This window comes from Vicia villosa, linkage group LG1, assembly GCF_029867415.1.
Source record: "Vicia villosa cultivar HV-30 ecotype Madison, WI linkage group LG1, Vvil1.0, whole genome shotgun sequence".
Taxonomy (NCBI): domain Eukaryota; kingdom Viridiplantae; phylum Streptophyta; class Magnoliopsida; order Fabales; family Fabaceae; genus Vicia; species Vicia villosa.
Genome location: NC_081180.1, coordinates 14,805,660 through 14,877,748, shown reverse-complemented (window position 1 = coordinate 14,877,748; position 72,089 = coordinate 14,805,660). Strand labels below are relative to the sequence as shown.

General features: G+C 33.0%; 5 protein-coding genes across 7 annotated transcripts; 3 read left to right on the top strand and 2 right to left on the bottom strand.

Moving 5' to 3' along the window:
- Positions 1-6,624: 6,624 nt before the first annotated feature.
- LOC131601502 (GATA transcription factor 21-like) lies at positions 6,625-8,351 on the top strand. Its single transcript, XM_058873339.1, has 3 exons — positions 6,625-6,982; positions 7,148-7,549; positions 7,709-8,351. Exons 1-3 carry the CDS (start codon positions 6,785-6,787, stop codon positions 8,069-8,071), a joined length of 963 nt encoding a protein of 320 aa, XP_058729322.1. The 5' UTR covers positions 6,625-6,784; the 3' UTR covers positions 8,072-8,351.
- A 14,049-nt stretch (positions 8,352-22,400) lies between these two features.
- On the top strand, positions 22,401-24,925 carry LOC131601488 (uncharacterized). 2 transcript variants are annotated; one of them, XM_058873321.1, is made up of 2 exons: positions 22,401-22,649; positions 24,303-24,925. In XM_058873321.1, exons 1-2 carry the CDS (start codon positions 22,541-22,543, stop codon positions 24,632-24,634), a joined length of 441 nt encoding a protein of 146 aa, XP_058729304.1. In that variant the 5' UTR covers positions 22,401-22,540; the 3' UTR covers positions 24,635-24,925. The 2 variants fall into 2 exon arrangements, with proteins under 2 accessions (XP_058729304.1, XP_058729310.1); XM_058873327.1 differs by having other exon boundaries at positions 22,403-22,649; positions 24,319-24,925.
- Positions 24,926-31,253: 6,328 nt separating this feature from the next.
- LOC131601478 (uncharacterized) lies at positions 31,254-32,003 on the bottom strand. Its single transcript, XM_058873311.1, has 2 exons — positions 31,848-32,003; positions 31,254-31,749 (listed from the first exon to the last, which is right to left on the bottom strand). The coding sequence occupies exons 1-2, from the start codon at positions 31,915-31,917 to the stop codon at positions 31,487-31,489; spliced, it is 333 nt and encodes a 110-aa protein (XP_058729294.1). The 5' UTR covers positions 31,918-32,003; the 3' UTR covers positions 31,254-31,486.
- A 3,230-nt stretch (positions 32,004-35,233) lies between these two features.
- LOC131629337 (uncharacterized) lies at positions 35,234-40,016 on the top strand. Of its 2 annotated transcripts, none has more exons than XM_058900130.1 (10): positions 35,234-35,462; positions 36,841-37,096; positions 37,191-37,255; positions 37,374-37,438; positions 37,848-37,934; positions 38,005-38,135; positions 38,225-38,330; positions 38,433-38,676; positions 38,771-38,843; positions 39,370-40,016. In XM_058900130.1, exons 1-9 carry the CDS (start codon positions 35,281-35,283, stop codon positions 38,772-38,774), a joined length of 1,140 nt encoding a protein of 379 aa, XP_058756113.1. In that variant the 5' UTR covers positions 35,234-35,280; the 3' UTR covers positions 38,775-38,843; positions 39,370-40,016. The 2 variants fall into 2 exon arrangements, with proteins under 2 accessions (XP_058756113.1, XP_058756106.1); XM_058900123.1 differs by having other exon boundaries at positions 38,433-38,679.
- On the bottom strand, positions 39,198-40,481 carry LOC131629351 (xyloglucan endotransglucosylase protein 7-like). The gene is made up of 3 exons (XM_058900141.1): positions 40,130-40,481; positions 39,846-40,039; positions 39,198-39,749 (listed from the first exon to the last, which is right to left on the bottom strand). The coding sequence occupies exons 1-3, from the start codon at positions 40,466-40,468 to the stop codon at positions 39,350-39,352; spliced, it is 933 nt and encodes a 310-aa protein (XP_058756124.1). The 5' UTR covers positions 40,469-40,481; the 3' UTR covers positions 39,198-39,349.
- Positions 40,482-72,089: the final 31,608 nt, after the last annotated feature.

The following is a 72,089-nucleotide window of genomic DNA, read 5'->3' as shown; positions in this document are numbered from 1 at the left end:
GGGGGCAAGAGAGAACCAGAGTGCTACCATGATGCTAGCAAAGATAGATCTATAGTCTATTGGTTCCCTTCTTCATTTTTGTTCTTCAATTTAGCCCTCAAGAAGGAAAATAATTTTAAACTATATAAATATAAATCTAGGAAATCTTACATTTTGTTGTTTCTACTACGGACAAATTTACATCAATTATTGCTGTTAGGTTTTAAAATATAGATAGAAGTAATCTTTATTTTATCAAGTGGATCAACTACATGATAAATTTGTGCTATATTATTTTATTTAGAATTATATTTTTATTTATTTAAATAATAATTTTAAGAAATTTCTTTGTTACTACTATTATAGGTTTTTCTAGTCTATTTGTTTTTGTTCATCTAGTATTCTTTCTTATTATATAAAATCACTTAAATATATTTTTCATCATCTTTTTAATTGTCACAATTACAGAAATTATATTTCAACCCACACTTCATTCTCCACTAGTTCATTGAACTAATAAAGAAGAAAGTGTTAATTGAAGAACTACCAGCACTACAAAAAATATGCTCTTCAGCGACGTGGAAGACACGCCGCAACACTGAAAATCACGTCACAATAAAAATATAGCAACGTGGGCTCCTATGTCGCAGGAGCACGTGTGGCAAAGCAATAGCGACGTGGAAAATACGTCAGAAGGTTGCGACGTGATTCTCACGTCGCAATTAATTTATATGGGGAACATGTCCCTCACGCAGAGCATGTGTGGCAGGTGTGGCAGACTGATAAATTGACTTTATTAGCGACGTGAAAACCACGTCAGAATGTAGAGACGTTAGTTTCACGTCGCAACCACGTCAGAATGTAGAGACGTTGATTTCACGTCGCAACCTTTAATGTTTTTTTTAAAAAAAAAATTATATACAGACGCGGGTATAATCGTATTTATATATAATAAATTAATTAATTAATATAACAAAATTTATATGTAATAAAATTTATATAATAAAATTTATAAAATATAATTTATATAATAAAATTAATATAATAAAATTTTATAAAATAAATTCATATAATAAATTTTATATAATAAATTCAATTAAATAAAATTAAAAATTTAAAACTAATATTTTAATGAATTAAAATGTAAAATAAGTTGCATAAATATAAATTTAAAAACAAATGAAATACAAAATGTTTTTATGAGGCATCATCATCATTCAGAAAATAATTATCAGGATTAAAATCATCATTCACTCCGTCATCCTCCAGCTCTGGATCAGGAACATTACGATAATTTCCACCACCTTGCATAAATCGTCTCATCTGCTCCTCCATCTCAGATTGCCTCTTCAGAATGTCCTTCATCTGCCGCGCATGCTGTTGCTCCATATCAGATTGCGAACTTTATATCTTGGACTCATACAAAACTTACATTCGTCCAACAATCCATCTTGAGTACCAAACTCATTGTCATAAAATAACATACAACCATTAATGCAACAATCAATCTTTCTTACTCTTAAGCCCAACTTCGACACCAACTTCTTTGCTTCATAAAATATTGTAGGCAAGTTGTCTTTCATTGTAGTTGAGTCCAACATCATTTTTACGAAGAATTCCAAACACTGATCAGGAACATTCCAATTTGACTTGGCGGCCAATAATCTCACACACATTGATAACTTTGAGTCAGACGATCCATCAAACAACGGCGTATTCATCACATTCAACAACAGATAAAATTTCTGCGCTTCCTCATTCGGCAACTCTTCCCCACGAAAATCTCCAGGTTGATCATAGGTCACGTTCACACCAAAAGCATCATCAACCATGTCACCAATTATATTAAAGTTTTCCTCATATTTCATAGGCAGCTGACTACTTGAAGCATGCGCGTTGCTAGTCTCTGGTACGTTATTAGGCAGTTCTTCACCGTTAAACGTCCAAACCCAATAATTTTCATGAAACCCCTTCTATGCAGATGAGTAGTTACTTCCTGTGGGTCACTAATTATTGATCTACATTCACATTTAAGACAGAGACACCTAACTCCTCCTTCGCTTCGACATAATTCCTGAGCAAACGCCCAACTGATAAACCCTTCAACTCCTACTATAAAATTGGATTTAAGTCTCATTCTTCCTGGAAATGTTCTATCGTACATCCAACTACGATAATACCGATAATATTCCATACTGCACATTTGTACAATCATTGTCATTTTGAGTTAGAAATATTAATCAACTTAATATTATTCTTAGACGTATACTAGTTAATATTTACTATTCTTAAAAATATTATTTAATAACAATACTACTAATATTTTTAACTACACATGTTATATTGAACATATGTTAACCATAAAGTTATTATTTTTTTAACTACAAATTTTAAACTACACATATTGAAAATATTATTTAATAAAAATACTACTATTAAATATTTACTATTATTAAAAATATTATTTTTGATTCAACTATTAAACATGTACCATATAAATATCTATTACATATTAAAATGTACTACCCATATAACACTATAGTTCATAAAGATAATAAATATAATTTTTTATTAAATATATAATATATTCTATTTACAAAATGTAAATTTATAATATTTTATTTTTAATTTTTAACTTTTAACTTTTAAAGTGGGAGATACACACGTAGAACGGAAAGAAGAAAGCTCGAAAAAACATTAATCAATGTAAGTTGTTTTCTATCATAACTTAATATTTTATATTATAAATTCCTAATTCAATTAGAATGGTTATTTAGTTAGAGATGGGTTGGTAAAATACACAAATCACATATGACATAATAAACTCATCTAATAGAAATGGTTTAACGTAGTGAAAGTTGCAATGTACAAGGAATATCATTAAAAATCAACAGCACACAACATATAAATCATCATCAACAATATCAATTTTTTTCGATAACAACATACAACTTTTATCAACAAAAGCTAAATCATCAACAACATCCAACTTTTATCAATAACAGCGCACCTTAAACAAAATATAACAATAAAAACATATGGTACTGGCAATTGAAGCATGTAAGCCTTAAGATATCGATGTAGTTTTTAACTTGGACAATAGTGAAAAGTCTTTTAGTAAAAGAACTAATAAATAAGGCACCTAAATAAGAGATATTACCTTGATTGGTTTAATATTTGTGGTAATAGCATGTTAGGTTAGGCGCATTTTGTATTAGTGTATAGGTGATATCGCAACACTCTCTAATATTGTCGTTTTCAATCTTATCTAGTCTTGCAACATGTTCAACGCAACATCCTCATCTCTACTACACTTATTTTATTCGTGCACTAATTCTTAAGCGTCCAACATTATGTCTCGTACAATATTGCATATTCTATCACGGTCCTATAAAAGTTTCCCTTTAGCCTAAGTGGTACATTTGTCTCACATTAAACCCTGAATCCCTTCTCGATTTCAGCCACCCTGCAGCTTGAATTTGATGGCTTGCATCCTCCTATATTTCTCCATTGTTTTGTATTACTGTTCAAAGATATTTTAACTGTGTAACTTCTGGGATGATATGGTCTCTAACTTTCACCTCTAGACTAGAAACGCTTTTTTTTTTTGCTGAACATACATTTCATTTACTCCATCTTACTTCTGTTTAGGCGAAAGCCATGCATTTCTAATATTCGTATCCAAGCCTCCAATCTCTCGTTTAGATCCTCTTTCGACTCTCCTAGTAGGACTATATCATCTACAAAAAAACATGCATCTCGGTGCTCTTGGACGTGTTTTATGTGTACATCCAAAATTCAAGTAAAAATGTTTTGGTTTAGGGTTGAACATTGATGTAAGCTTATTATAATAGGGGAATCATTTGTCTTTCCACCATGTGTTTGCATACTAGTCGGTATTCATTCATACATATCTTGGATAACTTGAATATATGTCATTCTAACACCTTCCATCTCTAGAGCTTTTCACAAAATCTCTCTAGGCACTCTACCACACGTCTTCTCTAAGTTAATAAAAATTAGGTGCAAGTCTTATTGGTCCATCGGATACTGCTCCACCGCACGTCGTAATAGATATAAATTGCTTCCATGATCGACCTCCTAGGCATAAAATCAAATTGATTCTTAGTGACTTAATTCTCTTTTCCTAATTCGTATATGTTAAATATTATCTCTTTCTCATAACTTCATTGTAGGACTCATAAGTTTGAGCCCCTTATAATTTACATAATTTTTATATCCTCAATGTTCTTACATGTTGAAACTAAAGCGGTTCTTCTTCATTCATTCGACATATATTTTGACCTCATAATGTTATTAAAGAGTTTTGTGAGCCGCTCAATACCTCTATCTCTAAGAATTTCCCACACTTCTTCGGTATGTTGTTTGACACTATTGCAAGACATTAAAGAAAAAATTGAACATATCGTTAAATATCTTTGGATTTTAACCCAAAAATTAACTTAAAAGGTGATGTTACTCTCACATATTTATACAATCAACAACTCAAGAACTTACGCAATGTGGGACTTCAAACAAAGTCCAACAGTACAAATACCTACTTCAACACTCATCCTCACACGTAGCACAGGCCTGAGTCAAATGTTCACATTGCAGTCATTAACTCGACTCTTATATCATATTAGATATGTTTGGATCTCAACCTCAAAAAGTATCTCAAAGGATAAGGTTGTCTCACATATTTATACAATCAACAGCCGCCCAAAAACCTAAAAATATAGAACTCCAAACAAACTCTAAAAACAAAAATACAAACTTCTAGCGCATATAACATTACTAACAAATTATCATCAATAAAAAAAATCTCATTAAATATCACCTTAGGCATGTATATTATAGGGGGCACTTAAACTAGTAAATAGACGTGCCCTAAAAAATACATATGTGTACACATTGTTCTAAATCTAAACCTCATATTTACGGTGGTCATACTCATTCTATCATTGTTATCAGCACTTAAAAAGAAAAGTCTTTAAGAGATGAAACTCCAAGAGTCTAAGAAAGTAGTATCTATAATTTTAATTATATTTCTAGACATGTCACACAATTGTGCAAATCCCAAAAACCAATTACTTAGCCCTGACATTCGTGTATAAATTTATCCTCTAACTAAATGAGTACATAATGTACTTATTTATTTCCATTTGTGTATAACCTTTGATGATTGATGTAACTATGTAAAGAAGAAAAAAAAGATCACTCACTCAATGAAAACTATATCACATGTATCTCAAAAATCACTGCCATATGCATTTTCTTGTTTGTTACCATTACACTTAATGAAGATGGAGACTGCATCATGGTCCTATCCATCGTAGAGACCAAATCAAAAACTTAAAAAATTAATTGACTCTGTCCATCTCCAGAATTATTCCGTCGGGATCTGTCCATTTGTCTGCAACAGCATTCAATGATTTTTATTTGCATGTCATGTTCTCAATCTCATGCAACTAACCACCAAACCCTAATGGCAAAAAAAATGAAAAGTGAAAAGTGTTTCAACTTTGCAGTGAAATGTTTTTGCAGTAAAAACATTTGGTTTCTGTGGATAAGGTTTTATCATACGTGTAGGGTCAGTGCAGTAGCATTCCACACACTCCTTATTTTTTTGTCCTTCTTCTTTGTCTTCTTTGCCTCTCATAGCAACTCACGTGAATGTCATATTCTACTTGTTACTCTTTTTTTTTTTTTTTTTTTCACATTCTTACTCTAGCTAGAAATTTGAATTTCATTTTTTTTTATGCATATAATATTTATTATTTTTTCTTTGCATATAATATAAAAAACACTTAGATATTTGAGTTGCTAGACAATGGATCTAATAATAAGACAACAACAATTTTTTTGGAAAAGTATGTAGAAGATCCTCACGGAGCAAATTCAAATTCAGTTGCTATAATCATATAGAAACTTTTTATGTTTTTCTATACTTGTCTCTATATTTATATTCTTTTTACATTATTTTTTTACCCTTGATCATTTTTACTATAATTCACTATAATAAAAAAGAGAAGAGATGGGAAAAATTGTACCATCTCTCTTTTCTGCCATACCACATGGATAAGGAAAAAATGATTTTGACATGTTGAAGCAAAACATTTTCTATTTTTAGTTTTAAAAATTATTTATTTATATAAATATCAATAATTTATTTACATTAATATATAAATATAAATAAATACCGTAGACAAAATACATCAGACAAAGTTAAAATTTTAGTCCAATTGTTTACATCATTTTAATTCAACTAATGCATTTATGTTTTATTTTTATTATTGTCTACACTACTTTTAACGTGTAAATAAGATTAATTTAATGAAATTTCGGTATCTTTTAAATATTATTTTTCATTTTATATTTTTAATATTTTTGGACTGAATTTTTTAAACAATTTAATATATAAGTTGTTATATTAGAAGTCCTCAATATCTTTTAACTCCCTCACTCACTCCTGGATTTTTTTAAACTTGTGTAATTAAATTTCATGTAACATTTTTTGACCAAACATCAAATTAATAATGACAGGACACAATTTTAAGGAATATTTTTTTTATGAATGGGAAAAATACTAAACCATTTAGAGGAATATATTTGATTATATAATGATGATGAGAAGACATGTTGCCACATATATCTTGTGATCCCATTCTCTCCCTCTCTTCATCTCTTATATATTAGTGGACAAAAAGATCAAACAATACCGTTTCAGTTTCATATATACACTCTCCTTGCATATCTAATCTTCCTCCTTCACCCTCTTCTCTATATTTTCTGTGTATGCATCATGTTACCCCCACCTTATCACCTTATGCCTCTGGATCTTAATCAAGATCAAAACCATGATCATCTTTCTAGTCCAACTCATCTTGCTTCTTCTTCTTCATTTTCTTCTCCATCATCGTCTTATCCTATCCTACCAGATCAAGTTCTAGAAGAACCGTCTTATTACTTCGAAACAAACCGTGATCATGTTCGTGAAGAGGTAAAATATATTTATACAAATTAATTAAGATGCATCATAAAAGTATTGCAGTGGCGTAATTAATTAATCTTTTATTATATATATGATCGATATGATTTTGTATTTTATCATCATAGTTTATATTTATAGCATGTCCTTTAATTTGATCATGTGATCTTGAATTAGGTTAAGAAGATTATTATTCCATCTAGTGGATCAACTGCAGAAACCCATGAGAGCAGCAGAAGCAAACATAAGCTAACAATTCGCTGGAAGAAAGAAGAAACTAGTACCGAAGAAACTCAAAATATTCAAGCAGATTATGATCAGGAGGATGGTGCTTCAATGAAGTGGATGTCATCAAAGATGAGAATAATGAAAAAGATGATGGTTTCTGATCCTCAAACCGGTGATATTAAGCCGAATAAGTTTGAAGATCAACAACAACAACAACAACAAGGAACCGATAACAGCAGCAACAACAGCAACAACAATTACTCGAGCTATAATAGCCCTACTATTAGGGTTTGCTCTGATTGCAACACCACTAAGACCCCTCTCTGGAGGAGTGGACCTAGAGGCCCCAAGGTATGTATTTCTATATTTTCATAATTAGGATTTTCTAAAAGCTTCAAATTTTAGCGTTGTGTTTGGATTGATGGTAATTTTCGACGAATCACTATATGATTTTTTTTTGCTTATTTATTAGTACTAATCAATTAACTATGATGTTGAAAAATTCAACAGTCACTTTGCAACGCGTGTGGGATTAGACAAAGGAAGGCGAGGCGCGCCATGGCATTGGCTGCAGCGTCTGAAAACGGTACCACAATTGCTGATCACCAAACATCTTCTGCGAAGAGAAAAAAATTGCAGAAGAAAAAAGAGAATAAGTCCAAAATGGAGTATGAATGTTCACCGCATATGAAAAAGAAACGCAAGCTTGAAGCAACAAAACCATCTCAAATTAGTAGAAACAAGTTCATCACTTTCGAGGATTTGAGATTAAGCTTAAGCCAGAATTTAGCAGTTCAACAAGTCTTCCCTCAGGATGAGAAGGAGGCTGCAATCCTCCTTATGGCTTTATCTTATGGACTAGTCCATGGTTAAGATCTTAATTCAGTGTTTTAATTTATGATTATTGTTGACTAGGGTTTTGATATATTGTTATATCTATCTTAATGAGGAGTTATTAGGGCTAGTTTGAATTTGATAAACGTTTTGTGTGTGTGAGAGGAAGGTGCAATAAAGATAGTTGTAGGATAATAATAGGAAGGAAAAAGGACAAATAAGTTGCATTGTTTGTTGTAACTTAATGGTGGGAGAGAGTTATCTTGTGAGTTGTGAACTTAATTATATAAATGTTTGATTTGAATTAGCATGTTCTTAATTTCTACTAGTACTATAAGCTTGAATAGTTTTTTGTAACTGATATATGAAATTTTACCTATTAAAAATAAATAAGTAAAATATCATACATTTGAGTCTGTGTCCAACAATCAAATATCTATGTACAACTATCAACAGTCAAATATCTCTGTACAACTATGAATAGTCAAATATCTCTGTACAACTATCGACTGAGTTTATAGTTAAAAGACAATTATAAACTTGAATAGTTGCCTTAGAAAATAATTATATGTGGATGAGAAAGCAACATGACAACTTATTTTTTTGTGTCACGTAAGTAGTTTAGTTTTTTAATGTAAAATATTTGACCTATGAGTGATGTTCTGTTGTCTGAATCACGACAGTGATGATACGGGTTAGAGGTGCAGCTTTTTGTGTCTAGAGAGAACCTTTAAGAGATGTACCGTTTAATTAGGTTTTGTCTGCTTCAGTGTAGTAACAAGGCAAGTAGTAGGTACTAGTTAGCTAGCTAGCTAGCTAGTCTGGTTGACTCTTTACTGTTTATTGTACCGAAATGGTGGTAGACAAGAGCGGCGCAACTCAACTCAAGAATACCAAACCTAGTCATTATGTTTATGGTTCACATGCTGATTTTAGTCGGAGACAAATCTAACAGTGGTAATGGTACTGCCTTTTACCCAATATATGCCTATTTATTAAGAAAAGATAAATTAATACAATAATTTCTCAAACTTGTTTAATAATTTATTCAAGTTAATGAGGACACCATGGAATTGTTTAAGAATTTTGAATAAAAATTTTCTGTAATGAAAAAGTGTTTAAACTAAAGTGAAAAAATAAGGTTTGATTTACTTTACTGAATTGGTATGAATTGGCAGTGGAGCAGAAACATCAAATACAGAAGTAAGGGTTTGAATACGTGACATTTCATTTGTTAACCTCTAAATAATGAATTCCACTCATTAGACTAGAAAAAAAAAAAGAGACAAAGAAAAAAAAGTTTTGTATTATTCTCTTCATGAATACTTCTAAAAATCACACTTAAAACATAATAATTTGAATTAGGATTTTTTTTGCGTTTTCCATTAAAAAAAATTAATAGAAAAAAATTAACTGTACACTAAAAGAGAAAGAGATAGTTTAATACAATTTGCAATTAATTTTAACTTGAAAAAATTAAAAGTTAATTTTTTTCCTTATAATCTAGGACAAAAAACTGTTATTTATTTATATTTTGAGATAGATATAGAGTATATATTTACATCAAAATTTGTGTGCTATTTATATAATCCACAAATAAGATAAGTGAATAATGAAGATAATTAAAAACTACTATTAAATCATTTATGGAAGTTAAAAGAATATAAAAGACTATTCATTGACATCCACAGTCTGGTGATTTATAACACATTTTTTTAACGTCAATATGAGAAATGTTTTATTAAAACCAAGTTAGAGAAAAAAAAACATATTCGTGAGAATAACAAAATGTTTCTATTCTCCTTTTCCATCTACAACTAGACAACCATTTCCGAGACTTGTATCAGTTGTTAAGAAAATTATATGAAAATGATTTTGTAAAAAATTCTGCAATATTATCATACAACAGATTTGTCAAATGTTCATATTACCATTCTTCTAAAGATGAATGAAATAAAGTTTGGAGAAATATATTTTGTTTGATATTTTTAGTGCAGCACTCTTCCAATTGAGTTAGGCATAATATTATCTTCAAAAATGGTTGTAGCATTTATTCTTTTGAAAGACAACTCGTAATTTTATTGTATGCTTTAAATCAGAGACCTCAACCAACTGCAATCTCGACCTGTCCCGTATATTCGGTGATACTCACTCCGTTTCACAATGAGTGTCGTTTTAGCAAATAAAATTTGTTTCAAAATAAATGTCATTCTCATATTTCAATGTAGTAATGGTTGCTATTTTTCCAATTCTACCATCAATTATTACTTTGTACACTACTTTCAATATATTTATAAAGTTAATTTAGTAAAAATACAATGTCACTTGATAATATTATCACATTCCTTAATCTGTGTGCAAAAACCTTAAACAATACTCATTTTGAAACGAAGCATAAGTTGAATGTTTTTCAAGATTAAAGAACATTGAATATTTTTTCTGTCTTGCAATCCATCCCAAAGAATGATATGTACTAGTTTGGGGAGGCAACATATAAGTTATGATTAGGGTAAAATTTGTTTAACGAGTACTTTTATAGTAAAATCTTATTATGTTATCCATCGATTTTTAAGGAAACCGAAGGGATAGGTCATTTAGTATTCACTTATAAACAAATAAAAATATAAACTATAATGCCTTCATCCTATCCAACTCCCACTCTAGAAAATGATAGTGTTCAAATAGATTCAAGTTAGCTGGAGCATAACCCACTAGTCAATGAAAATGACCATGATCATGTGATTGAAGATTCATTGCAGAAGAGGAAGAGGAAAAGGGAAAAAACTTCTCCTATTTGGAATGAGTTTAACGAATTTGAAATTGAAGGAGGCGTTGTTGGAGGTTGTTTGCAGATACTATAAATACCAATTCGCAACTGGTGTTCAAGGGCCAACACTAGCCATTTAAAAAGACACTGTGAAATCTGCATGCAAAGGAAGCTCCATGTGGCTAAATAAAAGAAGCAAACTCTTATTCCCTTTCAACCTTCTAATCAGGATAATCCATTTATTGGGAATAGATATACAAATGAGAAGATGGGAGAAATCATTGCTTCTGCTATTATGGTGCATGAACACCCATTTATTATGGTGGTGGATGAAGTATAGATGTGGGCTTTCCAATATGCAAACTCATATTTTCATAAAATCGGTCAAAAAACAGCAAGAGTGGATTATTTGAGAATATACGAGGATAAGAAGAAAACTTTGAAGGATTTATTGAGAAAAATCGGCAAAATTAGTATAACTACTTATATGTGGAGATCAAGTCACAAAGTAGCTGAATATATGGTTATCACTGGCCATTTCATTGATTATGGATGGAAACTCCAAAAAAGGGTGTTGAATTTTGTGAAAATTCATCCTTCAAGGCGTCAGATTGATGTGGCTGATGCAATTTTCAAGTGCTTGAAATCTTGGGGAATCGAGAATAAGATATTTTTATTTTTAGTAGACAATGCTTCTTACAATGAATCGTGTTTAAAAAGTTTGAAGGAAGACTATCCACTAAGCAGAATGTTAGTTCTTAGAGGGGCATTGATAAGTGCCAAAATGTACTTATTTTGTGTATGTAAATAGTGGCACTTATCGATACTTTTGTTAATACCGTTTGAATAATTCTCCGTTTTGTGTATAAATACGTATACTTTGTGAATAGTTGTATTTTCATATACTTTTATACCATTTGATAGTTTTTCCTTTGTTTTTATAGGTATTCATGCTTATTGGAGCCTTGAGGAATAAAGTGTCAAAGGCACGGCTTCGATTTTGCAATTTTGGTGAAAGCCCGCTTAGCCACCGTCAAGCGGACTTCCAAAGACTCAAAATAAGGATGACCAAAATCATCATTTTGGTTTCCACTCATTCATCATTGGATAGAGCATTGAATAAGCTTTCCAACGCTTCGAACCGGACGAAATTCGGAGTTACGGTTCTCGAGTTATGGCGAAAACAAAATCTGATTTTTAGCAGACTCCGCTAAGCGGAGGGGGTCCGCTGAGCGGAGCTCCAGCGGAGCAAATCAGCGTCTGGATGCAATTTTGAGTCCGCTGAGCGGAGGGGGTCCGCTAAGCGGACCTGCTAAGACAGCAGCTCGTTAAAAGGGGCCAAAAACACATTTTTAGGTTATGGGTTGGGTATTTTTGAGTCCCAACACCATCAACTTCATTCTTAGATCAAAATTAGCTTAGAAAACAACTTCGGAGGTTGCATACGGATGATCGGGGGTGGATTGAGCGTCGAACGGAGCTGACAAACCGGGAGATTTTCGGTTCATTTCTCTTCTTCTTTGTGTATTTCTCTTTAGTTGGGTTTGTTTGTATATTTACTTGAATCTTATGTATATTTACCGATTATAATGTTATATTTAACTTGCTTTACGAATCTGTGTTGATGTTGTTCTGGATTTTTGCTCTATGCTGGGGATTTGGGGTGCTTTGGAGATAAACTTCTTGAATCCTTATCTAGGATGATTATCTGTTGGTTATGAACTCTAGAGATAGATTTAGAGCTAGCATTCACTGTTTGTATCTGTTCTTAATGCTTTCGTGTTTGAGCGGCGCGCGAGAGATCGCCGACGCGAGAATGCGGATGTTCTCGCGACTTCGCGTTAGAGATAACCTTAGTTGTGAGATGATCTCGTTTGTGCTCCTGAGATGGACGCTTATGTGAGAGATACGTGATAACATAGATGAGTATCGTAGGTTGAGTATAATGGGTTGGTAAGTGTATGTTTGTGAAGAGTGAATATATTTACATTCCTGATAAGTTCTTTCTCTTCTAAGAATGTGTTTATTCTTTTCCTGTCTATATCTTTGTTTACTTTTTGCTCATTCAAACCCAAGTTCGAAACCGTAGAAACTGTTGAATGGCATCTCTCCATCTCTGTGGACGATAAATCCCGGATCAATATTTCCAAATCTTGTTTGTTGCTTGCCCTATACTACATTCAACAAAATGGCGCCGTTGCCGGGGATGGTGGTGATTGCATCGCAATAGTTTCTGTGGTCTTGAGCTTTGTATGTATCGTATATATTGTATAGTTTCACTTGTATATATATTTACTTGTACATGTTTACTTGTTTATGTTCACCAAATAAGTTTACTTGTATATGTTACATATAAGTATACTTTTGTTGGTGAATGTTGGTGAAACATGTTGATCTCGGATGAGCTCTTTAATAACAAATCATCACTTTTCAACTTGTGAATCCAACATTCACTAACTTTTCTCTTTTTATATGATAATAGTTGTTCGTGTTCCATACTTGTGCATATGTGTTGGTTTGTGTACATAATTGTATACTTGCGTTTTCTTTTATGTTCGTATAATTGTTGTATATATTTGTACCCGTAACGTTTGTTGAGTGGTTGGTTAGGACACTTTCTTTAGGCTTGTGCGGTGAGACGTCACCATGGCATGACGAGAGGAGGCTACTTTCCAAACACCGAAACAATAAAGGCGTCGAGCTAACGACGTAAAACAAGCGCTTGTTGGGAGGCACCCCAACGGTTGTAAATGTTGTTTATATTTCTGTTTATGAGGTATTTAGGTGAAGTGGCGAGTGATTGAAACAGCTGGTGCAATTCTGATTTTTCTGAGTTTTGATGTGCCCGCTAAGCGAGCATAGCAGAATTTTGTTTTTCTGCTCTGTACCAGTGGGGTTCCTATTCCACTTGGTTCCCTTCTTTTTCCCACTTTCACAAAGGCTAATTACTAGTAGATAATAATTTTGTTTTTCTAATTCTTTTATTGGTTGTTTGGATTCAAATTTTATTCGGTAATTCGAAGATTTTTGAGGTGATTTTCCAAAGCTTGAGTGTTTCAACTTGCGGATGTATGGTAGGGTATTGTTTTTGAAGTTGTATCATTCAAGGTACTCATTTATCGCTTTCTATAGCATAACATGTTTAAGAAACTTTTCATTTGTACAATTACCATACAATTCATTCTTTTGCATTACTTGCTTGATGATTGAATCACTTTAGTTCCCAAACCATAAATGTGAGGAAGCTTTCCATTATTCACATATGCTGGAGGCCACAATCTTTGTTTTAACTGGATTTTATTATGCTTAATCTTTTGTTTATGTTGATTTTATGAAAGCATGAAAAGGATCAAGGCATTTTGTTTCATTTTGAGCACAACTACAAAAACCAAATAGTTAAATTCACCTTGTGAGTGTGTGATCATTTGTTAACCCTTCTGAGCCTTTTTGTCAATATCCATGTTGTTTTTGCTAAATGCTTATCTTTGAGTGTTTAATTCTCATTTTTGCATGGATGATTGATTCTTTATTTTCTTGAACCCTCAACCATGATTTTTGGTATGAATTTTTACCTTGCCTTAGAAAGTAGGGAGTATTCATATGATGGTGTGGTTGAATTCAAGTTGGGGAGAGAAATGGTTCCTACTTATGTGGTTGTTGCTATGAGGTTGAAAAGAAAGAAGAAGAAAAAAAGAAAAAAATGTGAAAAGAAAAGAAAAGAAAAAAAGAAAGTGAAAAAGTTTTGAAAAAGAAAAAGAAAAGAGAAGTGAATAATTGTGCTAATAAGTATTGTGATTGGTTTGAGAAACTTATGGTTAAGGAAGAAGTTTAATCGAGATTGTGTTGTTTGAATCTTTGGTGGATTGATCACTCCCTTAGGTTTAGGCAAGTTTTTGTTTCGATTAGCCTTAGGACTTATCCCTTGTTTGTTAACCAAGCCACATTACAACCTTGAAAAGTCCTTGTGATTCTTGCTTTTGTATCTTCAATGTGATTTTTGGATGAATTCATAATTTAATCTTTTGTTTGCAAGATTGTTGGATGAGTGTTAAAAGTCCTTCACCTTTGTGTGTTCTTCATCCATTGATGAATTTTTGCTAGGTGTGATTCATGATGTGAGCTTGTATTGTGTTAGAATGTTTTGTATGCTTTTTGTGCTTAGGATTCGTTTCGTTTACATGTTGTCGTTGTAGTATAGTGGTAAGTATTTACTTTGTTTATACGTTTTTGTGTTGAGCCATACATTTGTTTTTGGTTTTCAAAACTTGTTGATTCACAATTCTTTGGTTTATTACTTTTGATTCTTTGATTTATTTGACATTGTTTGAGGACAAACAAAGTTTCAGGTTGGGGAGAGTTTGATAAGTGCCAAAATGTACTTATTTTGTGTATGTAAATAGTGGCACTTATCGATACTTTTGTTAATACCGTTTGAATAATTCTCCGTTTTGTGTATAAATACGTATACTTTGTGAATAGTTGTATTTTCATATACTTTTATACCATTTGATAGTTTTTCCTTTGTTTTTATAGGTATTCATGCTTATTGGAGCCTTGAGGAATAAAGTGTCAAAGGCACGGCTTCGATTTTGCAATTTTGGTGAAAGCCCGCTTAGCCACCGTCAAGCGGACTTCCAAAGACTCAAAATAAGGATGACCAAAATCATCATTTTGGTTTTCATTCATTCATCATTGGATAGAGCATTGAATAAGCTTTCCAACGCTTCGAACCGGACGAAATTCGGAGTTACGGTTCTCGAGTTATGGCGAAAACAAAATCTGATTTTTAGCAGACTCCGCTAAGCGGAGGGGGTCCGCTGAGCGGAGCTCCAGCGGAGCAAATCAGCGTCTGGATGCAATTTTGAGTCCGCTGAGCGGAGGGGGTCCGCTAAGCGGACCTGCTAAGACAGCAGCTCGTTAAAAGGGGCCAAAAACACATTTTTAGGTTATGGGTTGGGTATTTTTGAGTCCCAACACCATCAACTTCATTCTTAGATCAAAATTAGCTTAGAAAACAACTTCGGAGGTTGCATACGGATGATCGGGGGTGGATTGAGCGTCGAACGGAGCTGACAAACCGGGAGATTTTCGGTTCATTTCTCTTCTTCTTTGTGTATTTCTCTTTAGTTGGGTTTGTTTGTATATTTACTTGAATCTTATGTATATTTACCGATTATAATGTTATATTTAACTTGCTTTACGAATCTGTGTTGATGTTGTTCTGGATTTTTGCTCTATGCTGGGGATTTGGGGTGCTTCGGAGATAAACTTCTTGAATCCTTATCTAGGATGATTATCTGTTGGTTATGAACTCTAGAGATAGATTTAGAGCTAGCATTCACTGTTTGTATCTGTTCTTAATGCTTTCGTGTTTGAGCGGCGTGCGAGAGATCGCCGACGCGAGAATGCGGATGTTCTCGCGACTTCGCGTTAGAGATAACCTTAGTTGTGAGATGATCTCGTTTGTGCTCCTGAGATGGACGCTTATGTGAGAGATACGTGATAACATAGATGAGTATCGTAGGTTGAGTATAATGGGTTGGTAAGTGTATGTTTGTGAAGAGTGAATATATTTACATTCCTGATAAGTTCTTTCTCTTCTAAGAATGTGTTTATTCTTTTCCTGTCTATATCTTTGTTTACTTTTTGCTCATTCAAACCCAAGTTCGAAACCGTAGAAACTGTTGAATGGCATCTCTCCATCTCTGTGGACGATAAATCACGGATCAATATTTCCAAATCTTGTTTGTTGCTTGCCCTATACTACATTCAACAGGCATTGTTTCATGTTAGATGTTGTGCACATGTACTAAATTTGTTAGTGTAAGATGGCCTTATCCAAATTAAGGATGTCATTGGCAAAGTTCGTGAAAGTGTGAAGTATATTAACCATAATGATGCAAGATTGAAAGCTTTATGTGATGTTGTTGAACAAAAGGGGCTAAAAGATAGGAAGCTCATACTTGATTGCCCAACAAGATGGAATTCTACGTATCACATGTTATCCGCTGCATTGAAATTCAGGATTGCATTTCCATCTTATAAGGAAAGAGAACCACATTATAAGTATGCACCTTCATATGAAGATTAGGACAATGTTGAGAAAGTTTGTCAATTTCTTGAAGTGTTTAATCTTGCCACTCTTGTTATATCAGGTAGTGAGTACCGTACTTCTAATCGATAACTTGCAGAAGTTTGGAAGGTGAAGCAAGGCATTGATAAAGCAGCAGAAGATACAAATTCATTTATGAGAGAAATGGCAGCTTCTATGAAATTAAAGTTTGACAAATATTGGGGTGAATGCAATTTGTTGATGGCTATTGCTAGTGTTTTGGATCCAAGGAGCGAATTTCATACTATTGATATATTCTTTCCATTGTTATATGAAGTTGAAGTTCCTAAAGAGAATATAAAGAAGGTGGAGAATTCATTAAAGGAGCTATATGCTGAATATGTTTCTCTAAGTCTGCAAGAGTCATCTTCTAATGAAGTTCATATTAGTAGCATCAATTCATCATCATCATCTTTGATCCAATCTCAATCTTTAGTCATCACCAGATTTGACCGAATCATGAGCATTGTGCGTGAAAAGGAAGTTGTTCCTGCAGTGAAATCAGAATTACAAACTTATCTTGATGAAGATTTTTACATTCCCGATGGAGATAATAGTTATTTTAGCGCATTGGAGTGGTGGAGGAACAATAGCTTAAAATATAAGATCTTATCAAAGATGGCTGCTAATATTCTAGTTGTTCCTATGTCTACTGGGGCCTCGGAATCTACTTTCTATGCCAGAGGCAGAGTTATTGATGAATATCGCTCTAAATAGAATGAGAAATCTATAGAAGCACTTATTTGTGGTGGGGATTGACTTCGTCACAAGTATAACTTGGAACAAAAGTCTAAGGTTAAAACTTCTTCTTTTCACAATGTATTTGTATAATTCTTCTTACAAGTATAATTTTTTAACTTGTTATAGTTTTTAATATTTCTTTCTTATTTTTAAGGTGGCGACTAAACAACATCAAGAGATCACCTTAAAAATTTGAGTCCTTTTTGATGGATTATTATGATGTTTTGAATTTTTGCTAGTGTTTTAAACCAATGCATTGTGTAGTTGTTCTTCTAGTTTTTTTATCATATTGTCATTATGTCAGTTAGTATTTGTAGAAACTTGCTTGTGGTGTAGTGGCTTGAGGTAATAATTTATTTTGTGTTAAGAATATTATGATTTTGGATGTATCTCTGTCGCTTTGTAAGTGTAATCTATTATGATATCACACTTATAAGATGTTTGTGTGTCAGAGATTTATGATTCTGCAGGTGAGTTTTAAATATTTGTGGCATCTTGAAGCCTTTGTTTACTATTTCTCATATTGATTGTTAACTTATGATGCTAATTTTGGTGAAGTTAGCAAAGTGGTTTACTTACTACAGATTTTAATATTTAACTATAATGTTGCAATATTATCTATATAAGGCATACATCCCTCCAAGTTATTTAAATAATTAAATTTATAAAATTCAAAATTATAATTTAGAATTTATTTGACATTTATAATGAAACTATTATTAACTAAATTTAAATTATAATTTTAATTTAACTAATTTAAATAATAATTATAGTTATAATTTATAATTTATTTGACATTTATAACTAAATTTAAATAATAGTTATAATTTTAGAGATTAATAATAGTTGTTTGGGTTGGATCTTTAACAAATTACTTTAGGCTAAAGCAAGTGTGTATATGTAATAACTGTATAATAAAGTAGGCTTTTAAATAGGCTATTAGGTCAGGCCAGGCTTATAAAAAGGTAAGACCAAACCTAAATTAAAGCCTATGATAGATAATAGGCCAGACTTAGGCTTTGAATTTAAAAAATAGGTCGGACTTACTTACGAAAAGCCTGGCCTAGTTCCACCTCTAGGTTACACCCTATAAATTTCAAATTAGAATCACAAGGAATTTGATTGTTCATCAGGCGCCACACCAACAGGGCTATAGAAGGAGGAGTGGAACAATTTCAAATAAGCTTTTGCTAAGGAACCTAAGGCCTAGGAGGACTGTGATGCATATAGGCTTCCTTTAGGGAGAGAGATCCATAAGAGGAATGCTTCTAAAGTAGCTCATCCTCAATTCGCTCCAAGGGAATGTGAGTATTTTTTATGGCCTTAATGATGTTAGGATGACTACTGTACAGGTCTTGAGGAAGATTCCAAATGCCACCAGTAATGAAATTCTTCACTTTTATGGAGATGTCATGATTCACATTTGGAACAAGATCCACAAAAGCTGGGCTACACCAGGGGTTAAGCCAAAAGTAAATCTTAGAGCCATCTCTAAGAAGCCAGGAGGAATTATCCATAACCATTTGAAACTTGTATTTGATGCTACTCCATATGGATAAATATATGCGGTGGCCATTGATCTTCCTCTTTCTTAACAATATGTTCCTAATGAGAGTTACCTAAGGCTCATCAGAATGAAGGAACGCCCAACAAAGCTTAAGATCAGAAGCTTCATTGAGCTTAGATAGATTCTTGATGCCAAGACCCCTTTCAGAAACAGGTGTGCCAAGACCCACTTCTTAATGTTATACATCTTTCTTTTGCAAAAAATCATAATGTCATCAGCATATAAGGAGTGAGAGGGAATCTTCATAGCCTTGCGTCCTACAATAAGCTCCAACCTTCCTTGCTCCATAAGGCAAGAAATACCTCTACTGAGGACCTCTTCTGCAATAAAAAATAGAAGAGGAGACAAGGGATCACCTTGTCTGACCCCTCTTTAACAAGCAAAGTACCCATGTTGGCTACCATTTATAGAAATAGATAACTTTATTGAATGAAGAATGGTCTCAATCCAATCACAAAAGGTTTTGCAAAAGAGAAAAATATTTATCCACTACTTCATTATCTAATTGATGAGAGGGGTAAATCGGTCCTTTTACAATTGTTTCCCAAAATTTACGATATAAGCTTTTAAGAAAAAGTTTGAAAATAGCTTGCCAAATATAAAATTTGTTATTTTCAAAAGGTGGTGGTGAATTAAAAAAGATCTTGTGTAGGAAGTCATATTTCTCCTGAGACGATTAGTCCTTAAACAAGAGTTAGGCTCTGATGCCACTTATTGGACTTGAGACTTCACACACAAGAGTGTGGTTTGGAAAAACTTGGTTTTGAATTTTTTTTGCAATATAAGTCAGAGTTTAAAAAACATTTTAAAAGAATAAACAACAGAAAATAAATAGCAGAAAGTAAATAGTTAAGGGAAGAAGAAGAACATAGAGAATTATAGAGGCTCGGTCAAATCAAAAAGACCTACTCCTCTCCCCAAGACTTGGCCTTGAGAGTTTCCAATAATACTTGAGAGCTTTTTGTAGGAAAAGCTCACAAACCCCCTTATACAAGGAAATGATGGTTGACCTTCAACCAAACATTACAAGACGATAGATGTGGGCGTTACGTCTTTTCTTTAATATAATGCTGAGAGTGAAGTGGCCAATCTTCCTTTCCAACGGTGGAATGAAGCAGTTAGTCACATTTCCACGAACGCAGACCTTGGAGCGGTTAGGTTTCAAGTTCCAAAATATATGAGCTTAATTCTTATAGTTTAACAGGATAACCAAATAACATCCTAGATTTTAACCGGGATAAATCTGAACCTATGAAGATTTTAAAACCAGACAAATCTTCAACCTATCTTGGTTTTAAACAGACTAACCAAGAACCAAGGAAGATTTTTATACGGATATTCTTCAACCTAAGACTGGTCTTACAATCCTCAACCTAAACTTTTATCGGGTTTAGCTTCGAACCACAAATAATTCCTAATTGAACAATATTCAACCAAGGTGTATATAAACAATACCCTTGGTGAATTTTACAATTCTACCATTTCCAGAATTACACTAGTAACCTCACTCACAAAGGAACTTTTCTCATAAAAGCATTTGGCTATAATAACATCTAGTGAGAGAAAGTTAAAATAAAACTTAGAGAGAGAGAGTGTGTGTGTGTGTGTGTGTGAGAGATGGTAGTGTCAAAACATGATTCTAGATAGTATGAAATGAGAAAAGAAACCTTTATTTATATGCAATAGGTGTGTCCAAAATGGAATTTGCAATCAATGAATTTTCGTTACCTAATTGATTAACATTTATTCTAATCGATTTAAATTTGAAAAATAATCGATTGTAAGTACTTTAATAGAAAAGAATATATATATATATATATATATATATATATATATATATATATATATATATATATATATATATATATATATATATATATATATATATATATATATATATATATATATATATATATATATATATATATATATATATATATATATAGTCTTTGCACATCATTAAGGTGTTGTCTAAATGGCTTGGGCGTAAGTTTGAACTAATCTAATTGGTTAGACCAAAGACCCTATCGATTAGATAAGTAAAAATTTCCCTCTAGTTCTTTCCACTGCTCCTAAGTCATTTGGTGCAACTCCAAAACATTTTTAAAGATATTTGCTCTTGATAAAAAAACATTAGAAAATGGTTTTGGTGTGTGTTCTTATAGCCTTATTCTTTTTCGAAAAGCCTCTTTTTTTACATAAGTTCACTCACTTACTAAATCAGGAGATTAATCTATAGTTCGTGAGAAAAATTGAACTCAACCGAACCATTGTAAAAATTCACTCGATCTGAACCGAACCGTCTCAATTTACTAAGAACCGAACTGAACCAAAATTATTGGTTTTGATATACCTTTTCAAAATTCAAAACTATACCGAACCGTTAGAAGACTTTTTTTTCTAAAATTTAACTTTTTTTAAAGTATTTTCCATTTTTAGTTTTGGTTCGATTCGGAATCAGTTTCAGTTTGGTTCACATTCAGTCACGGTTCAGTTCTAAAACTGTTTGTGCACAATGGTTTGGTTCACTAACCAAACATATTCAATTATTTTAACTCCACTTCGATTCGGTTCGATTCTTGAATTTTTTAAAACAACCCTAGTGGGAAAGACCTAAACCATCTCTTTTGGTTCTCAAGGTTGTTATGAGGCAAAGTTAAGAAGCTTGTGGTTTGGTTAGCAGTTTGTTGGACTATTTGGACCAAGAGGAATGATATTCGTTTTTAAAGGTGAGGTGTTCAATCTATGAAGTATTGGATAACATAAATTGTTAACATAAAATTTATAATTCTAATATATTATAATCATCAAATCATTAAAAATATTTGACGTAAATTATACATTATAATAATTTATTTTGTTTGATCATGATTTTAAGGACGGTATACATTTTCACAATAAGTTATTTGAGTTTGACTTTGTTCTATTCATATATCTCCTATAGTCCTATTTAATATCCATTTATGAGAATATACATTAAATTGACCCTACTAATAATGAATCTCAGGAGTTTTTCACTTGATCTATTTCTGTCATAAATATACATTAAATAGAGAGAGGGTATATAAAGGAAGCAAAATTAAACTCAATTTCTTATCAAAAAAAAAAAAAAAAACTCAATTTATACTTGGTAATAATTGGGCCCTACGGCCCATTAGTAGGGATCTCGTTCTTACTTGTATGCCACGAAAATACAAAGACAAACTCGAAAAAACAAAGAAAAATTTATACCGAAAATCAAACCACAACACGCATATCGTGTTTCAAGATTTTCTAAGATTGTTTGGTATCAAAAATCGCAGTGATCACCATTTTCATGAAATGACAATGAATGAGTCTCCTCCACCACCTCCACCTCCAACTGCGTTGCCCATGAAGCGCTTCAAGTTCGTATGGCGCTTTCTCTTGCTCTCCAATCTTGGACTTGGAGGTCAGTTACACTTTCTCCATCTCCACCTCCACAATGAATTTCAGATTAATGGGTCGTTATTTGTTGCTGTAATCGTTGTCTACAATTTGTTGTTTCTTTTTCACGTATATGCATATCATGTGTTTGATATATTGTCTATTACAGCTTTTGTTGGTTTTCCTTTCATTAAGATGCCCACGTGGCACTGCACATGTTTCTTTAAATGTTTATGTCTTGTTAGGCTAGTTGGCTCATTTAATCTTGGAACAAACTGTTCAAAAATTTCGAAGGATATTCATGTATTTGATTAAGTTCTTTCTTTGAAAGGTTTACTATCGAAAGCAATTTGATATCTTTGTTAATTTGGAGATTATGGCATTCAAGATACACTGTACATCACTGTGTGTTTCGTTATTTCTTTGTGTTTCATCATTTATATATAATTCATGGTTGTCATTTGACTCTATATTTTATTAAGACTATGTTTGGATTTTTTTAAACGAACCGAGCTGGATGGAAAGTAGCGGAATGGAATGGAGCCGAATGGATTACAAGTTCCATTCTATTGTTTGGATATTTTAATACGGAACAAAGTCATGTTCTCATTCCACTTCACTCCATTCTCTTTTTATCAATCCAAACGATGGTAATATTTGAGTGTAATAGTGAGAGAGTATTTCTGTCACATTCTTATGAAAGGAGCTTTGGATAATAGATCACTTGTCTTTGTTTGGGTATTTGCTGTTATGGGAGGGAAATAGTTGACCATCTCAAAGATTATCATTGCACTGCTACGGCCTACGGGTATTGTTTTTTAGTCTCTCTTCTAATGAAATGAATGCTTAGTCATTATGTAAATGAATGCATTCTGTGATCGAGAAACGGTACTATTTGATTTTGGACTTGTCCGTTGTTAAAAGGAAACTTATGGTAACAAAACTACAGTTGTTATGCCAGTTGGAAGATGTATTTGTATTTAAATTTATGAGTCTGAAAATGAGTGGAACCGTCCTTTTTGTATTTTTGGTTCTTTGTTACATTTACGTTGATGATTGATGAAATTTATGAGAAAATTGTTGTCTTGTGATTGGTGTTTTTATTAATAATACCTTGTACTCTGCAGTCTGGTGGGATATCTGTGTTCAATGATTCCACCATGTGAAGTCACTGGCCACTTGAATTATTTCTACTGCTATACCAAGTTATAACTGTCTCTACCAATTACCGGTGATTTTGTCCCTTGAAAAGAGTAGCTGCTTTTGGACATTGTTTTGGCAAAATTGTGATAAAATTAATAATGGATGATACAAAATCGATTAGTTTGACATATAATATTTATGATTTTATGTTGTTAAAATCATTTGATGTTGCATCAAAAAAAGTGGAAATGAAAACTCTAGTATATGACTTACATGTGTCTTTGGTTTAGAGGGAACATCTACAATATACTGATTTGTGGGAATGGTTCGTTGCTTGGTAAAGTTTCATATGAACTTGTTATCTGAGTTCTTGCGAAAATTTTACATCTATCTATCTCTTTAAACATTTACAAATTTTGATTGGGCCAAACCTATTTAATATTTAAAAAAAAGGAAAATTAAACATATATCATCAGAGGATTTATTTCCCTAATTTGCTTTTGTTGCTCCATGATTCGTATTTGATAATTCACAGCTTTTCTGTTTGCAAGGGCAAAACGGAGAGATTCAATGGAGATTCATAGAAAAAAAACAGCACATAGATTGCCCAAGGCCAAAGTTGAAGTTCCTCCTGAACTCCCCACAAGTTCAGCGGACCTAACCTATGATGATTTCTTGTTCCCAGTCCCAATGCCTGTCGAAGCGCGGGCTCCAATTCCTGAAGAACAACAGCGTGAAGTTTTCGAGTGGATGCTGGAAGAGAAAAGAAAAGTGAAACCAAAGGATGCTATGGAGAAAAAACAAATTGACGAAGAAAAGTACATTCTTAAGCAGTTCCTGCGTGCAAAGTCCATACCCAAGTTTTAATTTCCTCTTAACTCTTTCATTATTAATAACTGGTAGATTAAAGTTCTGACTTTGACGCGCTGGTCTCTTCAGAAGTTCATTATTTGCTGAATAGAACAGCAACAGTTTAATGGCATTGCATTTCCATGAATTTTAAGGAAGCAAGCATCAACTTAACCTAACTTCATTCTTGTAAGTTGTAACGTGTTGTGCATTGAGAGATAACTGTAGCCTTCGTCTTATTCATTGGAACATGGATATTATGCGAGTATATTAGTGTTATATCAACAATTTCGTTTCTTTTTTGCTCCACTACTGGTAGATCTTTACTTATCTTTTTTTTTTTACTCTTCCAACATTTGATATCTCTCTTGGTTGTGTGCCTGTATGAATGAATGAGATACTTCCCAGTTGCTACTCATAAATAATTTCATGTTTGGATTCATCATTCTGGCTTTCCAAATCAAGCTCATTGGATTTTATACAGCTAGAAATTGGAGTTTCTTGCTCAATTCATGTGGTTTTTTCTAAATCCAATGTTAAAAACTATTGTGGGGGCCTGGGGGGCGCCTATGTATTGGCAAAATATGACAAAAGAAATGATAGCGATATCAATAACAGAGTTTTATGGTAATGTACATGCGTTTATCGTTTACAGCATACTTGTCAAGTGGATCAATGTGCACAGCCTAAGTGCTGTTATGTGACAGAATTTTGTTGAGGAGCAGTCATCATAGTACCTCAGCTCTTGAGTAGATCAAATGATTGAGTTTTCAATATATGGTAATGGTAGTCACAATATAAGACATCCAATTTCTATCGGATTATCTAACTGCAGTGAATTTGAATCTCAAACGTCATTCAAGAAGGCCCCAATCTCATGGACATCCTGCAAATGTTATCTTACAGTACTCTGGAAGAGTGGTCGATTTTCACTCATTATCATAAAACAAATTTTGCCTAGTCCCCCACCTGACAACGGTAAACTACTGCATTTCTATATCTAGTTAGAAATAGATAAATGAAAATGAAGAAACATGCTTGTTATGGTGTTTGGGACTTGGATCTCTGAGTTATAAATTTGATTATCAAGAGCTGTAAATTTACCATTGTTAGCAATATAGTGAAATTTAGAGTTGATGGTTGAAGTCACTATCTTTCTTATTTGGCCAACTCATATAATACAGTTCTTGTCTTATTGAACGTTTTGTCTTTGCTATGCTAGGGACCGTTTTGATTTCAGGTACTAACTGTCATGTAGCAGTAATTCAAGTAAGAGAGGCAAGGTTAGTCAGTAACCACATGGTACTTTTGTTCATGTCTATTAACTTACCAGCTCTATAAATAATGGATCTTCTATTATCTTGGCCCGTGAGTATAGTTTAAACTCCACAAAAATCTTTTGATATTTTGGATTAAATTTTAAATAATATAAATCGGAATAGTTTTTTTTTTGTTTTGTATTCAGAAAAAAAAACTTAAAATGTAATTATTCTTTTTCTGTTTTTATTAGGCCCATTTAATTTAGTTGGCCCAGTGTTACGTAGCTAGCAAGTTTTTTGACCCTATATATTTGATAGGTCCTTTATGTTGTATTTTTTAATATTTTTGAAAATATGAAATAAAATTTTATTTTTTCTTTAATTGATCATCTCTATCTCCACTGCTAACTCAACATGGTATCCGGAGCAAAGAGATTACTCTCATATTTTCTCTTTCTTTCCACTCTACATGTTATCTTTCCATTGAATTTTCAGATTTCTTCAATTTTCACTATCATCTTATCACTGTTTTGATCAAGATTTCATACACGTGTCTTGATCTCTTTCAACTCACGAAGATTTCTTCAATTTTCACTATCATCTTATCACTGCTTTGATCAAGATTCCATACACACGTCTTGATCTCTTTCAACTCACGAATTTCTTCCATATCCGTTTTCATCATTTCCATAACGAATCAGGTTTTTCATTTCTCATTTACACCTCTTTCTCTTTTCTAAATTCTCGTGTATGTTAGGGTCTCCATCTCCTTCTACAAAGTCTTGAATATAACATGTACTTTGGTTAGATCTCCTTTGTAGTTAGAAAGCTTCGTCCTCAGATTGTTCTTAGTCTTAGCATACTTCACCTTGTCAAACACACTCCATAAAGAGGACCCTTAATAGGTGGGTCTCCTTGTAGTCTACCAAGAAATATTCAGGAAAGATAAGCACCTATAAACCTGATAGTGTCAAAAGTATCATCACTCTACAGGGAGGACTCAATTGGCAAGATCTTCTGGAGACGAGGTTAGGACACCCATCCCATTGGCTACCTTACTCTAATGGGAGAAGTTAGCCTCCCACCTCTAGATCTTTAAGGTATGAGAATCGTTAGATTCCTCGCCCTCAAGTATCCACTTGAACCCCTGTTGATTAGATCTTCGAGGGAATCTGGGACATTTTCTCTACAATAAAAACAAGAAGAAATAATCAACATAAGTCATGTAAGCAACAATAGAGGAAAACAACATTAAAACTTACTTATATATTTGTCTAGGGATCCATTATCACTTTGGTCCATAATAATCATGGTGCGGGGCTCTGTGACTTTAAACGTGTCAAAGGTTTAGACTACCTCAACGTCGTCAGCCGTAAGGCAAGTATAGTTGTACTCGTTGATTGCTGCAAGACTATCAATCTAGGCAAGGGGAAATCTAAGGGCATCACCCCTAGTAGTAATTGATGAGGAAACGTCTCATCCCATCATCCTCAGAAACTTGTCCTTTCAACCTTTGAAATGGTACGAATGAGGTTTGAATAAGTCTCTCCCTAGCAAATCGATCATGGTTACTAGGGCCAGTGAACATATGCTTTGGTATAGTAAAATGAGAAAAATGTCTCAGTGGTTGGGTAAGCCCATAGTTGCTGGCATGGAATTTCAAATGTCCTAATCAAGCTCCATCTGTTAGGAGTGATTTGGGAGGGGGCCACTGAGTACCGTGAGAACCTCGACCAAGGGAGAGAAAGGAAGGCAAACCCTAACCTCACGAAGTTGTGGGTAAGTAGAAGTAAAAGAAATAAATGGAAGAGGTGTCAAAATAACTTATTTTTCATCATCATAGAAAGAGAAAGCAAGTTGTTGCTGAAGAGGGGTTATTTGCTTCTCAGTGGAGTAATTAGACCCAACTTCCCTTACATCCTTGGGCCCAAGATCATAGGTGGCCATAACCTTCCAGTTTCTTGGGAAACAACAGGAAAAGATGAGTCATTATCACTACCACCACAAATATCACTATCGGATTTAAGAGAACTCTCGCAGCTGCCAAACACTCCTAGTTCCATTAATCTACATTTAACAATTCTATCAAGACACCTATTGTTTTTATAACAATAGTTCCGTAGGGATGTATCCTCATCACGAGTTGATGATTCAACCAGATTTCCTTCCTCGTATAAATCCCTAATAATCGCCATAAAGAAAAAATGGAGAAAAGAATTACAAATATGTACCTGTGTAGGGTATGAACATGAGCTTATGGAGATGTGAAAATTGTTGAAGTGAGAAGAAACATTTGAAAGCTTTAGCCAGAAAGTGTGTGAAAAAGTGAAAAGGCCGAGGGTTCGCCCCCTTAAATAAGAAAGGAAAACTAAGGGTAATCACAGGTACCTTACGTTTTCAATTGGATGTGAAAGGTTCTGCACCTTTTGACACGTGCAAAAAAAAAACGTCAATTGGGCATCCCAAGGTTAGGTCATCATTGATGACATTATATTTCTCACACGCTTCTCCCTCCAACAATTATTTTGTGATTTTCCAGCTGATGTATGGCTTACAATTTGGATACAAATGTGTCAAGACTTATTCTAGATTTGAAGGTTATCATTGATCACATCAGTTCTTAGTTTACTATCGATTTTCATTTTATTAATTTATTCATTAGTGATAAATAAAAGTTCAAATTTAGTGTTGTGATGTCACCCAATCATACTACTTTTTTCTAGCATTTTGATTAATATTTCAATTATATTTGTAGCTAACATTGCATGAAATAAAGAAAACCATAACATGTTTCAAGATATTGTAGAAAAGCTCAATTAAAGTCAAAATCATTCTAATCAGACAAGTTTTATAATTTTTACACGTTGGAAATTATAATGACAAGAAGTGGAATAAGCCCGACTCACAAATTCTATAATTCTACTAATCGCAACACGAACACCATACAACGCAACATGATCCATGATGGCTAGCAACATTGAAATTGCCTAAAAAAATCGTGTGGCGACTGGCGATTGTGTATCAATGCGACACAATTTGAGTTTTGACATGTCTTCCATATTAGCATAAGTGACTGATCACAACACAATTTCTAATAGGTGCGGTGTGATTTAATGATAGAGAAACCTAATAATTTTTTTTAAACTCTTCGCAAATCATAATACTTTTGAATTTTATACTTATAGATTTTTTCTTTATAGCTTTTCTAGAGCAAAGTTGTAGTTTTTCACCATTGAAATTTCAATCTTTTAGTGTATAATTTACGTATTGATTTCTAATTTTTAATTACTATGTGAGTAGCTAAAATTCCAATTTTTTTAGAGACGAGTTCTTGTTTCATATGACATACCTTTTACCTTACGTTATTACTATATTAATGAATTGTATTTGGGTATTTATCTAATATTTTCTAAGAGTGAAGAACCATTTTGGCCCCTCACAAATATTACACGAGTCAAATTAGTCCCTCACAAAAAAATTGACTCAACTTAATCCCTTACAAAATTTAACCGGGTCATATTAGTCCTTCTGCTAATATTTTTCTCAAATTGGTTTTTTCTACTTCTAAACCGGTTCTTTTCATACTTCTAAACCGTGACTGGACTGACACGTTAGATTTTTTTTTTTAAATACTAAATTAATTTTTATTTTTAATTTCATTTTTAAACAGTTATCAATGAATAATATCAAAAAAGCCAAAATTATTTCTTATAAAGTAATTTTTAAACAAGTAATTTCCATGATTTCTACTAATATTAACAAATTCTATACATAAACTTTTACCTATGAGGTCTCAAATCCAAGTCCCATTCAAGTTAAATAATCTTCACTTTACAACTAGACAAATCAATTTCTATCGTTAATAAAGTGACTATCATTTACAACTAGAAAAATCAATTTCTATTGTTAGTAAAGCAACTATTATTTACAACAAGACAAATCAATTTCTATTGTTAGTAAAGTGATTATCATTTACAACTAGATAAATCAATTTCTATTGTTAATAAAGTGATTATCATTTACAACTAGACAAATCAATTTCTACGGTTAGTAAAGTGACTATCAATAACAACTAGACAAATCAATTTCTATTGTTAGTAAAGTGACTATCATTTACAGATAGATAAATCGATTTCTATTGTATTAAATTGACTGTCATTTAATCTCAAGAGACTTAGGTTCGAGACCATATTGATACAAATTTTGTATTTTGTATTTTAAATTTAGAATTGTTTAAGATTAACCACGTGGGCCTGAGTTCAACTCCTTATAAGAAACAATTTTGGCTTTTTTATATTATTAATTTATAATTGTTTAAAAATGAAATTAAAAATAAAAATCAATTTAGTATTTACAAAATGAAAAATAAATAAAATCCAACGTGGCAGTCCAGTCACGGTTTAAAACTAGAAAAAAAAACCGATTTGAGAAAAATATTAGCAGAAGGACTAATATGATCCGGTTAAATTTTGTAAGGGATTAAGTTGGGTCAATTTTTTTGTGAGGGACTAATTTAACTCGTGTAATATTTATGAGGGACCAAAATGGGTCTTCACTCATTTTCTAATTATCAATGAATTGAGCTGTGAGTTATCTTGTGAAACTAGTCATGGAATATGTAAAAGATTCTAATTAGGTATTCTAGTAGTGTGTCACCTAAGACTAGAAGTCAAAATAAGAAACTCTCATATTTTTGTTATATTGCGACTTACTTGAGAATTGAGTGGTATCTCAAAATGGATAAAGGTTTAATCTCTAAGAACTAATATAAAATATTTTAGAAAATATTTTTGAACATGAGAGTAATTACAAGGAATAAATATTATATCGCTTCACTTAGTGAAAATCACAGAAAGCGACGTGAGAATTCTCAATCACCTATTTATAAGTTTAATCATCTATTATCAGATGTGTCACCCTTCTACTAAATATCCCGTCTTCCTCTAAGATGAGTTGCCTGACGTGAGAGTTGAAAAATGATGGGTTTTCATCCAGTAACGTTATGGAAGAAGTGTGTCACACTCGTGAAATTGTCCAATTGTTTAACACAAATTTATTCAATATTATGTGATACTCACGTTAATATTTCATCATTGTTGCCTATGTTATTTTAACTTCTTATCTTGAATTCGTACACAATTCAAGTGGTATAATTATGTATTATTTTTTTTTCATTTTAACCTTTTAGTTTTTGGAGTTTAATAAAATAACATTTGGTTTTAAATAAATAAATTTTCTATAAAAGGATTCAAGTTAGGAATCAAACTTGACACATCAATCAATTTAAAGACCCTAGCATTGTATTTCATGCAGAGCTACATTTATTCGGATTATCCAATGTGAAAAAGGACATAGCTAGAGCCAAAAATCCATAATCCTAAAGGAAATGTAAAATAGATAAATGTAGCCCCAATACACATCACCACTTAGCTGTGACATAAAACAACAAGACATTTCCTTCCATTATCATTATGATGTCCAGAGAGACAAATTATAAGTAATGAAATTAACTCTACGCGGTCTGCAAAGGAAATTGACTCATTATATTTATATCATATTCTGTACAAAACATTCACATATTAACATATACTAAACTTTGAGCATTTACTTTTTATGTGTTATGGTTAGTCCAAAACAACAGCCTCGAATTCAATCTTTGCTTGCAACCACCCCTTAGAAATTTTGGTTTACTACTTCTTGCGGTTTTTATTGGCTCATGCGTGAGGCTTAAGCTTAACATGTTCCACATAACCTCCACATCTTTGTAACCGCACATTTCCACTTCATCTCGAAGATTCAACAATCCACCAACAGTTTCACCCACATCGCCGCTGAATTTAACCACACTGCCACTTTGGCATCTAGCAACAATCCCTGTCCATATAAAAAATAATAGAATCATATCAGATTCAATTCAGCCCTTATCGCTTTGATTCGTTAATAAAAATAAATTATTAAAAAAAAGGACCTACCGGATTTGCGAAGCTTGATTCTGGTGGAGAGAAGGATGAAAGTTCTTCTAAGCTTAAGCCACAAATCCATCTGTGAAGCAAATATGCTGAGATAAAATGATTGAATTCAAAATAAATTTATATGGGGTGATGAGAAATGAGGCATTAGATTAGGAAAGAGAGAGGCACCGAAAACTTAGAACACGTTGGTTGAATCAAGTGCCAAGCGTCTGGTGTTGGTGCATTCCACGAGGGGAGGATTGTATAATTGAGATGCCATGTAAGCATTAGGATTTGACTCTTCTTCAACTTCTTCAAATATTTACTATTCATAATCCTATCAAAAAGAATATTATGGATTCGGCTTCGGCTGCTCTTGTCACTTTCCATGAATCACTTACACGATGCCGTTTCATGCCTACTCAAATCAACCCACTTACTTATTTATACACAACCACCCTTACTCTTCTCTTTTTTATTTCCTATTTTGATAGTGTAATTTTTATCTAACATATTCCATCCAGTAAACAAACTTTTAATAATTCATTTTTATTTTTGAATTAATTCTCTTTTTTTAGGTATTAATCTTTTCAAAAATAAAACTTTTCAAGCAGATTTATTGATTGTCTCTTTTTTTTTTGAATTAGTAAATGATCAGTACGTTCGCACGGGTCGTACAAATTCGATATAAATATTAAATAAATATTAGATAATTATGATTAAGAAATATATATATATATATATATATATATATATATATATATATATATATATATATATATATATATATATATATATATATATATAAATTAAGAGAAAATTTTTCATGAATGATGATTGTATTTAAATATTAATTTCATTTATTAAGTTGTAGTTGTTGTCATACATAGAAATCATGTTGAAGAATACTTTCCACATAGATATAATTTATTAACAATGAACTTTTTTTCATTTATAAAAGGTGTAATGTTCGCGTGTCCGTCACACCCCGCGCCTATGGTTTTGTTGGGCGAAGGCAAGATTTTACGATTTGTGTGTTCATTAATAAAAATATTTGTAAATTATTTCTGTTTATAAAAATATTTGTAATTTATTCTCGTTTATAAAAATAATTGTATCAACAATTGACTTTTTACTGTTTATAAACATATTTGTAACTTATTCTCATTTATAAAAATAATTGTATCAACGGTAGACTTTTTCTCGTTTATAAAAATATTTGTAAGTTATTCTCGTTTATAAAAATAATTGTATCAACATTTGACTTTTTTTTCGTTTATAAAAGTATTTATAACTTATTTCTGTTTTAAAAAATAATTGTATCTACATTTTACTTTTTCCCGTTTATAAAAATATTTATAACTTATTACTATAAATTATTTCTGTTATATAACTGAATTAATTAATTAATATTTTAAATATATCTCGTAAAATTAAATATGAGTATTATTAATTAGGCTAAATTACAGTTTTGGTCCCCCTGTTTTGGGTTTTCCACGATTTTGGTCCCCCTGTTTTCTTTTTAAACAGTTTTGGTCCCCCATTCCAATTTTGATGCAATTGTTCATGTACGGACATGTACTGTTCATGCACTGTTCATGTACGGACATGTACTGTTCATGCACTGTCCATGGACAAAATTGAGATGGGGGACCAAAACTGTTTAAAAAGAAAATAGGGGGACCAAAATCGTGAAAAACCTAAAACAGGGGGACCAAAACTGTAATTTAGCCTATTAATTAAATAATAATTTAAACTGTAATATAAATTTTCAAATAAAATATAATTAAAAAGTATATTATTTTATGAAATGAGAATTAAAAAGAATTTAATATAAAATTTGTTTATTTACCGACCATAATTGTACTAATAACTTTTTAAAATCAATTTTATTTTTTCTTATATCATGTCATAAAATTATATATCTTTTTTATTAAGTATTTGAAATTTGTTTATTTAAATTTTTTATAAAAAAACCATATTTAATAGTTTGGATTAATTATTATAGAAGTGGTAAAAAAAATTCATTCTAAGTAAAAAATAAATTTGAAAAACTAAAATAAAAGATAAACTTGAAAAACCAAAATAAAAGTTTGTATCTCGTAAAGTTTATGTTTTAAATGTTTCCGATAAGATTAACTGTTGGAATAAAAAATTGGGACTGTCAAACATTTATGAGTAGGAATGCAATAATTAGGAAAGGAAAATGAGAATTAGGATTATAAAAATATACTCATTTGGTAAAATTTAGGGTGAGGGTTTAATTAAGTCCCTCACTGGTGAATCATTTGAAAGATACCGTAAGATTTGATCAACGCTTCAAATTGATTACAATTAAAATAAAAATATTTGTACAATTTCTCACACAATTTTCTTACTGTATAACTAAACATGCATCTTCTCTTTTTATCTTTAATCTCTTAAAACTAAATACAATAATTAATAACATTTTAAAACTCTAATACGATGAACATTGAATGTGTTACTTTGATAATAAATTTGTGAAATAAAAAATAAATTTGACTTTTATAATATGTTTTCTTCTTACTTTCCCCAAATTTTCTATGCTTTTTGAACGAAAAAAATTATATAAAATTACGATTAGAATTATTTCTAATTATAAAATGAGAATTTCATTTACAAAGTTCTGATTGTTTTGTTTTTACATGAAAATTTTAGATAAGAGTAGTTGTCAGTGTTAATTAAGGAGAAGAAGAAAAGGTGTCGTTTTTTTTTTAAAAAAATTTCACAAAAAATAAATTGTGTAAAAAACTTATGATCAATTATGAAGATAAATTGTACGTGAGATATCGAAACTAATAGAGTTATAAAAATAATAATAAAAATTTATACACTAATATTAACTGCATCCAAATATTTACTGTGTTTTGTTTTCAAGTGGAGGTTAATAATAATAAATGATAAGAAGAGAAGTTACATAGTTTAGTTATAATTGGAGATAATAATTGTGTGTGAGATTGTGCAAATATTTTCATTTTTAATTATAATAATTTTGAAGTATTGATCAAATCTAACAGTATATTTTAAGGGTGTCACCGGTAAGGGATTTAATTAAACTCTCACCTTAAACTTCACCACTCATTATATTGAGTAAATTTAACGAGAGTTTTAGAATATATATCCACGTTGACCTTTTGTTTTAAATATAAAAAGGTTAATAAATTTATGTCTTTCATTTATTTTTAAGTGAGATATAGTTTTTTTTATTAAAGACTGTCTTTGTATTTTGTAATTTTAAAATAAATACTATTTCTCTATAAATATTCGTAATATTTTTTACATATTTTAAAAAATATCAATAAATTTAATAGAATTAATATATTTATTAATCTTTCAATAATATCATATGTATATTAATTAATAATGCCAATCCAATAATTATTCGAAGCAGACAACGTGGTATCTTTCTCATTCGCGGCACTTTTCTGATAACATGAGGATGGTCACCACAAATGATCCGATACTAGCCGCACTTTTTCCAAACCGTCCGGCAATCGGAGCAAATAAACTTCATAATCACAATCAAAATCTCATACACGCAAAATCAACAGTGCGGAGCCGTGGTTGTACTGCCCGTGCAAGCAGTCCCAAATTTCCGATTTCTAGCAACATCATGTTAGTGCCTTTTCTTTCATTTTGATTTGACACAATCCAAAAAACTCAAATGCACCAAACTCAATTGTTGTTAGTTAGAACTCTAATTGTAGTCTTGTTGATATATTGAGTGAGGAAAGCTCCTAATTCTTTCTATTTAGAATCCTAATTGTTGTTGTTTAGGGATTTCTATTCCTATAGCTTGTAGAGAGCTTGTTTTGTTTTCTTATTTTTAGTTATTATGAGAATTGTTTATATTCTTGATTGAAGCTATTGGTAAGAGACAAATATTGAATAAGTAATATGAAAATTACTAGTATATTGGGCAACAAACTGCTCGCCGCAATCCTTTTTTCGAATGGCAAAGGGGTCTCTTCCAACTTAACAAGCGGTCCTGGGTTTAAATCCAGTCATGAGCATGTAGCAGTGTTAAATCTCTTGAGGGAGAGCTTTGCCGTCTATTATGGTCCTCCCCGGCTCGAGGGTTAGTCTTTGCAGTTGTGTGCAAAGAATACCCGGTTTTTACCATACCCCGGCTCGAGGGTTAGTCTCTGCAGTTGTGTGCAAAGAATACCCGGTTTTTACCATAAAAAAAAAAAAACTAAATTCATTGTCATAAGAGAAACAATATTGCTACGCATGAATCTTTGCACTCTCTCTAAAGGATCCGATGTTTCTGGTGCTATTAAACCAAAAGTGTCAAAAAGTAATGGAAAAACAATCAATTTAGTGTAACTAACTAATTAGTGTAATTAATAAGTATAGTAATAGTAATGATAAGATTAGAAATGACACTAGTAGAGAGAGTGTTGGGATAGTAGAAAAAATGGCGGAGAATAGACTTCAATGGTTTGGGCATGTAAAGAGAAGACCTGTAGATTATGTGGTAAAGACTAAAGAGAGTTGATGAGAGGAGTCAAATAGTTAGAGGTAAAGGAAAACCTAGGAAAACTATAAGACAAGTTATTAAGAAAGATCCCGAGATTAACAATTTAGATAAAAACATGGTCCTAGATAGAGAACATTATGGTGGAAATTGATCCATGTAACCGACCCCATTTAGTAGGATAAGGCTTGATTGTTATTGTTGTTGTTGTAGTCTCGTAATATTTATCATATCCGCAACAATAACAAAATGTCCCCTAAAAAATTGTCTCAATTCTACCCAATGTTAATACTATAAAGATCACTATTCTCCATTTTGTACATCAACAATTAACATGAGTAATTGGGTATGATCACCATTCTCTTTTATTCATTTATCATCTTTTCTTAATCTTAATATTTTCTTAATCTGTATGAAATGATTAAATATGATTATTTTGGGAAGGAGAGAGTATCTAATAACAACCAAAATTTGTATTTTGAGTGTAAAGCTAACGGCTATTACTTTTTTTAGGGACTCCACGGGACAAATATGGATAACGTGTTTTTATTTCTCGTGGAAATGGTTTTCTAGACTTGTTTCTTGTTACTTGTTATTATCTCTTAATCTGGTTGGTGTGGCTTCCGAATATCCAGCTCCCTCTACTTATGCGTGTGAGAGCATTACCAATTACTATTCCCCTGTAAAGCATTTGAGATTAAAAGGTGAGGCACTCAAGAGAAAATTGAATAGTATCATTGCTCCACATCATTCATTGTCCTACCAAGAGGTCGTTCAATTCAATCCTCTGTGAGAAACCTCTGTTTTGATTTAATATATTGATCTACCACTTGTTTACATAAACAAGAACTTTTGTGTAACAGGTGTGGGATGCTCTCAAAATTCTTGATGCTGCTGATGTTGATAATCCAGAAGTTTCATTGGGAATGTATGTATGATGTCTTTCTGTTTTATTTATTCTCTTTACTGTTTCTATTGAGTGATTCTTTTTGTTTATCGCATAAAGTTAGCTGATTTTTAAATGCCTGATGATTTATAATATGCAGAGTTGAAATATACTCTCTGAGAGTTGTTCCGAAAGGGTTATCTGGAAAACCACAAGGATGGAATAGTAAGTTATCTTGGCCTTCTTTTGTAACATATTTTGTCACTTGTTAATTGTTATTTGTAACAAATGGATAAAAATGCAAGTATGTCTGATGAGAAAATAAACATGTATTTTATCGAGTTCCGTTTAAGGTCATGCCAAAATAGAAAGATTTATGTTGAACTAGTGTATACTGCATTTGAACTTGTTTGGAGCTGTTGATCTGTCTATTATAGTTTCTGAACTTAAATGAATATTTGTGACGATATACTCTTCCATCCAAATTCCTTTCCAAAACCAAAGTTTAGCCTCACCATTTATTCTTTTCTTTTATTTATAGCCTATCATTTCACTTATCTATGTACCTCACAAACTGATTAACTAAAGGGGTTACCTATTAGAAATTCACTTATTTATGGAATTTATTTTTCAGGGGAGCATCTTTGGCCTCGTTCTTATGGGCTGACAACTGTTCCATCTTTGACTGATTTACAAAACATTCGCCCTGCTGACGTTAATGGTAAGGAGAATCACTGCACAAATATTTTACCAACATTACAATTTTGGTTGATATTACAAGCTTCTCTTAGTGAATTCATCAAGGGGAAACAAATACTATGGGGAATGCATAACTAGCTCGCCCAAATGTTTGAGGCCAGCCAACAAAGAAGCTGCTTCGGACACTGAAGCAGACAAGAGAACATGGGCACCACCTAAGCAGGTCACATTTCTTTCATTCGTTTTTGTTTTTGATTCTCATTTTCAATTTCATATAATTGATTGTTGATCATGCTTGATCTAATGTCTCAGGTTAGGGGAGATATTGCAAGAGCATTAATGTACATGGCAGTCTGTTATGGGCTTCAACAACCAGGAGGAAGTCCTGCTCTTCGCCTTTCAGACACTCCAAATGTTGGTAGGTTAAACTGTTGAAGTTCCTACTCAATAGTATTTGGATTATGACCTAAAATTTGGATCATGTATACCTTCAAATTGAAAATTTATATGGTTACCGCAGAAAACAGAGAGATGGGACTGCTTTCCACGTTATTAGAATGGAATGAAGTTGATCCACCTTCAAGGGAAGAGAAACTGAGAAATGAAAGGATATGCAAATTTTATCAACATAACCGGAATCCTTTTGTTGATCATCCGGAGTATGCCAAACTTATATGGAAGAGTGTCATTTCAAGGCGTACTCCTCATGATAATAGTGATGATAAAGGAAAAGAATTAGGACGAGTGCCTCAAATACCTCACTTGTAGTATGATAAAACTGATTAAAAAAAATATATTCTTATCATCAAATTTTTAGTATTTGGTCTGTTTTAAAGGATTGCTTATCAATTATTGCAGATAGTTCTAAAGTGCGGTTGATGATGATAGCCTTATAAATTTTTGAACTGGTCATTAGCTTTCTCAGCCTGCGGTAAGTCTTATGGACATTCTTCATAGTTTCATTATCATTTGACTACTTAGGTTTGCTTTTTTGTTCTAAGTGGTTTTGTTGGCATATTTCTTCTGATTTGATTCAAGTTTTTCCCAAACTTTTAGATGGTTTCGAGTATAATCATACTCATCCTCATGCATCTCTAGATCATATGATTTGGACTTGTTCTAAATTGAGTATCAATAATAATTTTTTAGAAAAAATCAAATAATTGAGTTTAATCACATGTGTTAGGTCATGTTGGTGTTCAGTTTACTATCTATCTATGCTTCATGCCTTTCCTAACTTGTTTATCCAACTCTGCATGTTGACTAGCTTGAGTTTTGAGCTTGCTATTTTTAAGGTGTAATATATCCTCATTCACTATCCAATTCTATTCTTTTGGAAATTGAACTTGAGCTTTATTTTGTTCTCCATATATACAATAAAATGCATGATATAACATATTTATAACTGAGTATACTATATATCCGAGTCTTTTTTCTTTATGCAACTGAGCATTCAGGAGGGAGGCCTTGAGGAAAACGTTTAGTATCAGTGCAATAGTTGTAAATCATATAGTTCTTTTGCACCCATTGAATCCTAGCATGCCCTGTTGAATCCAAAGATTGTTTCATCCATGATTGATTACTTGAAGATGGAGTTTTGGATGAGCAAGACGAACCCGAAGAAGAAGTCCAAACACAAGCTTGGATGTTGAAGTTTCCATATGAAGCAGTGAATGGAGATTGGGTCCAATCTGTTTTCACAAGGCCTCCCCTTGTGGCCCAATTGTCAGCATCCCAAAGACTTGAATATATACTCATTACTTGGCTTTTTGGAAAAGGAATACCCTTTGATTCAAAATTCTTGAATTCTCTTAGAGGAGTTCCATCCACAGAAAATCTGATACATGATATGACATAAAAAATGTGTTAAAATATGAAAATAACTACGATATCATTTCATATATATAGGAAAAGTAAGGCTGTGTGTTTGTACATGATGCTTTGAGGATTCCAAAGAATGGAATAAGTGTGAAAGTCCTTGGTGGGATCAAACCACAAATAAAATTGTTGTTCTTTGTTCCCTTTCCCTTGTGTGTAAATGTTCGTATGAACAATATAAGGATCACCACTTAGGTTACCAAGAAATTCAAAATCTATTTCATCATGAGCATCTCCAAGAGAAGATAGCTGCATCAAATAATTCATTCCCTTAATTTCTTGCTAAATATTTTATATAAAACACATATACTATGTAGGAAATTGATGAAGGACACTTACATAGTATGTTGTGACTGTTCCAGCAGAGTTACCAGGCACAAGCTTTAGTTGCATGTCAATTTTTCCAAACAAATATTCATTTTTAGAACGAAATCCAGAGCCAGAGGCTTTGTCCAAAGACAGTGTAAGAAGTTGACCGTTGTTGAGGATTTTGCCACGGCCTTCACCCCATGTTATGTCAAAGTATTGGTTGAAATTACTAGCAGAAGCTGCTACAAAAAATGCTACGAAAAGAAGGCCAATAAGTATTCTAGTTGCCATTTTTGAACTAGTTAGGGAATAGGAGGCAAGTTGATTAGAAGGCAAAGAGAAGTGTATTTGGTGAGGAATGAGTTGCATGCAAAGGTGTGAAAGTATATATAGGACGTGAATAATAAATGTGAATAGCATATTGGGTTTTGGAATTGGTGGAAATGGTTGGGAAAAAAAATATTAGAAACGTGTAAGATTGATGTGTAGAATAGATTCAGGTTGACTTGTCTTTGGTGAATTAAGGACTATGGTGGGGTCATGACAGCTAATGAGGGATGATACATCCCAATGTTATTATCAAATTATTTGTGTTAACGTAATGAACAAGGTTTATTCAGTATATACCTGAAAAACACTAGCTTTTAAAGTTCATTCGTATCAAATTACATTTGTCTCGTTTAAAGCAGCCTTCCTAGTGTGCCTAATTGAGTAATTAGCAATATTTTGATTACGTTTTTTTTACATGGAGTGAAGAAGATAGTCTCTTCAAGTTAGTTGATAATCTGCTGGGAAGCTTGGACTAAGATGATATTGTTCATGGAAGAAATCATATTAAAGAGAAAGATAAAAAAAATGAGCACTAACATCAAACAATGTCTTTGTAAGGTTGCATATGAACAACTCACATTGATTGTGAAAAGTTGGGATCATCTGAAGTGACTCTCTATAATCGTGTTACAATGAAAATTTTGGAGGTTAATCACCTAACACGTATTAGATGGATTGTTTTTAGAAGGATTGTGTGGAGAAGGTTTCATTGTGATTAGAGATCTTTTATGTGCACTTACCCTAATAGTTAACCTATTGCTAGGAGGAAGATGTCTCCTGAGTTTGGTAGAGTTTGTAGCTTTTACATCCTTGGCACTATTATTAAAGTCTGGTGGTGGGATTTGTCTTTTTTTGCTGTTAGTTTTATTTAGAGGTGTTTGATATGAAAAGTTTATATGAAAAAAGTCAGCAAAGATGTGCTCAAATATTACAATAACTTTTAGTGTTGAGACCATATTGCACAGTGCAAACAAGGTGTTGAACAAGCGACGTGAAGATTCTTATATGGCAATGCACGCATTAGATTTCTCGAATGCTTTCAACACGATAAACCGATCAGAACTATTGTGCGATGTGAGAGTGAGATGCTCATATATTTTTATATGGTTAAGTTTTTTATGGTCAGACAACAAAGTTGTACCTCTAGGTTGACCATATTATGCTAGCCACTAGATTGCAACAAGGAGACTCGTTGGGGCCTCTCATTTTTTATCTTGTGTTACACCGACTTATTCATAAGATTAGAGATAATTGCAAGTTTCTTCTTCGTGTTTGATATCTTGATGATGAGACCATCAATCATATGGGATTCTAATGAGGTGGCTAAAGTCCTTGATATCATCTAAGAGACATGTCAAAGATTGAGTCTTGAATTGAATATTCCTAAAACTGAAATCTACTGGCCTTTGTGTGATGAAAATAAGCATCTTGGGAAGGACGAACGGTTGTTACCTTTAGACATTGGGAGGCCAGAATTGGAGGTGAAGTTTCTCACGGGGGTTGTTAGTCATGATAGCGGTTTAGTCAAGCGGTTGTCCATGAAGAGAACTATCAGGGATATTGTGTTCATTCATCTTCTTCAACAATTATGGATCCATAAAGTGAGCTTTTTTTTACTTCGATCTTGCATGAATATTGTCAAACAATTTTTTCTGCCATGAGGACGTGCCAACCGATTCACATGGAGGAGGCAACTACTTGATTTGCGAGGGGTTTTCGAGGATACTATGGTTGACGAGGCCCTTTCTTTGGAAAACTTCAATTGAGGGAGACTTTTTTACCTATTAGGGTTGGGGGATGAATTTGTACTTGGTAGTAGAGGGTGTCTCATATGCTTTTGTGGCTTTTAGGTCCCAATCTTAGGTGTTACAAGATCATATATTCAGAGGTAGTGGAATATGTGGTACGCACTCTAATTTTGATAGAACTTTGAATGGTCTTAGTAGTACGATTATGAATTTTGACCTTAACAGTTATACTAGCAAGGACGCGTTCTCTTCTTAAGTTTGACATGACCACAATACAAAAAGTCGTTTTTGAGTGTTTGCAAGTAGCACATGTTTATAATTTTCTTCTAACAAATGCTATTTGTGGGCTAGGCAAACATATAACATTAAAAGAATATCGCACTACTCTTAAGTATTGCCTCATGATTCCATGATTTCCTATTGAGGATTGCGGTAATATGTCTGTTGAAAGAGTATTGTGGTGTACTTTTCGTTATTATCGTATCCACAGGGATTATTGCGATATCACCGCCGTTCTATAGCCTATTTTGTCTTGAGTTAATGTTACTTTAGTTTTAGGTTTGCAAAAGATCATTCAATTCTTTTAGTAGCAAAGAGTAAATTAATGAAAGTTCTAAGTTAAAGAAAATGTATCAAGATTCGATTTCATCGACCTAAGTTTGTATGTTTCCTTATAAATATATGCTTATGAACTTGCTAACGATCAATATAATTACGTATCGACACCTATATCGTCCGTGTCCGCAACGATATAGCTAGATTTACCGTATTGTTTAACCGACGATTTCTCCACCGTTTAAACAATACAAATAACGTTTTAAGAACCGATACTTAGTAAACATCAAACTCTAAATCCATGTCTGCAACTTATAGTTTGAAAGATGATGAGTTAGGTCTAGATACAAACATTGATGTCTCAAACATTTATACCAAAGAAAAAGCTTTAATAAACAAACTAAACCATCTATATTGATCATCACTTGTTCATACACATATATTCACAAGAAAAACATACAAAAGGCTAGGAAGATTACATCTTATCTTGATACAAAAGGGATTTAGCTATCCATGAGAATGGTAGCTTGCACAAGAAGGAAAGGATGAAGATCAACAAGCATCAAAGGCGATTAATCGACGATCAAGGCTTCCAATCTTCAACTCTATGTTTGCTACAGTGTATTATGCTCTTGTTTCTCTCTAAAATATCTCTACATATCTTTAAAAGTGATCTGGCCCATAAACAAATAAACAAAGTTTCGCAGACCGCGCTTAGCGCGGTGCAGCCCGCTAAGCGCGCTATCAATAATTGCTTAAACCGCCCAACCGCGCTAAGCGGGCTCCAGACCTCGCTTAGCGCGGAACTCTCTGCCAGAGCTTCCTTCTATTCTTCAAAAGCGCGCTTAGCGGGCTCAACCTCGCTTAGCGCGCTACCTTTTTTCAGCCATCCTTGGCTTTGGTCTTGGAACATCTTCAAAGTGCTTTTTCCATGGTCCAAGCTTCCAATTATCTATAAAAACTACAAAATCCAACATAGATTGCAAAGATAAGAACTATTCAACCATAATATAAATATAAGAATAAATATATACCAAATGACAATAAAATACTACTATTAACCACAAAAAGACTTGAGAGTTACCAAAAATTACCTAAGATATTTACACAAATTGGTAACTAACAACTCTCCCCAACTAAACCTTTGTTTGTCCTCAAACGAAAACAAACACAAAAACAATCAACAAGCAAAACCAAGAGAGCACAAGCTAAGACAAGAACAAATGGGTGGTTCAAATTCCATAAGCACACAAGCAACATCTCACTCTTGCTCAAATAATACCATGCTTGAGATACTAATACTAAATACACAATTGATGTAAACAGCTCCTAAAACAAAATAAGTTCAAAATTGAATCACAACCTACACACTTCTCTAGTAAGAGACAAAATTGAGGACCTAACACTCACACAACAATGTCGCCAACATCCAGAATTAATTATGCAATCATCTACACAACATTTATATAAAAAGCGTAAAAGCAAGAATCACAAAGACTTTAGGGTTGAAACTTGGGTTGGTTAACAAGGAAGTGTCATTTCTCAAGGCCATTGAAACAAAAGGGGTCAATTCCTAAGAGAGCATTCAAATCATGATTATATCCACACATCCTTATCAACCGATCACACAATTTTATTGCTCAAGAGTTCATCTTTTTATTTTGTTGGAACTAGCTATATACAAAGCTCTTCTCTTTTCCTTTTTCTTTTTCTTCTCTCTTTTTTTTTTTTTTAAACTCTCTTGAGCAATTATTTATTTTCTTCTACACACCAATACAACCAAGATCAAAATTTTATTCTCCCCAACTTGAATATTACCACCACATAATCACGAATGCTCCCTATTCTAAGGCGAAAAGGAATCAATCCTAACCACATTTCATGGTACTTTTCAAGGTTCAAAGAAAGTCATCAAGATTCAAATCAAAAATCGGCAATTATAAGGCATGACATGATACCGATTGAATCTTGGCAAAATGGCTCAAAGTGGTTAGCAAATACTCACACACTCACCGGGTAGGTTATATTTGGAAGAGAAGTTATACTCGTAATGCGAAACAAAATGCTTTGATCACTTTCATGCTTTACACAATTAAAATAAAAAACGCAAGATTAAACATAATAAACACGAGTTAAACGCACATTGTTGGTAACCACAAAATAATATATATATGTACAATGGAAAGGCTCCTCACACTAGTTTTAGAACTAAAATGATTCATTATTGAACTATATTTGTTAAAGAAAATATGACATCTCATTTGTACAATTACAAGCATCTCATTCATGGTATATTAAAGGAACGGTAGAAATGTACCTTGCACGTACTTAATTTCACACTATATCATCACCGCCCCAATTGGTTGTAAAAGCTTGCTTCATCAAAGGAAGCACTTTCACAAGAACAACAACAAAAATTTAAAAACACACTTGCATATGTATATAGAAATAAAAGCAATTAAACTAAAAACTTAATAAATTAAAAACAAACACCAACAGGTGTCAAAATATCCAAAAAGGCATAGCAATGCCTAAGGTTCAAAATACCTCGTCCTATAAAAGGACGGAACAAAAAAACTACAAAGCTTAAGTCAAAAATAAAAAAAAAACTAGCACTAAACATACTAACTAAACATACTAAGCATCAACTAAAAAGAACTACTCATCCTCATCATCTTCCACATTCTCATCCTCGCCACCATCTCCCTCCTCCTCAGGAAATGGACTGACCTCAGGCCAATTAGCATAATCCACCAAATCTTGGCGAGAACTCCACGGATGAGCCACATGGGGCTCCATCATCTGCAACCTCAGCTGAGACATAGCGTCATGCATAAACATGAATGCTCTCTGATGTGCCATATGAAATGCCAAGTTCTCCTCTCTATCAGGATCACTACGGCGGCGAGCAGGGCGAGCAGCAGCAACAGGAATAGCAGTTAACCTGGATAAACAATAACGCTCAATAAAAGTATCATCAATAAAAGTGTCAATGGACATAAGCCCCTCAGAAGGAATCTGCACTCTAGCTTTCCTGCACAGATTCATGATCAAACCCGGGAATATCAACTTGCAGGGAGCACGATCACCATGGCGAGTTCCACTCAAAGCAACCCTCTTCAGCTCATTCGCAATAATGCGAGTAATATCTATCGGCTCATGCTCAATCATACGAGCAACTAAAGCAGCAGACTCAGCAGGCAAAGAAGAAGTGTGACTCCTAGGCCTCAAATTATGAAGGACCACAGACATGAGAATCTGAGCATTAGTAGACAACGACTTCCTAGAGAATTTCTGGGGCTGTTGTGAAGGATTAAGATCATAAGACTGCCCAACCGAACACAAGACCTCCCTCAGATGCTCCCAATCGAAATTACCCCGTGCTAATTGCACATGGTACCCACACAGCTCACCATCCTCAAAGGGTAATTGAGTTCCAAGAAACTCACGGATAGCCTGACGAGAAAAATCAATTTCCTTACCACGCACCCAAGTTTTGAACTCAAAGGGAACACCTTCAACCGGAAATTCTTCATTTGGAACGGCATTAGCATAGAACTCTCTTACAATCTCCAAATGAAACTTAGGTGCAGGCTCACAAAGTCTAAGCCAACCATACTCCTCAATGGTGCGATGACACCACCCATAGGTTCCCTCAGGATTGATCCTCACAATTCGCTCTGGCCACCATGTCCTAACCTCTAACTTCTTGTACCTCGCCTCCTGGACATGACTCTTAAAACGGTTTTGATTAAACGGAATAGCCCTAGGTGCTTGAGAAGAACTGCCACCTTCGGTTCCGGTCTTTCTTTTCTTAGAGCCCAGGAATTTCGGTCCCATCTGAAATAATTAGGAACACGGCACCACAAAACCAACATGTTAACACAATACATAAAAATTAAACAGCCACAGCAAGAATTAAAGCAAAAGATCACTCCCCCTGCATCAAACAAAAACAGGGAGAAGAGGGGATTTTTTTTCTGAAATCCCCAGACCGCGCTAAGCGCGCCTACCGCGCTAAGCGGGCTCTGCGATTTGCAGAAAAAATCCCCTGCGAACCAGGGTTTCATCCATGCATTTCCAGCACCCAAATATGATTCTAAACAAGCACAAAGCACTGGAAACCAGATTGAATCACTAAGTTTTCAAAACAACAACCCTAACCACAAAATTTCTATTCCTAAACTAAAATTAAAGCCTAATATATAAAACAAGCATAAAGAAATAGCAAAGGAAATAGAAAAATACCTTGGTGATGATGAAGGAGAAGAAAAAGCAAGGAGTTAGATTGCTAAACAACACAAAAATGGAGAAGCAAAGAGAGGAAATTCTTTTAGGAGAGCAAAATGAGGGAAATGAGGCCACAAAACCTCAAAACCCTATTTTCTCCATTCAGCACGCGCTGGGCCGGGTCTAACAAACAAAGGCCCAAAATTCAAAAATATTTTTTTTTTCTGAAAACTGACCCGCGCTAAGCGGGCTCTGAGGCGCGCTAAGCGCGCAATCCACTGGAACTAAGGGGTCAAAAATTTTCAAAGCGCGCTAAGCGGGCTAGGAGCGCGCTTAGCGCCTGTGACAGAACACAGAATTTTTTTTTCCTCTACCAGCAAATGCAACTTTACCGGTAGACTGATTTTGGCTCGACCAGAACGCACAAAACATAGACGGTAAAAAACACATAAAACAAGCAGAATATTTACAAATTGGGGTGCCTCCCAATAAGCGCTTTGTTTAACGTCGGTCAGCTCGACGGTCAAAGGCAATCAAGGATCACCAAACGATAAAACACAAGTTTCACGATTAAAATCGCATCCTCGATAAACCTTCAACCTCTGACCATTAACTACCCATTCTTGCTTAGATTTTTGGTCCTCTATCACAATAGCCCCATGGCTTCTAACCTCTTTGACCAAAAACGGTCCGGACCATTTAGACTTCAACTTTCCCGGAAAAAGTCTTAACCGGGAATTGAAAAGTAAAACTAATTGCCCTACCTTAAAGTCCTTCATTCTAACCTTACTATCATGATAGAATTTGGTCTTTTCCTTGTAAATCGAATTAGACTTATAGGCATGCAATCTCATCTCTTCCAACTCATTAAGTTGGATTTTTCTTCTCTCTCCACACAACTTGTGGTCAAAATTCAAAAGCTTCAAGGCCCAATATGCCTTATGTTCTAGTTCTACGGGAAGGTGACAGCTTTTACCATACACCATTTGGAATGGTGTAAGACCGATCGGTGCTTTGAAAGCGGTCCGATACGCCCACAAGGTTTCATCAAGCTTCATCGACCAATCCTTCCTAGAGCTAGACACAGTTTTCTCAAGAATTCTCTTAATTTCTCTATTGGTCCTCTCAACTTGCCCATTAGTTTGTGGATGATATGGAGTAGCCACCTTGTGCTTTACTCCATATTGCTCCAGCACTTTCTCAAGCGGGGCATTACAAAAATGAGATCCACCATCACTAATTAATACTCTTGGCGAGCCAAACCGCGAAAATATATTTTTCTTCAAAAACTTTATCACGGTCTTACCATCCGCTTTGGGTGAAGCAATCGCTTCCACCCACTTAGACACGTAATCCACAGCTACCAAGATGTATTCATTTGACATAGAGGAAGGGAAGGGTCCAACAAAATCAATGCCCCAACAATCAAATACTTCTACTTCAACAATACTTTGGAGGGGCATTTCCTCTCTTTTCCCTATTCCACCAGTTCGTTGACAACTGTCGCATGAGGCAACATGGTGGTAAGCATCTTTGAACAAAGTAGGCCACCAAAATCCCGATTGAAGGACTTTTGTGGCCGTACGCAAACCATTAAAATGACCACCATACGGCGAATTGTGGCAATGCCACAAAATGCTTTTTGTCTCCTCATCCGCGACACATCTTCTCAAAAGATTGTCACTACTCAACTTAAACAAGTGAGGATCATCCCAAACATAAAAATTAGCATCGTTTAAATTTTTTTTTCTTTGATTCCAAGTTAGATCCTCCGGTATCCAGCCAGATGCTTTATGATTAGCCATATCTGCGAACCAGGGTCTAACTTCTTGTACCATGTACAGTTTTTCATCGGGGAATTCTTCCCTCACTTCTTTTTCATTGTTTGTCACCTCGGTATTCACTAACCGAGACAAATGATCCGCAATCAAATTTTCTGTACCTTTCTTATCTTTCACTTCAAGATCAAATTCTTGAAGCAAAAGAATCCACCGAATAAGCCTCTGTTTTGAATCAGGCTTGGTGAGAAGATATTTGATTGCGGCATGATCAGTATAACACACCACTTTAGAACCAATGAGGTAAGAGCGAAACTTTTCCAATGCAAATACAATTGCGAGCAATTCTTTTTCGGTAGTGGCATAGTTAACCTGTGCCTCATTTAAAACTTTGCTCGCATAATGTATAGCATGGAATTGTTTGTTCTTCCTTTGGCCTAAGACCGCACCAACCGCATAGTCACTCGCATCGCACATGAGTTCAAACTCAAGCGACCAATTAGGAGCGACAATTATGGGTGTGGTGGTCAAATTTGCTTTAAGTTCTAGGAAAGCTTTTAGACATGATTCATCAAAATTAAATTCCATACCTTTGTTGAGCAAATTACTCAAAGGCTTTGCAACCTTGGAAAAATCCTTGATGAATCTTCTATAGAACCCAGCATGTCCCAAGAAGCTCCTTATGCCTTTCACATTCACCGGAGGGGGAAGCTTTTCAATAACTTCAATTTTTGCCGGATCGACCTCAAGCCCCTTTGAAGAAACCTTGTGGCCAAGAACAATCCCATTCGTCACCATGAAAGTGCATTTCTCCCAGTTGAGAACCAAATTTGTTTCTATGCATCTCTCCATCACCACATCAAGGTTTTTCAAGCACAAGTCAAATGACGACCCGTACACAGAAAAATCATCCATGAACACCTCAATGCTTTTCTCGATCAAATCAGAAAAGATAGCTTGCATGCACCTTTGAAATGTTGCAGGAGCATTACATAGTCCAAATGGCATTCGTCGGTATGCGAAAACGCCAAAAGGACATGTAAAAGCAGTTTTCTCGTGGTCCGCCGGATTCACTGATATTTGATTGTATCCCGAATAACCATCCAAGAAACAATAGAAATTTCTTCCGGCTAACCTCTCTAACATTTGATCCATAAAAGGTAATGGAAAGTGATCTTTTCTTGTTGCTTGGTTCAACCTCCTATAATCAATACACATACGCCACCCGGTCACCGCTCTCGAAGGAATCAACTCGTTCTTCTCATTTCTCACAACTGTCAATCCACCCTTCTTAGGAACCACATGCACCGGGCTCACCCATTCGCTATCGGAGATGGGATAAATCATCCCCGCCTCTAATAACTTCACAACCTCTTTTCTAACAACTTCTTTCATGGTTGGATTCAATCGCCTTTGAGGTTGTGCCACGGGCCGAAAATCATCTTCTAACATAATCTTATGCATACAATAGGCCGGACTAATACCCTTCAAGTCGGATAAAACCCATCCTATTGCTTCTTGATTCTTTGTCAACACTTCCTTCAATCGATGCTCTTCCTTGTTAGACAAACCACTATTAATGATAACTGGCTTAGTAGAATTGTCACCGAGAAACACGTATTTCAAGTGAGACGGTAACACATTCAACTCCACCTTTTGCTCTTCAACTTTAGGTTCATCCTTCAACTCTTCAATTTGAGTTTCAAATGGATTCATCTCCTCACAAGCCTCTAAATTTCTCAAGCAATCTTCAATTTCCTTCTCTTGATCTTTGGTGAGAACTTCAAGAGCTTCCATTAAAGTCTTCTCAAGAGGATTTGACAAGTGCATTTGATTCTCCACTTTCATAATAGCCCTTTCGGTAGCATCGATTCTAAAACAATCATCCTCATCATTAGGATGCTTGATGGCTTCAAAGAGATCAAGACATAATTCTTCATCTTGGTACCTTAATTTCATTAAGCCATCATCAATATCTATCATCATTCGGGCCGTCTTCATAAAAGGCCTTCCTAAGATCAATGGAATCTCAGGATCTTCTTCCATGTCTATGACAATAAAATCAACAGGATACCAAAATTTGTCAACCTTGACAAGCAAGTCTTCCGCAACTCCATGAGGATGGGCTGTGGATTTATCCGCTAATGATAACGTCATTCTTGTCGGCTTCAAATCGTTGATTCCTAATCTTCTCACCATAGACAATGGGATCAAATTAATGCTAGAACCGGTATCTACCAAACCTTTGCCTATGTGAACATTTCCAATAGACACCGGTAAGGTTACCCGCCCAGGATCATTCGATTTTATCGGAGTAGTGCGTTGAATTAACGCATTACAACAAGAGCTCACCGTTACTACCTCCGGATCCAAGAATCTTCTCTTCTTAGTGATGATGTCTTTGATGAATTTTGCATACATCGGCATTTGCTCTAATGCCTCGGAAAAAGGAACATTAATTTGCAACTTGCTAAAAATATCCAAGAACCGAGCATAGTGCTTTGCATCTTCTTTCTTTGACGGACCGGGAGGGTAAGGTAATTTCTTCACTTGTATAGAATCATCCACCTTCTTCTTTCCCTTCTCACTCACACTCAATTTTTTTCTCTCACTTTCTACAACTTTCTCAAGAGTTTCTTTTTCCACTAATTCTTTCTCTTTCTCATTTTCAACTAAATCACCCTCAACATTTTTTTCTACTTCAATCACCCTATCCTTTTCACTCTCAACAATTTCCTCCTCAACTATTTCTCCTACACCCATATCAATATTTCTACCGCTACGAGTTAGAATTGACTTACAATGCTCACGAGGATTTTCTTGTGTAGTAGCCGGAAAAGGACCTTTGTTTTGATCGGCAAGTTGCTTTGACAATTGCCCGACTTGAGTTTCAAGGTTCTTTATTGCGGCATCCGTACTCTTTTGGCTTGCAATTTGCAATTGTATGAATTGGCTAAGAGTGTCCTCGATTGAAAGCTTTGTTTGTTGAGGTTGTTGATTGTAACCGCCTTGATAAGGATTTTGACGATTCGATGGGCCCGCTTCCGGCCTCCATCCTTGTTGATAACCTTGATTACCTCTTTGTTGGTAACCTTGGTTATTGTTGTAAGGTTGTTGTTGTTGTCTCCCACCATATCCTTGATTAGGATTAGACACATAATTCACCTCTTCACCCGGTGGAGGACAAAAACCTGTTTGATGGTCACCCCTACACAATTCACAACACATCACATGTTGATTTTTAGAAGGGCTCCCATTTATCTCTTTGATTTGTTGAGGGAGTTTTGACATTTGTTGAGTGAGCAATTCTACTTGTTGTGTCAATAACTTGTTTTGAGCAAGTATTGCATCACTAGTATTCAATTCAAGAACTCCCGGTTTTCTTTGCAATGCACTACGGTTGTGTTGCCCTTGATGATCATTCAAAGCCATTCTATCAATGATAGCAATCGCTTCTGCTGCAGTTTTTAACATCAACGAACCACCCGCGGTAGCATCTAAAAGAGTTTTTGGTTGAGGTTGGAGTCCATTTCTAAAGATATGGATTTGAGACAATTCATCAAACCCATGGCCTTTGCACTTTCTAACCATGGACTTGAACCTCTCCCATGCTTCATTGAGAGATTCATTCGAACCTTGAGAGAACACCGCAATAGAAGTTTTAGCTTCCATGAACCTATTGTGAGGAAAGAACCGATCCAAGAACTTCTCTTCTAACTCGTTCCAATTTGTCATGACATTATTTGGTTGATCAAGGTACCATTCCTTAGCTTTTCCAATTAAGGAATGAGGAAAAAGTCTCCTGAACACCTGTTCTTCTTGGTTTTCCGGAGCACCAATTGTTCCGGCGATCTCGTAGAACTTTGTTAGATGAGTAAATGGATCCTCGTGATCTGCCCCTGTGAACGGATTTTGGTATAATAATTGAAGTAACCCCGTCTTCATCTTGGAGTTTCTTCCATTGGCTTGATCACGAGCAAATTGTGCATTGAGTCGAGGGCTATTAACACAAGGCCCTCGAGCTGGAACATTAGGGATCTCTCCTGCCATTTCTCCCTCAACTAAGTTTTCAACCGGAGTTGAAGAAGAAGATGCCTCTTGTTGGTGTCTTCTTTCCCTAGCTAGTTGTCTCCTCTTACGAGTTTTGCTATTCTCTCTACGAGCAGTCCTCTCAATCTCAGGATCAAAAAGGAGTTGATCTGCAGGTACACGTCCTCGCATAAACTGTAATCTGAAAAACTAACCAAGCAAATTAACAAACACAAGGAAAATAAATTTAGAAACAAGATATTACTTATAAGACTCAATACAAAACAAACTATTGCAATGCTTGCAATATCTAAACAACAATCCCCGGCAACGGCGCCATTTTGTTGAAAGAGTATTGTGGTGTACTTTTCGTTATTATCGTATCCACAGGGATTATTGCGATATCACCGCCGTTCTATAGCCTATTTTGTCTTGAGTTAATGTTACTTTAGTTTTAGGTTTGCAAAAGATCATTCAATTCTTTTAGTAGCAAAGAGTAAATTAATGAAAGTTCTAAGTTAAAGAAAATGTATCAAGATTCGATTTCATCGACCTAAGTTTGTATGTTTCCTTATAAATATATGCTTATGAACTTGCTAACGATCAATATAATTACGTATCGACACCTATATCGTCCGTGTCCGCAACGATATAGCTAGATTTACCGTATTGTTTAACCGACGATTTCTCCACCGTTTAAACAATACAAATAACGTTTTAAGAACCGATACTTAGTAAACATCAAACTCTAAATCCATGTCTGCAACTTATAGTTTGAAAGATGATGAGTTAGGTCTAGATACAAACATTGATGTCTCAAACATTTATACCAAAGAAAAAGCTTTAATAAACAAACTAAACCATCTATATTGATCATCACTTGTTCATACACATATATTCACAAGAAAAACATACAAAAGGCTAGGAAGATTACATCTTATCTTGATACAAAAGGGATTTAGCTATCCATGAGAATGGTAGCTTGCACAAGAAGGAAAGGATGAAGATCAACAAGCATCAAAGGCGATTAATCGACGATCAAGGCTTCCAATCTTCAACTCTATGTTTGCTACAGTGTATTATGCTCTTGTTTCTCTCTAAAATATCTCTACATATCTTTAAAAGTGATCTGGCCCATAAACAAATAAACAAAGTTTCGCAGACCGCGCTTAGCGCGGTGCAGCCCGCTAAGCGCGCTATCAATAATTGCTTAAACCGCCCAACCGCGCTAAGCGGGCTCCAGACCTCGCTTAGCGCGGAACTCTCTGCCAGAGCTTCCTTCTATTCTTCAAAAGCGCACTTAGCGGGCTCAACCTCGCTTAGCGCGCTACCTTTTTTCAGCCATCCTTGGCTTTGGTCTTGGAACATCTTCAAAGTGCTTTTTCCATGGTCCAAGCTTCCAATTATCTATAAAAACTACAAAATCCAACATAGATTGCAAAGATAAGAACTATTCAACCATAATATAAATATAAGAATAAATATATACCAAATGACAATAAAATACTACTATTAACCACAAAAAGACTTAAGAGTTACCAAAAATTACCTAAGATATTTACACAAATTGGTAACTAACAATGTCCTAAACCTCAAGTGAGAAAAGAGATTAGAAACATGTTTTCAATATTATAAAATTTTTCCGATGAGATGGCGGATGGCAGAGACCCTCTTGACTTTCTTACGGAAAAGATGATGAATCTTTTACAAAAAAATTTAAAAATTCATGTATAGCAATCTTGTGTCTCTATGTCTATGTCTATAAATATTATTTTGAAAAAAAACTAATTTACTATTTAGAACGTGTCAGTGCCACAATTTATTATCCAGTTGCAATCTATTTTTACATTAATAATATTTGATAAATCAACTAATCACCATTATCTACCACAAATTTAAGATGATCCTGATTTTGATATATCTATTATGATAGCAAACATGCACAAAAGTTCATGTCCTATTTAAGGATTATCGTGATAATGGGTTATATAGGCGGGTCACTAACTAAAGTTTCAGCAAAGAAAAAATGGCTTTCATTAATTGACATGTAATTATTTGTGCTCACTGTTTTTTCAAGTTTCAAACTTCAAAATGTGATGTATTATTAGTACGAACAAGTGTTATTAAGAGATGGAAAGTTTCAACGGATACAGGTGTTGATTTTATTACACATTTAAGAGCTTAGGGATAATTAAGAAATGAGCTGGGTTGCTTGTTTCACCATATTTGACATCTGTCAAAATTGGGTTCAAAATCTATAATATAAGAAAATTAATGGTTATGGAAAAGTCCAAAATACCCTTATTTGATTTTTTGCCACCACATAAAAATTGTGGTTTTTTGGTCTTTGTACCATAAAGTTCTTAATTTTATTATTAAAATAATACAACACTATATTCTATCAAACACATCAAATCTCTCTCTATTCTCTATTTTTTTTCTCTTTCATCACTTTTTCACATCTTTCTTCCAAAAAAAATCTATCATCTATAATATAAGAAAATTAATGGGTGTGGAAAAGTCCAAAATACCCTTATTTGATTTTTTGCCACCACATTAAAATTGTGGTTTTTTGGTCTTTGTACCATAAAGTTCTTAATTTTATTATTAAAATAATACAACACTATATTCTATGAAACATATCAAATCTCTCTCTATTCTCTATTTTTTTTTTCTCTTTCATCACTTTTTCACATCTTTCTTCCAAAAAAAATCTATCATCTATAATATAAGAAAATTAATGGTTATGGAAAAGTCCAAAATACCCTTATTTGATTTTTTGCCACCACATTAAAATTGTGGTTTTTTGGTCTTTGTACCATAAAGTTCTTAATTTTATTATTAAAATAATACAACACTATATTCTATGAAACATATCAAATCTCTCTCTATTCTCTATTTTTTTTTCTCTTTCATCACTTTTTCACATCTTTCTTCCAAAAAAAATCTATCATCTATAATATAAGAAAATTAATGGTTGTGGAAAAGTCCAAAATACCCTTATTTGATTTTTTGCCACCACATAAAAATTGTGGTTTTTTGGTCTTTGTACCATAAAGTTCTTAATTTTATTATTAAAATAATACAACACTATATTCTATCAAACATATCAAATCTCTCTCTATTCTCTATATTTTTTTCTCTTTCATCACTTTTTCACATCTTTCTTCCAAAAAAAATCTATCATCTATAATATAAGAAAATTAATGGTTGTGAAAAAGTCCAAAATACCCTTATTTGATTTTTTGCCACCACATTAAAATTGTGGTTTTTTGGTCTTTGTACCATAAAGTTCTTAATTTTATTATTAAAATAATACAACACTATATTCTATGAAACATATCAAATCTCTCTCTATTCTCTATTTTTTTTTCTCTTTCATCACTTTTTCACATCTTTCTTCCAAAAAAAATCTATCATCTATAATATAAGAAAACTAGTGGTTGTGGAAAAGTCCAAAATACCCTTATTTGATTTTTTGCCACCACATTAAAATTGTGGTTTTTTGGTCTTTCTACCATAAAATTCTTAATTTTATTATTAAAATAATACAACACTATATTCTATCAAACATATCAAATCTCTCTCTATTCTCTATTTTTTTCTCTTTCATCACTTTTTCACATCTTTCTTCCAAAAAAAATCTATCATCTATAATATAAGAAAATTAATGGTTGTGGAAAAGTCCAAAATACCCTTATTTGATTTTTTGCCACCACATTAAAATTGTGGTTTTTTGGTCTTTGTATCATAAAGTTCTTAATTTTATTATTAAAATAATACAACTCTTATATTTTATCAAACTTATCAAATCTCTCTCTATTCTCTATTTTTTTTCTCTTTAATCACTTTCTCACTTCTTTTTTCAAAAAAAAAAATCTATCAATCTATAATCTATAATATAAGAAAATTAATAGTTGTGGAAAAGTCCAAAATACCCTTATTTGATTTTTTGCCACCACATAAAAATTGTGGTTTTTTGGTCTTTGTACCATAAAGTTCTTAATTTTATTATTAAAATAATACAACACTATATTCTATCAAACATATCAAATCTCTCTCTATTCTCTATATTTTTTTCTCTTTCATCACTTTTTCACATCTTTCTTCCAAAAAAAATCTATCATCTATAATATAAGAAAATTAATGGTTGTGAAAAAGTCCAAAATACCCTTATTTGATTTTTTGCCACCACATTAAAATTGTGGTTTTTTGGTCTTTGTACCATAAAGTTCTTAATTTTATTATTAAAATAATACAACACTATATTCTATGAAACATATCAAATCTCTCTCTATTCTCTATTTTTTTTTCTCTTTCATCACTTTTTCACATCTTTCTTCCAAAAAAAATCTATCATCTATAATATAAGAAAACTAGTGGTTGTGGAAAAGTCCAAAATACCCTTATTTGATTTTTTGCCACCACATTAAAATTGTGGTTTTTTGGTCTTTCTACCATAAAATTCTTAATTTTATTATTAAAATAATACAACACTATATTCTATCAAACATATCAAATCTCTCTCTATTCTCTATTTTTTTCTCTTTCATCACTTTTTCACATCTTTCTTCCAAAAAAAATCTATCATCTATAATATAAGAAAATTAATGGTTGTGGAAAAGTCCAAAATACCCTTATTTGATTTTTTGCCACCACATTAAAATTGTGGTTTTTTGGTCTTTGTATCATAAAGTTCTTAATTTTATTATTAAAATAATACAACTCTTATATTTTATCAAACTTATCAAATCTCTCTCTATTCTCTATTTTTTTTCTCTTTAATCACTTTCTCACTTCTTTTTTCAAAAAAAAAAATCTATCAATCTATAATCTATAATATAAGAAAATTAATAGTTGTGGAAATGTCCAAAATACCCTTATTTGTTTTTTTGCCACTACATTAAAATTGTGGTTTTTTGGTCTTTGTACCATAAAGTTTTTAATTTTATTATTAAAATAATACAACTCTTATATTTTATCAAACTTATCAAACCTCTCTCTATTCTCTATTTTTTTCTCTTTCATCACTTTCTCACTTCTTTCTTACAAAAAAAATATATAAATCTATAATATAAGAAAATTAATGGTTGTGGAAAAGTCCAAAATACCCTTATTTTTGTAAATGATACCTTAAAAAAAATGAAGTCTGTATACGGGAAAAAATCTATTATTGACTTAAATATTTTTATATACGAGAATTTGTATTTATGATCAAATATTTTTGATCAAAAAATGGTATACGGGAAAAAATATATTATTTATCCAAGTATTTTAATATACGAAAATTTAATATTGATCCAAATATTTTTGTAAATGATACCTAAACAAAATTAATATTTGTATACGGAAAAAAACTATTATTTACGAAAAATGGTATTTATGATCCAAATATTTTTTATTTAAAAATGTTATACGGGAAAAAATTTATTATTGATCTAAATATTTTTATATACGAAATTTACTATTGATCCAAATATTTTTGTAAATGATACCTTAACAAAAATGAAGTCTGTATACGGAAAAAAATATCTATTATTGATTTAAATATTTTTATATACGAGAAATGGTATTTATGATTAATTATTTTTAATCCAAAAATGGTATACGGGAAAAAATATATTATTGATCTAAATATTTTTATATATGAAATAGTCAATTATTTATCTAATTTTTTTTTCTTTTTTAACATTTTTATTTAAAATAAATGATGTATCCAAATTCGCGTTACCGAACAGAACCCGAACCCGTGCGTATGCACGGGTTTGTTACTAGTTAAATAGTACATGTAAAAACAATAATGGATTAGAGCATCCACATCCATGCCACTCAATTTGATGGTGTAAATGGACCCCATCCAATATAATATATAATTTCTTGTTTCCCAATTACTTAAACCACCCAACTATATTTTTCAAATATTCATACCACTCATCTAAAATTTTAAAATGGGTATCACTTTACCGTTCAAAAATAAAATTGTAATATTTAATGTTGCAACTATCACATTTATTGTTATAGATTAATTTTTTATTATATATTTTGTTTCAATATTGCTGATGTGGCCATATTACCACCGTGCTCTGCAAGGCCACTTTCAAAAAATAAAGCCACGCATAAACTGTCCAAAAGCAGAACTTACTGACACAATTTTCTTGAATTTGGTGAAGTACCCACCGATGTGGGTGGTCTTAGTAAATGTGAAATATATTTCCCTATATGCTTAGAAAACGATTCATTAAGTCTTTAGTGTCAAGCTCTCATTGTTACAAGTCCAATTCGAATATCTGCGTACTTGAAAAATGACTAAATAATATGTAATGAAATACTAATTTCAATGGATTTTCGATCTAAACTATTGAATCACTCTATACCCTTCTACTCAGTTAAGACATACTTAAAATATTCTATCAGAGTATCTCACATCCATCCCACACATAAGTACTAGTCATTGAGTAACTCGAATACGAAAAATCTAGATTAGCTCTCACTACATCATGGATTTCAAACATAAACAAGTGAGGGCCCATCTATCTAGGTCATTTTTCTTGTACCTTCACCATTTTTCTTAACTTGCTCATCTAAAAGTATCCATTAAGAAAAAAGAGGGAACTACGTCTCAATAAATTCCGACAGGCTGACAAGCTAACTTTTAGGGATCTACCATTGACACTCTAACTCTGAATTTCATAAGCTATCTATATCATTTATATATCTCTTTGGACTATAAGTTCTCTAGTGCTATAAAATAGAAATTAGTCACTATTTACCTAATCACCCAACACCTAGCGTAGTTCTACGACCTTACTTAGGGTTAAATAAATCATAACTAGCTTAGGATAAGATTTACTACACTCCACATATTTGATTCACCTCAACTATCACCCATCATTGTTTGAGGTCTTAGGTAGGCTAGAATAAATAAGGGAGATACAATAGCCTAAATTCACATAACATACAAGTTTTCCTAACTAATACTCATCTCTTAACTCAGTAGGATTCGTCTATATTGGATATATAAACTCATGTTTTGCCTACCAGTGTTTGGTTCTTTGTATAAGCATGTGATAATTACTTATACAACCTCTTTGGACTAAAAGTCCTCTGATGTTATGAAAGTAGCCACTAGTCATTATTCACATGATTACTCGATGCCTAACATAATTCTAAGATTTTACTTAGGGTTAGAAAAACTATAGCTAGCCTAGGATAATATCTACTGCACTTTGCATATTTGATTCACCTTAACTTGGACTCATCATAGTTTGAGGACTTATGTAAACTAGAATAAATAATGGATATACAATAACATAAATTGCACATAACATATAGGTTCGCCCAACCAGTACCCATCTCTAAACTCAGTACCCAAGATTCACCTATACTGGATATATAAACCCTTGTTTTCTATACGAGTTTATAAGCATATGATAATTACTTACACATCTTCTTTGGAATAAAAGTCCTCTGATGCTATGAAAATATCCAATAGTCATTATTCACCTAATTACTTGACAACAAACGTAGTTCTATGGTCTTATTCAGAGTTAAATGAACCATAGCTAGCCTAGGATAATATTTACTGCACTCCGCATATTTGATTCAACTCAAATTCCGCCCAACATAGTTTTGATACTTAGGCATACTACAATAAATAAGGGAAATACAATATCCTACCATGCCTCTTTGTACCCAATAGTCGCCTAAACTGGACATAACATCCAGGTTTTCTTTGCCAATACCTATCTCTAAACTTAGTACCTAGGATTTTCCAATACTATATATATATATATATATATATATATATATATATATATATATATATATATATATATATACATGTTTTCCTTATCAGTACTTAGTTCTCTATATAAGCATTCAATAGATACTTATAAAAACTCTTGTATATTCCATATCATATGTGAGTGAATCCAACGGGAGTCTAGTCCATTATAGTTAAGTTCAAATTGGTGTCCCAATTTTCGAATATAGTGCAAACTTATAATGAAATTTTCTTCCACTCTTTAAGATTGTGATATGTAATTAATATCATCTTATTTACATATACATATAGTAATAATAATATACATGTACATACATATAATTATCTCACTTTTCCTTCCTATGTGTGCTTTGAGTATCTATGGTATTAGACACTAAAAACAATGTCATAACTTCATCATTTTAGAGGCTATAGAGTTCTTGATTAAGACCTATTTCTTACACTCATTATAATTTGTAAGAGTGACAAAAGGTCATAAATTTTTTGTATGTTATATATTTTTGCATTATTTTTCTAATGCAACTGATCACTCCTGAAATGGAGCTTCATAGCTCAAGTTATGCTAATTACCTACTGACCATGTTTTCAGACAAACAAAACTACGGGCTGGCTGTAACATTGTGTTACAGTCATAATTCCTTCTGGGCTTTTCACTACTTAAGGCACATAGAATTACGGGTTGGCCGTAACAATGTGTTACAACTATAATTGGCTAAGAAACTCTCAAATAGCACTAAACACATCTTTTAAAACATAAAAACCCTAGTAATCTAACATGCATTAAATCCCAAGGAAACTAGGGATCAAAAAGGGATAATCACAACTGAATGGATGGGGAAACCCATATTTATCATATTTATATAAGCATACAATAGATACTTATAAAAACTCTTGCATATTATATATCATATTTGAGTGAATCCAACGGGAGTCTAGTCCATTATAGTTAAGTGCAAATTGGGGTCCCAATCTTCGACTATAGTGAAAAATTATAATAAAAGCCTCTTCCACTCTTTAATATTGTGATATGCAATTAATATTACCTTATTTACATATACATATAGTAGTAATAATAATATACATGTATGCGGACGATTTGAGGAAGAGGTTAGAGCCAAGAATTGGAAAGCCATGCGAGCGGGGAAGAGTGGTGTTTTCATCTCGCACCTAATGTTTGCAGACGATTTGTTATTGTTTGGAGAGGCCACAGAAAAACAAATGTGATGTGTGTTAAATACGTTGAATACTGTTTGCATGATGTCTGGCCAAGAGATTAGCCAAGATAAAACCAGCATTCTGTTTTCAAAGAACGTATCGTGCAATATGCAAGTAAAGCTGGCCCAAGTGTCGAAGTACAGGGTTACAACTAGTTTCGGAAAATATCTGGGAGTAATTTTAAAAGGTAATAACCTGAGAAAAGCGGATTTTCAATATGTCATAGACCAGATTGCGGGAAGGTTGGCAAATTGGAAGAAAACCAACTTATCTTTTGCTGGCAGAAGTACTCTTGTTAAAAGTGTTTTAGAAACGATACCTCTATTTTCAATGATGACAAATAAGGAGGCTTAGAAAATGAGGGAGCATTGTTTTGTTTTTATGATCCTAACACACTATCTGTTGCATTGTTATTTGTTGTGGTAATTGCAGATGAACCCTTCCAAGAGAGTACGCACCAAGTCAACAAGTTCTGGTCCTAGAGGAGCACGTGCTTCGACCGACCAGGCTAATCGATTCTTGGGTCGGGCTCAAGCAGACAGGTTCAAAGAATTGGGTTCTCGAACCATCTTAAATGAGAAGTTGGTTGCTACCCTAGGACAAGGAGGAGGACCTTTTGCTACTATGTGGGATTACCTTGAGCATAGGAACTGGCAACGTGTGTTTGAACCACACACGGTCATTGATTATGATATAGTGAAGGAATTCTACGCGAATGCTATCAAAACCACAGATGAATCAGTGGCCTACACATATCAATCATTTGTGAGAGGAAAAACAGTGGCATTTGATAGAGATTCAATCAATGAGTTCTTAGGAGAACCACTCCAATTGACAGAGAATGAGAGGTGTTTCTACAGGCAGCATGTGACTAACTGTGCTAACCTTGTGGACCAGATATCTGAAACAATATGCATTCCAGGAAGAGGACCAGAACTTAGTCGGCAAGGAAATCCAACCAACTACAACAGGAAGGATCTGAGCATCCATGCGAGGGGCATCCTATCTGTGATCTTGTACAACATCAGGCCCAGGACGCATGTGACCACGGTTCCCCTAGATGTGGCTTTCTTAATAAGCGTCATCATGTCTGAGAATACTGTGGATGTCACCTTCATTCTTTCAAATGAATTACGCCGAGCAGCATTGAGTGACACACCGCATGGCATTAATGCCAAATGTGTGCTGCCCCTACCCGGTCTAATTATGGGATTACGCAAAGAGGCAGGGGTGGAATACTCAGGACAAGGGCACCATGTGATTAACACTTTTATTGATGATGTTTTTATTGACAAGTTTTGTGCAAAGCCATACTATAGAGATCAATCAGCTGCCGCTTCTCAGGCTGGACCATCTGCTTCAGCAGCTCCACCTAATAGTAGTGCGGCTACTTTTGACCCTCTAGTGGCCCATCACTATTATTCAGCAATGTTTGAAGTGAACAAGAGGTCCCAGATCTTCTTGCATGATGCTATGCAACAGCAGTACAGGAACCTTTCTGCTGCCCCTGAGGAGAGAACTTTCCCAACCCGGGAAAGCTATTTCACATACTGTGGTTGGCCGGAGACCAACCCTTTTCCTATTGGGGGGGATGCAGGTGCAGGTGATGCAGGTGCAAGTGGTGCTGGGAATAATAACCCAGAGCAAGAGAATGAAGACATTGATGTCGATATTGATTCGATGTTTGTATGAGTTGATGTGAGAGAGGAGTGAGAATAGTTTATTCCTGATAACTGATGAGATGATGATACTTGCTGCTGTTTTATTTGTTTTTATCCGACCTGTACTCTGGTGAACCTTAGGGTCACTATGATTTGTTTATTTCTTTGAAGCAATTGCAATTGGTTTGTTTTCTTTTCTGTTTATCTCGATTTAGAGTGAGTAGTCCCACAACAGAATGAAAATCTCAAGCAAAGTGCCAACAATGGAGCAACATGCGTGAAAGCGGTAGTGAGTGAAGTAAATTTTTGAAAAATTTTTTAGTTCACTTTATTTTTCAATAAAGTGACAAAGCAGGTATGAATTTTTGAACTCAAACTCCTAATGTGCGCATGAAATTTAGGTTGTTAGTAAATACTTAACAGAAGTTCTTTATGGTACACTATTTTATTGGATCGGTTTAGCCTTAACCATTGTGAGGAAAACCTTCCATTGTTTACTATATGCAGGAGACCATCAATTGTTTGACTTGTTTGTATCATGCTAAACCGTTTGTTGCATCGTTTGTGGAAATCTGTTAAAGTGATTTAGGCACTTGTTTGAATCTGAGAGTTCTTTTAGCCAATTCCAACATAAAACTTATTTTCTTCTGTGAGAGTGTGATCCTTTGCTAACCATTCTTTGAGCCTGAGGTCAAGATAAGCATCATAATATGCACCAAGGAAAATACCTGGTGAATTTTGATCTCAATAAAAAGTTTTGTTTCAAACCATCAACCATAAAATTGGGTGATGTGTTTTTCTCTTTGACCTTTCTTAGAAAGTAGGGGAGCATTCACATAATCTAAGTACAGGTTGATCTCCAAGTTGGGGAGAATCACAATCCAAAGAAAAGTAAGTACAAGTGGTAAGCGGTGAAGGACAAAAGAAATTCGTAGCTCGAAAAAAAAATTATATATATGAAAAAAAAAAAAGAAGAACAACGTTTGAATATAACGGTTGTTGAAAAAAAAAGAGAGAAAAAGAAAAACCGAGCTACGAATGAGAAAAGATGACCAAGGGAGAAAGCGAAAGTTATAGAGAAGGAGGAATGAGTTATGATTCGGATGCTTCCCTAGATTAGGAACAACCCTTGATTATCTTCTTTTCTTTGAATCTAAACCACGTTACAACCCTAGAAAGACCTTCTGATTCTCAGATTCCACAGGACTTGATGCTAACAATTTGGTGAACGTATGATATGGATCCTTGTTGATTCAATTGTTTGGATGAGTGTTGAAACCCTCTGTTATTCATCATAATTTTTGACGAGAGTGATTAGTGCTGATTCAATTACAATTGTGTAGTGTTTTGAACTTTTGGAGGTAATTTGCTTTCAAAATTTGTTTCGTGTGTATGTTCTGAGTTTGCAGGAAGAGGAAGAGTATTTGACTTGGCTACCGAATTGAACCACTTGAGAAACCTTTTTGAAAAACTTATTGCATGACTGTTGGTATGTTTTGTTGGAGGTAAGTAAATTTGTTTAGGGACAAACAAAGCTCTAAGTTGGGGAGAGTTTGTTAGGAGTGAATTAATGGTAAATTCATGTGTTAATATAAGTAATTTCTTGTCTAAACTAATGCAAATTGTGATAGATCCATAGGTTTTTAGTAAGAATTGAACTGAACAAGTTTAGTTCATGTGTAAAGCAAATCGAATCACTTGTGGGTACTATTGATGCAGGTTTGGAGCTGAAAAGGAGCTTTACAAGAACATGAGGAAGAGATATAGCTAGAAGTCTCAAAGGCAAAGCAAGAAGACAAAGTTTGACAAGGGCGCGCCGCGGGAGTTCTAGCTGGAGCCGCGAAAAAGTCTCTGTTTTGTGTCGCGCCGCGTTCATCCGTTGCCGCGCCGCGGCCTCGACGTTAAAAGCCCAAAACTTGTAAATAAAAGCCCTAGCTTCCAAGTAAAGGGCAGATCTTTTGTGAGCGAAATTAGGAGAGCATTCTGAGTTTGAAGCCGAGAACAACAATCGAAGGCCAAATCTTTACCAATTGAAGATATTCCGTTGATGAAGATGAATCCCTCTATTAAATCTTGTGTGTTCTTCATGTCTATGGAGAGCTAAATTCCCCTTGTTGAGTTTAAGGTAGTAGTTAACCTATGAATATACAATACCATTGATTCTTTCCTATGAACAATTGTTTGAATTTATTATCAATAAGAAACCTTGCTTTTATATTAAATTATCGTGGAGTCTTTGATCGAAAGAAAAGATTCTAACTTTTGCCCTAGGTTACTATATTGATTCAATCTCAATTTGCAGAGATGGAATTGTGATTGAGTTTTCATAATTATCGTTCTTTATTACTATTATCGATATTGATATTTGGAGAGATCGAATCTCATACCGGTAGAAGTTTATCTAATTTGATTTGCAGACATGGAATCATATTTGGGGATAAGTGAAGATGATATTTCAAATGATTGTTCACTTGTGATTTGATCAATACATTGTTATAGGAATAGGTTGATGAACCCTAAAGCTCAACATATCTCCTTAATCGTTAACAAACTTTCAGTATTTGCATTTAAATTATTGTTTAAATTTGATAGCATTATAATTATAAAACAAATTCAACTACTTGTTCTCACTCAAAATAACTAACTGTAGAACGGCAGTGATATTAAACCAATCCCTGTGGATACGATATATACCGAAAATATTTATCCACAAATACTTTCAACACAAACCATGTATGAGTATTGACAGGTTTTAACTTTTTGAGTTTTTAAAGATTAAAAAACCGCTTGATCCTAATTCTTTCTAAGCAAGCTTGTTGCTTGAGGACAAGCAACTCTTCAAGTTTGGAGGTATTTGATATAGGGTAAATGCATCATTTTTATTGCTTGTTTTATTTCTATTTTATGTGTGTTTGCACTGTTTTAGTTCGGTTTTAGGTGTTTTTGTCTTCCTTTGGTGTTTTAGGCAATAAGAGGTCAATGGAGCGAATCGGGATAAAAAAAGATCGAAGATCGCATGAAACAGAGTGCTTCTAGTACAAATTTCCCGAGACTAACACAACCTGGCCACGTCCCATGACACAGTTCGTGTTGGCCCCTTTAAAGTACACCCACACAAGAAACCTGAGGCTGACACGGCCAGCCCGTGTTGCCTCACAAAGCCCGTGTCAATACTCATGCAGTTACAAAAATTTTGATCTTTGGATGACTTTTGTGACTTTTTGGCATTTGTAACTCCCATTTCTTTCATTATTAGTGATTAATGATATTAATGCACGAACTTAGTGTCAATTATGAGTCACTTATGCCTTGTATTCTATAATAAGAGGCTAAGGCATCAAGAAAAAGGGGGGGAGACACCTAAGGATGGCACTTAGGGAGGATCCAAACAATTGTTATCTTTCTTTGCTTTAGATCTGAATATTTTTGCTTGTAATTTCTACATTTTAGATATTATAATAACATTTTTATCTTTATTTTCTTGTGTTATTGCTCTAGTACTCTTCAATTATATACTTTTCTTGCAATATTCTTTAGCTGATTCATTTTTATTGTTCATCTCACCATGAGTGTATGGATCTTTAGGGACATGGGGTTAAAAGAATCCTTCTCGTGACTAACCTGTACTAAATTATTTATTTGTAATTGTGAGAAGCATAAGTTATTTTATTTTAGAATTAGAGTACCAATTTATGTTTACGGTTGTGAAAGCAAAGTTAAAACAAATGTCAAATCATTATCTAAATTATTTATTTGTAATTGTGAGAAGCATAAATTATATTATTTTTTAGAATTCGAGTATCAATATATGTTTACTCAAAGCAGATGTTAATCATGTATCAAAAGGTAATGATTTGACATCCGACAACGAATTACTGAATAACTGAGTTCGAGGTGCCACTAACAAGGTGACTTGATCTCAGTTGAGAAAAAATTAAGAATGCAGCGTTGTGTGACAAGGCATACGCTTTGGATTGACATACATAGTTGTGCCTGTAACACGTTTAGATGTGCATGCGACGAAAGTGGGTGTCCCACAAATTTATCTAATTTTCTATAAAAAAAAGGCTTAGAACTTCTCATAAGGCAAACATGAATAGTTTTAGGGGTGTGTCTTGATGGATAGTCATAATCCTATTTTTATTATTTCTTAAATTACAATTTCAATCTGCAAGCATAAAAACCATTTTCGATCACTTTAGATAAACATTATTGAAGTAAAAATTGGTAATCACATATCTCTTTGTGGGATCGATACTTTTTAATTACTACTTGACACAACCGTGCACTTGCAATTCACACACATCACTTCGAGTTCCTTCTTTATTTTTCCTTGCTTCGTAAAAGTTGGGGAGGATACGATGAAGCTCGACTTTGTTTGTTGAAGAACGAGTTACAGAGGATAGTTTTGACCTTGTTTGTTGAAGAACGAGTTGGAGAAGATACCATGGTGAATAAATGAAGATGATACGACGGTGAATGCATTGGAGTGATACATGTTTAGTGGTCTCGTGGTTATTGGAGATGATAAATTTCATTAGACCTCAATGTGGTATTCGTAAGGGTTGAATGTGATTATTGTAAGGTAAGGGAAAACTGAATAGACGTGACAAGCTAAAGCTATGTTTCTTGAATAAGACTAGAACATTTTGCTAAGGTTGGAAATCCAACCATGGTGGAATCCTATTTATTTATTTTAATATGAGCAAGACGTTGGTTTTTTAACAATTTAAAACTTAAAAAAAACATAACATTTCACCACAGTTGAAGAATCTAATCAAAGAGAAAAATAAATAATTTTAAATTAAAAAAAAAGTGTCACTTTAATTTTTTTTTATAGGCAAAGAATTTCACTATTATAATTGAGCACAAGGGGTACTCTCCCGATTTAACATACAACAATCAATTATTTAGAAATTGAATCGGACAATGATTCCATAAGTCAAAATCACAAAAAACTTTGGATTTTGATCATATAATATTCTAAAGCCAAGCAAGAATAATTGCCTTATGCACTACTTCACCTTCATGATAATCTTAGGCATTAAAATTAATAGCATTCCTCATCCATCATATAGCCCATACTATTGCCAACCACACCATTGATCTCTTCCTTTTATCCACCACCCCAATTAACTTTTCAAAGAAATCTAACAATTGATCTTCTACCAACTCAAAATTTTCCAGTACCACCCCATCCAAGTTGCTATTTTCTGCCAAATGATTCTAGAAACAGAGCAACCAACCAATAAGTGATTCAAAGATTCAACCTCATTATAACAAAACACACAAACTGTATCGCTCTTGTTTGTAATTATTCCACGAGCTGCCAATTTTAATAATAAATCACAAATTTATTAATGCTGAGATTATAACTCATGTTCATAACAAGTTATTCTCAAGGTTGAAAATTCAAACCTATGAAAAATATAAATTGCTTTTAATTTTTAAAAAAAAGTAAAAGACAACAAATTTTAAAGGTTTCCCAATAGTCTGTTATACAATCATAGGGAAAACTCCATTACAAATTATATTATTTATTGTAGTGACTTTTACAATACATACTACATAAATTGAATGGACATATCCGTATATCACCATATTTCGAGCAATCACCATAAAAAAGCTAAATCTTGAACTAACAGAAAAAAAAAATGTATATAACTTATAAATTTATTATGATTAAAGTATATTTGTTTAAAAATAAGATTGTTTATGATCTTATAACATTTGATTTATTAGTCTAAAATGTTTTTGACAAGTTAATCAAAATAAAATTGGAGTTTATAATTTATAATCTTTTTCCTTGAATTTACTATTGTTATTTTAATTTAAAAAATATATATTAATTTTTATTTGTATTGATAGTTAAATATTTATCAATTAGTTTAACATTTAATTTTATTAAATTTTAAAATTTCAATATATTAATTTATTAACTATAAAATACTTATATTATCAGTTATCCACTTTAATTTCATTAAATATTAGTAAAAATTTCGATATATTAGTATGTTTGAGTTAGTACTTTTGGTATTTCATTAATATTTGAACCTCGATTATTGTAGGCTTTTTATACGAGCCGACATGGTCATATCAACATCGATATGTGTAGTAGTTAGTCAATTTTCCTTTTTATTAATTTGATCTTACTGGAATATTACCAATCACTTATTTTGGAAGAAAGAAACAGTAGAATATGGAATTTTCTTAACTACTTCACTTGTTATCAAGTTGGGATGAGTTATGCTAACCCATCTAGTAAATTAATTTATAAAAAAAAGGGATTATTACATCGTCATTTGTCTGCCGCCAACCAGCCACCAATGATACTGCTGTCTTCCATTTAATTACAAGTTTCATTGGTCTTACAGAAATGGACCCAAACTAACCCCACACACCACACAACAAAAACATGTCACATATTAGTTGAAAACTACTTAAATGGCCCTGTGCAAATTCACTTTAATTTGATTATGAAAACTTGATTATTATTTTGGGATTTTTAAGCAAGTTGAATAACTTTTTTGGGTAACTAGTAAGTTGTAGTCTCTATGTTGAAAGAAGATAAGTGAAATGCATAATCATTTTTCTTAACCATTGAATGAAGATGACAATATCTCTATGTTGAATCTTGAAAATGAGAAATATGTGTATAAAAACACATTTAAATATACATTTTTAAAAATATCTAATAAGAAAAAAAAATTAATTTTTTTAAATTAAATTTATAGGGTGATTGTATTAAGAAAGGAGAGAGAAAATTATTTTTTTACTTTTTAATTTTTTAGTTCTTAAAAAAACTATTCAGTTAGCCAATTAATTTGGTTATTTTTATAAAAATTTTAGTAAAAATATTAAGTTGTGCTTATGTAGTAATCCAGTTGGCAAAATTGAAGAGTGTGAGTCAACAAACCTAATATAAATTTATATTCTTCTTCATTCTAAAGCATTTCGTAAGTGTTAACCAAATGACTTAAAAAAAAAAGAAAGAGAGGACTAAATTGTGATATTCAAATATCAAAAAGATTTTAAAATCTTTTACTTAAAAATTGGTTTATAATAGTCTAGCATAGATAAAACAGGGGAGAAGAGAGAGGAAGGAATTAGAGAGGAAATAAAGTAATTGACATAAAAAAAAATACTGTTATAAAGATTGTAAAAGATTTCTTGTTAGACAAGATACTCTAAATTTAGACTCTTTTTTTAAAAGGTTTTTTTTTGGGTCCCCTTGTGTTCTCAGTGTTTTGCTTTTTATTAGATTTAATTTTTGGTTTAAAAAATAAGCTAGTTTATATAAAATTTAAGTTTATGGTTTATCACTTTCCTAAATTTATTATTGTTATCTTAATTTTTTTTTTGACCGATTGTTATCTTAAATTTAAAATATATATTATTTTTAATTATTTTTTAAATATTTATCAGTTAGTTTGACATTTAATTTAATTAAATATTAAGAATTCAATATGTTCATTAATCATCTATTAGATAGTTTATCTGTTATCTACTTTAATTTCATTAAAGATTAAAAATTCAATCTAAAGTATATATATATTGAAGTTAGTTTGGTCTTTCTTCTTTCACTTGTATTTGAACATCAATTCTTGTAGACTTTTTATACGAGCCGACATGGTCATATCACAATCTCTGTTAACTTCGAATAATTTAAAAAATAATTGAATAAATATCAACATCAATATATACAATGTGCAGTAGTTAGTCAATTTTAGTTGTTATTAATTTGATCTTACTGGAATATTAACAATCACTGATTTTGGAAGAAAGAAAAAGTAGAATTTGGAATTTTCTTAGCTACTTGTTATCAAGTTGGGATGGGCTATTATTAATCCATTTCTTATATATATATATATATATATATATATATATATATATATATATATATATATATATATATATATATATATATATATATATATATATATATATATATATATATATATATATATATATATATATATATATATATATATATATATATATATATATATATATATATATATATATATATATATATATATATATATATATATATATATATATATATATATATATATATATTCCATTTCCATGAGGTTTTTAGGTTTCATGTGTGTTTTCAACAATACCTCTGGTACCTATAGATGCAACTTCGGACGCATTTTTTTTTACTTAATGTCAAAAAATTTCGTAGATGAATATAAGAAATCTGTCTGTATGTATATTTACGGAAGAAACCCAGAAACAAAAAACAAGAAAGTCAACATTGCAACGATAAAAACAACATTCATAAATTAAAATCGGCATTACATTGATGATTTCAACAGAAAATTAAATATTACATTTCAATAGCCCGGTGGACGCTTGCACATCTCTAAGATTTGCTTGACCGTTCTTCGTACCGTCGCTACCAACTCGAGCGGGATTTCTTTTCAAAACTGAAATACATTCGCCACATCGCCAAAATATCCTCTCGATTCTTGAGCTCATAGTTGTTGTAAACGAAGTTGCCTTTGTTGTCAACTGAAGGTGCGATACTCGAGCTTCACAACCTTTCGCTTGTCTCCGTAAGGTAGGTGATAATGAATTTCGTCAATAATATCGTCGAGCGAGGTGTAATCGTTGAGTTTGAACATCGGCCGGGTGTTTTGTCGTCTGAGTAGG

Bases quoted from the DNA above. Each gene is read 5' to 3' on its own strand.
- LOC131601502 (XM_058873339.1), top strand. From the start codon at position 6,785: ATGTTACCCCCACCTTATCACCTTATGCCTCTGGATCTTAATCAAGAT. The intron at 6,983-7,147 runs GTAAAATATATT...ATCTTGAATTAG, and splicing joins GTGATCATGTTCGTGAAGAG to GTTAAGAAGATTATTATTCC. The intron at 7,550-7,708 runs GTATGTATTTCT...AAAATTCAACAG, and splicing joins GTGGACCTAGAGGCCCCAAG to TCACTTTGCAACGCGTGTGG.
- LOC131601488 (XM_058873321.1), top strand. From the start codon at position 22,541: ATGACAATGAATGAGTCTCCTCCACCACCTCCACCTCCAACTGCGTTG. The intron at 22,650-24,302 runs GTCAGTTACACT...GATAATTCACAG, and splicing joins CTCCAATCTTGGACTTGGAG to CTTTTCTGTTTGCAAGGGCA.
- LOC131601478 (XM_058873311.1), bottom strand. From the start codon at position 31,917: ATGGATTTGTGGCTTAAGCTTAGAAGAACTTTCATCCTTCTCTCCACC. The intron at 31,750-31,847 runs GTAGGTCCTTTT...TTATATGGACAG, and splicing joins AATCAAGCTTCGCAAATCCG to GGATTGTTGCTAGATGCCAA.
- LOC131629337 (XM_058900130.1), top strand. From the start codon at position 35,281: ATGAGGATGGTCACCACAAATGATCCGATACTAGCCGCACTTTTTCCA. The intron at 37,256-37,373 runs GTATGTATGATG...TATAATATGCAG, and splicing joins CCAGAAGTTTCATTGGGAAT to AGTTGAAATATACTCTCTGA. The intron at 37,935-38,004 runs GTAAGGAGAATC...AGCTTCTCTTAG, and splicing joins TCGCCCTGCTGACGTTAATG to TGAATTCATCAAGGGGAAAC.
- LOC131629351 (XM_058900141.1), bottom strand. From the start codon at position 40,468: ATGCAACTCATTCCTCACCAAATACACTTCTCTTTGCCTTCTAATCAA. The intron at 40,040-40,129 runs GTAAGTGTCCTT...TATTTGATGCAG, and splicing joins GAACAGTCACAACATACTAT to CTATCTTCTCTTGGAGATGC. The intron at 39,750-39,845 runs GTACAAACACAC...ATCATGTATCAG, and splicing joins TGGAATCCTCAAAGCATCAT to ATTTTCTGTGGATGGAACTC.